This window comes from Melanerpes formicivorus, unplaced genomic scaffold, assembly GCF_026170545.1.
Source record: "Melanerpes formicivorus ecotype bairdi unplaced genomic scaffold, bMelFor1.0.p_v2 SCAF_23, whole genome shotgun sequence".
NCBI lineage: Eukaryota > Metazoa > Chordata > Aves > Piciformes > Picidae > Melanerpes > Melanerpes formicivorus.
Genome location: NW_027142375.1, coordinates 2,049,497 through 2,100,563, shown reverse-complemented (window position 1 = coordinate 2,100,563; position 51,067 = coordinate 2,049,497). Strand labels below are relative to the sequence as shown.

The window sequence follows — 51,067 nt, the reverse complement described above, 5'->3', positions numbered from 1 at the left end:
TGAAGGGAGGTTGTAGCCAGGTGGGGGTTGGTCTCTTCTCCCAGGCTACCTGTGACAGAAGGAGAGGACACAGTCTCAAGCTGTGCCAGGGGAGGTTTGGGCTGGGTGTTAGGAAGAAATTTTTCACAGGAAGAGTTATTTGCCATTGGGATGTGCTGCCCAGGGATGTGGTGGAGTCACCATCCCTGGAGGTGTTTAAAAAGAGCCTGGGTGAGGCACTCAGTGCCATGGTTCAGTTGATCAGATGGTGCTGGGTGCTAGGTTGGACTTGATGATCTCAAAGGTCTTTCCCAGCCTGGTTAATTCTGTGATTCTGTATTCATAGCACAACAAAAATAATAGAAAACCTTCTTGAGAAGTACAGCATGCCAGAGAGATTGCAGAGGGAGCCTTAAACTGCTCTTTATCCCACAGCAACTTCATAGCATGACAAAAATAATAAAAGAAGTGCAATTTGCTTGCCTTTAATCTCCTTTAACTGTCCTTCAGAAGCTTTCCTACACTTGGGCTGGCTGCTATTACGCTGATTTCTGAATTGCCCTCTAACCCCTTCCAGCATCCAAGTGAGGCAGCTGGTTGCCCGTTGATTATCACAGTGACTTCCATTTCTCATTTCTTGTCTGAACCAAAGGTTTTAAACTGGTTGTTGATTGCTGTATGATGCCTTATGTTGCACCCAGCTGTAGTGAGTGCTTTAGCAGTAATTGCTGCCCAAGGACATCTTGTTCCATTTGCTGTGATTACAGCTACACTAGTTAACAGTATTTCCCCAAGTCTGGTAAGGATGATATTGTTGAGAGCAAATAGTTTGAGGTTGAGAGTTAGGATGCAAGAAGTAGAGAGAGTTAGAGAAATAATTCCATCAGCTACTTTCATGACCTGAATCCTTAACTGGAATATGAAGCTAAATGTGCACCAATTGCCCACTGGAATGGGCTGCCCAGGGGGGTGGGGGGGGTCAACCTCCCTAGAGGTGTTTAAGAAAAGCTTGGATGAGGCACTTGGTGCCATGGTCTAGTTGATTAGATAGGGCTGGGTGATCAGTTGGACTTGATGATCTTGGAGGTGTCTTCCCATCTGGCTGATTCTGTGATCTGGTGCATCATAACTGTTTTAAACTTCATGTCCACCTTTTAATCTGAGGAATATCTTTGTTCAGCCACCTGCCTGAGCAGCCTAGCCCAGTGTCTGTCAACACTTCCAGTGAAGAAGTTTCTTCTAACATCCTGTCTAAACCTTTCCTGGTGCAACTTGAGGCCATTTGCTCTGGTCCAATCACTTGTTACTAGGGAGAAGAGGCTGACATCCTCCTTTCAGGTAGGTGCAGAGAATGGTAATGTCTCTCCTCAGCCTTCTTTTCTCCCTGAGTTGCTCATAGAATGTGCATGGAAGTGAAAACAGAATGCTAGCTGCAGGAAAATAAAATGCCTATGGTTATTGATCTTAATTGTCTCATCATGAGTTCCAATAATCTTTCCATCTATCCTGGCTTACTGGGAAAGTCCTTCTCCAAACACTCCAGTCAAGTACAGCAATGATTAAGTGTATCATCTTTTTTCCATTAAGCTGCACAGATTACTCCAGAGAACTGGCTCAGAAGGCAGTTTCTCTTCCCCATGCCCATTGGGTGTATGTGTTGGGTTCAGCTAGGGTGGGGCTAATTTTAACAAGAAGCTGGGAGGGGCTGCAGCCAGGATAGGCAGCCAAACTGGCCAGAGGGATATTGTCACAATCCTAGCATTGGTCTCTAGTCTAAGGGCAGCACACCTATAAAAATCCCTCTGAATCACACTGGGGTTTGTTAGAATTATTCAGTCAAATCCTACCCAAGTCTAGCTTCCACTCTGACTATCCACTTCATAATGAGAAGAGGAGGCTCCAGGGAGACCTAATAGCAGCCTGCCAGTACCTGAAGAGGGCTACAGGAAGGATGGAGAGAGACTGCAAAGGCCTGCAGGGACAGGATGAGGACCAATAGCTTCAAACTAGAGAAGAGCAGATTTAGATTGGATGTTAGGAACAAGCTCTGTTAGTTATCAGAAAGGGACCTGGGTGTACTGGTTGACAGTAGGCTGAACATGAGCCTGCAGTGTGCCCAGGCAGCCAAGAAGGCCAATGGTATCCTGGCCTTCACCAGGAACAGTGTGGCCAGCAGGAGCAGGGAGGTTATTCTGCCTCTGTACTCAGCACTGGTTAGGCCACACCTTGAGTTCTGTGTCCAATTCTGGGGCTCTCAGTTTAGGAAGGAGGTTGAGTTGCTGGAAGGTGTCCAGAGAAGGGCAGCAAAGCTGGGGAGGGGTCTGGAGCACAGCCCTGTGAGGAGAGACTGAGGGAGCTGGGGTTGCTTAGCCTGGAGAAGAGGAGGCTCAGGGGAGACCTTGCTGCTCTCTACAACTCCCTGAAGGGAGGTTGTAGCCAGGAAGGGGTTGGTCTCTTCTCCTAGGCAACCAACACCAGAACAAGAGGACACAGTCTCAAGCTGTGCCAGGGGAGGTTTAGGCTGGAGGTGAGGAAGAAATTATTCATAGAGAGAGTGACTGCCCATTGGAATGTGCTGCCCAAAGAGATGGTGGAGTCACCATCACTGGAGGTGTTTAACAGGAGACTTGATAGGGTGCTTGGTTGCATGGGTTAGTTGATTAGGTGTTGTTGGATGATAGGTTGGATGTGATGATCTTGAAGGTCTCTTCCAACCTGGTCTGGTCTGGTCTGGTCTGGTCTGGTCTGGTCTATTCTATTCTATTCTATTCTATTCTATTCTATTCTATTCTATTCTATTCTATTCTATTCTATTCTATCAACCCAATGGGATTATTTAGACCATATAATTGTTTTCTCTTTACATCCAATGGTAATTTATTTACATTCTTTCTACTCAACCTGTGGACATTTTTCCTTGGCATCAGGCTAAAGCTGCCACACCTGTGAGCTTGGTAGGAAATCCCTGTATAGCCATACTCTGAGCTGATTATTCTCCGTGTGAATCTGGAGACGGATCTGAAGATGTCAGTGAAGTTGCCTTGCATTAATTTCAGTGTTACACTGAGAAGGATGCAGCCTGCTGTCATCTCCTTTGGTGAGATGTGTGGTCTGTCACCAGCCTTGTGCATTTTTGTTTGATGAAATTGCCCTTTCCCCATCTGCTTCCCTGACAAGTGGATTCTGTGGTTACTTCTGAAGTACCTCAAATCCCAGAGGAGAGAAAAATCAGTCTGATCATCAGGACAAGGTTTCCATTGACTGTTGGACCAGCCTGGGTTTCAGCTGCCATCCATCTCCCAGCCCCTTCTGCCAACATGTCAGCTGACATTATCCCTCCTCCTCAGCTGAAACAGCCTGGACAATGCTGGCCTCCTGCCAGCTCAACACTTCATCATTAACTCTCCTCCTGGAATCTCATTTTTTTTGCAGGATATCCATTTCATTCTGCCTCAGCCACTTTCATTTAAAACTCTTCAATCTTCTAAGCAATAACCTTTTTAATCTATGTGCTATAATGTTTTCTTAAGAATTTATGATTTTTTTCCCCCATTCCTTTCTCCTTTCCCAGCTGTGAACTGCCTTATTAGCTTGCTTATGGGAATAGTTTGCAAATACTCTCTGAAATGTCCTTATCTTGGCCCTGTTCCTCCTCTAGAGAGAGGGGGGGAAAAAAAAGACTCAGCATTTAATGAACTTGCTGCTGGAGTAGATTAGCCACTTTATATTGGTAAGATTAATGATGCTGTCAACGCTATGAAGTGACTAGGTATAAGTTCCCCATTGTGTAAACCCAAGGTAATAAGCACTGTTAAAGCTCCAGGCCATTCATCTGCCTTTCCAATGTTCTTTCCTAAAATGATAATAAAAAGAAAAAGCAGGAGCTAGGAGAGATGCTGCTGGTTTCAACCTGCCAGGCCTCCAACTTCATTTTGCAGCAGAATTAGTTGCTTGGCTTGGGTTGGAGAATCTAGAATTGCAAAGCACCCTGTATTTTACAACCTTTCAGGCAGAGTGTTGTGTTATGGGTTGGTGTGGGCTTTCTACATGGCTCCCTGGTTTTGAGTGTTGTTTGGCTGTGGAAGAAGTAGTGAAAGAAGACTCTGGAAGCAGTCTGCTAGGAAAAAAGAGCCAAAATTAGTTGACTTTCAAGGAATGATTTGTGGGAATGGGTCAAAGTACTTCAGAGGTTTGTTTCATCTTTTGTTGATATTTAGAGGAACAGCTACCTGAAGGGAGGTTGTAGCCAGGTGGGGATTGCTCTCTTCTCCCAGGCAACCAGCACCAGAACAAGAGGACACAGTCTCAAGCTGTGCCAGGGGAGGTCTGGACTGGATGTTAGGAAGAAATTCTTCCCAGAAAGAGAGATTGGCCATTGGAATGTGCTGCCTGGGAGGTGGTGGAGTCACCATCCCTGGAAGTGTTTAAAAAACAGGTTGGAAAAGACCTTTGAGACCATCAAGTCCAACCTATCACCCAACACCATCTAATAAACTAAATCAAGGTACTAAGTGACTCATCCAGTCTCTTTTTAAACACTTCCAGTGATGGTGACTCCACCACCCACCAGGGCAGCCCTTTCCTATGGTCAATCTCTCTTTCACCAAGGTTGGAAGAGACCTCAAAGACCATCAAGTCCAACCTGTCACCACAGATCTCATGACAAAACCATGGCACCAAGTGCCACATCCAATCCCCTCTTGAACACCTCCAGGGATGGAGACTCCACCACCTCCCTGGGCAGCACATTCCAGTGGCTAATGACTCTCTCAGTGAAGAACTTTCTCCTCACCTCCAGCCTAAACTTCCCATAGCACAGCTTGAGACTGTGTCCTCTTGTTCTGGTGCTGCTTGCCTGGGAGAAGAGACCAACCCCATTCTGGCTACAACCTCCCTTCAAGTAGTTGTAGACAGCAATAAGGTCTCCCCTGAGCCTCCTCTTCTCCAGGCTAAGCAACCCCAGCTCCCTCAGCCTCTCCTCACAGGGCTGTGCTCAAGGCCTCTCCCCAGCCTCATTGCCCTTCTGTGGACATGTTCAAGAGCCTCAATGTCCTTCTGAAACTGAGGAGCCCAGAACTGGACACAGGACTCAAGGTGTGGCCTAACCAGTGCTGAGCACAGAACAGAGATGGTCATTATAAGCCCTGGACTGGTCTTAATGACTTCTTAATGTATGTTTTCACTCTATTGTATTCTGAGGAGCTACTCCAAGTGCTTACAACTCCACTCTGCTTTTGATTTTATTTCCATTAAATTTGATATTTTAAAAATATGCAGAGCACTTTAAGCTCGATTCAGATCCTTTGGTCTAGGCGTGGACATTGCATGACATGTGTTGCATTACAAGCTAGAGGCACAGTTCCCCCCTTTATTATTTTTTATCAGAAATAAAAATGAATTCCTTAACCTGCTGTAACAGCAATTTGATATTTATGGAACTCATAAAATAATGTTATCAAACATTAGTTTCACCACAAGGTGGGTCCTGTAAGATTCCCATCAGCTTTGGTCCTAAAGAAAATTCATTTCACTGCTAATCTGATTTTTATGTTATACAGAAGGCTTAAGAAAAACAGCAAAATGCAACTTTTTTGATTTCTTTTTCCCCTCCCACAAAAATCCCAAGGCAATTTACAAGGAGAGCAATGTACTCTCTGCTGAACAATGCACTGCCATACAAATTGAACCTTTCTAATCTAAAATGAATTTTTCATGTCTTGAAAAGGAGCAGTCACCTCATTACCAGCCAGACTTATAGACCGTTCTGGAGTAGTTACAGTTTTGCTTCAAGCAGATCAAAGAAGCAGTCATCCATCACTGCAGAGGGGACACAAGAGTCCAGCGGGTGCTTCGCCAGCAGGTTCACTGAAAGCAAATAGGCTATAGATGGGGAAACCTTGTGGGGTATCACAGCACCACACTACATTAGAGGTTGGAAGGGACCTCCAGAGATCATTGGGTCCAACCCCCCTGCCAGAGCAGCATCACCCAGGGTAGTCTGCACAGGAAGGCATCCAGGCAGGCTTTGAAAGTCTCCAGAGAAGGAGACTCCACAACCTCTCTGGGCAGCCTGCTCCAAGGCTCTGTCACCCTCACTGGAAAGGAGTTTCTCCTTGTGTTGAGGTGAAATCTTGTCTATTCCAGCTTGTATCAGGTGTTCCTTGGCTTATTACTGTGCACCACTGAAGAGAGCTTGGCCCTCTCCGTTTCACACCCACCCCTCAGCTATTGATAGACATTGATCAGATCCCCTCTCAGTCTTCTCTTCTCCAAACTAAACAGCCCTAGGGCTCTCAGTCTCTCTTCACAGGGGAGATGCTCAAGTCCCCTAATCATCCTCGTGGCTCTCTGTTGGACTCCCTCCAGCAGGTCTCTGTCTCTCTTGAACTGGGGAGCCCAGAACTGGACACAGGATTGCAGGTGTGGTCTCAGCAGGGCAGAATAAGAGGGGTAAAAGAACCTCCCTAGACCTGATGCCCTCCCAGGCAACCAGCACCAGAACAAGGGGACACAGTCACAAGCTGTGCCAGGGGAAGTTTAGGCTGGAGGTGAGGAGAAAGTTCTTCACCTAGTGAGTCATTTGCCATTGGGATGTGCTGCCTGGGGAGGTGGTGGAGTCCCCATCCCTGAAGGTGTTCAAGAGGGGATTGGATGTGGCACTTGGTGCCATGGTCTAGTCATGAGGTCTGTGGTGACAGGTTGGACTTGATGATCCTTGAGGTCTCTTCCAACCTTGGTGATACTGTGAGACTGTGATCCCATTGGATCTCTTGGCCACAAGGGCACATCACAGTATCACAGTATAACTTAGGTTGGAAAGGACTCGAGGATCATCGAGTCTAACCTATCAACACAACCCACATTACTGTATGTTTCTGTTCTGATGAAGAGAAGACTGTGTTAGCAGGCATGTATTCATACATCTGCTGCTCCTGAGCTTTGAGCATGGCTGATCAGATGCTGACTGATGAATTTCTTAATCTCCAGAGGTACTGTAGGAATGATGGCCATGGAACATCAGGCTTTGCCAGGTAATTTTACCAGCACAGATTATTAGACACAGTATTTACAGGGCTTGCAAAGAACTCTTTACCAAATTGAAAGAGAAAGCTTTGACAAAGCCACCAAAGCTATTCAATTTTATTTGAATTCTTATATGAGCTGAGGAAATAGATGGAAGTGGTTTTGGCTTTTGTAGCATCTGAAACATCAAGGAAATATAAACAAACTTATTATTGTAGAGTGAAATGTGTTGTCTCTCTGAAAACACCTGGACTCTGGTCTTTTGAAGTCAAGATGAGATAGAATGGTCACACATTCTGGCATTAGCTTTAGGGTGTGCCTTGATATTAACATAATGTGTTTAGGTACCTTCCTGGACCGAAGATTAAGCCTGTGCTTAAAGGCTTTCTTTGAGCCGGGCCACAGAAGAGAATGTTTCAAAGAAGCCAAAGCACCTGCAGTGTTTGAACAGGAAAATCAAGGCACTCTCAGAACTGGAAATGTCACATAAATCCTCATCTCAGCCTCACTGGGAAAATGCATGTCACAAAGCTCTGCAGAAAGAAGAAAATGAGGCTTTGCTTTGAAAAATTCAAGATGGTCTTTCTGCATAAAATAATCCAAAATACAGATTATCAGAGCAGGAGGACTTAAAGGGACCTTATCAACTCAACAAAATATATTCATTTATACATAAAACCCCATTGAAAGTACTGTCAGATAAAATTCCTACTCTGCAATTGCTCAGCAAGGTCCTGGGGCTTTGCCATCATGGCATTCAACAAGTCCAAGTACTGGGTTCTGCAGTTTGGTCACAACAACCCCATGCAGTGCTACAGGCTGGGGACAGAGTGGCTGGAGAGTGGCCATGCAGAAAGGGACCTAGGGGTACTGGTTCACATCAGCTGAACATGAGCCAGCAGTGTGCCCAGGTGGCCAAGAAGGCCAATGGCATCCTGGCCTGCATCAGGAACAGCATGGCCAGCAGGAGCAGGGAAGTCATTGTGCCCTGTACTCAGTACTGGTTAGGCCACACCTTGAGTCCTGTGTGCAGTTCTGGAATCCTCAATGTAAGAAGGACATTGAGACACTTGAACGTATCCAGAGAAGGGCAACGAGGCTGGGGAGGGGTCTGGAGCACAGCCCTGTGAGGAGAGGCTGAGGGAGCTGGGGTTGCTTAGCCTGGAGAAGAGGAGGCTCAGGGGAGACCTTATTGCTCTCTACAACTCCCTGAAAGGATGTTGCAGCCAGGTGGGGGTCGGTCTCTTCTCCCAGGCAACCTGTGACAGAACAAGAGGACACAGTCTCAAGCTGTGCCAGGGGAAGTTTAGGCTGGATGTTAGGAAGAAATTCTTCCCATTAAGACAGATTGACCATTGGAATGTGCTGCCCAGGGAGGTGGTGGAGTCACCATCATGGGAAGTGTTTAAAAAGAGACTGAATAAGGCTCTTGGTGCCATGGTTTGGTTCAGTTTAGTTTCTTAGATGGTGTTGGGTGCTAGGTTGGATTGATGAACTCAAAGGTCTTTTCCAACCTGGTTAAGTCTGTATTCTAATCACATATGTATGGCCCAGATGGCAAAAGTCATGTGATCCTACCACTTTCCAAGCATAAATCTTTACTCTTTCTCAGGCTACTGCACCTGCCATCAAGCCAACTTAACTTTTTGCTGTAGAGAAACAAGGGGAAAAAGAAAAGAGAACAGAGAAAATGAAATCAGAAATAGATGTTTTTTCTCTCCTAAATACCAAAATGCTTTTGATAATGGAATGTATTGCTGCACACACAACTGGGTGACCTGTTGTGTGGGAGATTGGATCTTGAATTTGATGGGGCATCTTACTGCTTTCCTTTGACCCTGTGTGAAGAAAGAAAGGAGAACTGAAGATCTCATCAATTAACAGAGTTTATATCCCCACAGATATTTTGACACAGTTTCACTTAAAGGACTGGATCTGGTTTCAATTGCTCTTGGGGGAACTCACAAGTTAACAAAGCTTCTGTTTTTCTGCAGTGATATAGATAAGTGCAATCACATTTCAAGTGTCTCAAGGCTATATATTACATACTCTAAATGATTCATAGAATTGTTATGGTTGGAAGGGAGCTCAAGAATCAGCCAGTTCCAACCCCACTGCCATGGGCAGGGACACTTCACACTACAGCAGGTTGCTCACAGTCACATCCAGCCTGGCCTTCAAAACCTCCAGGGATGAGGCTTCCACCACCTCCCTGGGCAACCTGTGCCAGTCTCTCACCACCCTCATGGGGAAGAACTTCTTCCTAGCATCCAATCTGAATCTACCCATTTCCATTCCCTCCAGTCCCTGACACCCTAAAAAGTGCCTCCCCAGCTTTCTTGTATCTCCCTTCAGATGCTGGAAGACCACAATTAGGTCTCCTTGGAGCCTTCTCTTCTCCAGACTGAACAGCCCCTACTATCTCAGTCTGTCCTCATAAGAGAGGAGCTCCAGCCCCCTGATGATCCTCGTGGCCCTTCTCTGGACACCTTCCAGCTGCTTCCCAAGATAGTTACTGCAAACAAGATGCAAAAAGGAGAGGTGGGAGGTGGTTGAAGCATCTGAAGAAGTATTTAAATACAGCTACATATGTAGGGTTTTTTCCAGAGTGAGCAGAAAACGGCAATAAATTTCCTGAGATTAGAAATGGTTTGGCAATTCAAGAATCACAGGACACAGTGTGAGCACTCTCATGTCAGCATTTTTGTCAGAAGCCTATTTTTGTCACTCCTCCCCTGCCTGCACTCCCAGGGATTGAAGAGGACATTAATAGGATGGTTTCTCAGAGTGGTTTAACTAAATCCTATGAAAATGTATTCATACCTTTCTGATTTTCCTAGCTGCAGTAAATGTAACTCTACTGCTTTAATTTCCCTTCTAGCCTGGTTTTGTTTATTGGGGACTTTGGGTATGTTGGTTGGTTTGTTTGTTTGATTTTAACACCAACCCTGGAAAGATTTGAGCTGGAAACTGTAACAGGGAACCTCTTGGAAAATGAAGGGGAGCAGTATAGGAGGTTAGGAAGAAGTTCTACACAGAGAGAGTGATTGCCCATTGGAATGGGCTGCCTGGGGAGGTGGTGGAGTCACCATCACTGGAGGTGTTCAGGAGGAGACTTGATGGGGTGCTTGGTGCCATGGTTTAGTTGTTTAGGTGGGTTGGATTGGTTGATGGGTTGGATGTGATGATCTTGAAGCTCTCTTCCAACCTGGTCTGTTCTATGTTCTATGCTCTGTTCTATATTCTATGTTCTATTCTATGTTCTACCCCACCCTAGTGGAATATGCTTATTTTTCCCCCCCATGTATTTAATCACTCATTTAATGGATGGCCAACTGTATGCAAAGCTTCAGGGTTTATAAAGGATGAAGCCTAACGTGCAAGACTCTCTCTTAAGCTGAATGTTTACAGTAAGCACAAAACCCATCCATCAAACATCCTTCTCAAGGCTTCTGAAGAGCAGCTGGAGGCCAATAAAACAGTCCATATTGTTCTGGGGGGGAAATGAAGGACTATACCTATGAATAACTGATTTTTCCTGTCTGTATATTGAAGAGCATTATGGCAGGATCAGCCAGCTCTTCTTCCCCAATCTGTCTCCTGGTCTCCCATTGCCCTTCAGTTGCTCACAGCAGTGGCTGTTGGCATAATTGATTTTTCAGTTCACTGACTGAATAAATAAATAAATAAATAAATCCATTCACATTGACCCAAAAATAATTTCTTCAGGGGGAAGGTTGCTTATCCTATTAAAAACCTGAAGCCTTCAAAGATTTCATTGGAGCATTCACCTTCTTAAAAAAAATAAAAATTATAAAGTTTTACTCTTTCCCAAGTGTTTTTGCCCACTGAATGATGCCATCTCTTCAAAAGAAAGCTCCCATCGTTCTGATGCTCATTGATTCGTGAGCAGATTCATTGGCAGCAGCACTTTTGTGTCAACACTACTCCAAGGCCATACAAGCTCTCACAGCATTTGTTTTGAGAAGGGCCAAGGCTGGAGGGAGGGGAAATCCACCTTGCCTTTAAGTGATGTGTTTGCAAAGCTTTTTGGTCCACACTTGTAGGGGTGTGGTGGGTTTGGGGCAGGTCCTCCCTTGCCTCCCACCAGGGCAGGGAAAAATGAGACTCAGACAAAGGGATTGCAGAGGTGGTGGAAAGTTTAAATGGAAAAGCAGTGAATGTTGTACAGAGAACCACAAGCACAGTGAAAAAAGGAGATCCCAAAGCATACCCAGAAGCCTCCCAGCATTCCCCTCTCCCCACCTGAGAGTACACCCAAAACCCCCAGGGCTCTTTCTTTCCCCCCCTCCACTGTTAGGCTAATCTCAACTGGCCAGATTGCCCTTCCCCCTTCTCCTCCTGGCATTAGGCCTAGGCAGGCTCAAGAGGCCTTGAGATAAGTCCCCCTCCATTACTAGACAGGGAGCATCTCCCATGGGGGCAGCGAGGGAAGAAAGAGGAAGTGTGAGACTTTGCAGGTGGATTTATAGGGAGCAGGACATTATGGGAATGAAATACTCAGCTTCCTGCGTCCACCAGCACTGGGCTGGACACCCGGGGCACCAAAGGTGTGTCTTGTGTGGCAGCAGCAGGAGGTACCCAGCCTAAACTGCCACAAGTGGGTTGAGATCACCCCAAACTAATTGGAAATTACTCCCAGAGGAAATTAAAAAGAAAGAAACAAGCAAAACCACCACCACCACCAACCAACCACAAAAACCCCACAATGAACAAACTCAGAGCTCAGAAGCAAAATGAAAGTTATATTTAACCAGATTGGATGTTAGGAAGAAGTTCTTCCCCATGAGGGTGGTGAAACACTGGCACAGGTCACCCAGGGAGGTGATGGAAGCCTCATCCCTGGAGGTTTTGAAGGCCAGGCTGGATGTGGCTGTGAGCAACCTGCTGTATCTTGAGTCATCCCTGTCCATGGCAGGGGGTTTGAAATTGGATGATCCTTGAGGTCCCTTCCAACCCTGACAATTCTATGATTTACCAAAGGTAAACTAAAATCCAGAAGTATAAAATGCAGTGGATCTGTACAAAATGTATCTGCATATGTTTGCAATTCAGAAAAAGCAATACAAGGATCCCCCCTTGAATTGTTCCACACCCCACCCCGGACAGCCCAGAGGGTTGGTAGCAACCTCCTCCCCTCTCCCTTCCCTGGTGCCTTCAGAGACAGAACCCAAGTCAGTTCAGCCAGCAGAAGGTCAGGAAAGAGATAAAGGAGCACTGCAAAGTGGAATCACAGAGAGCAGCAGCGAAAAGGAGAGAGAACAATCTGTGCAGGACACTTTATCCTAATCAGAACCCAATGGAATGATACAGACATATCATAATTGTTCAGAAGAGCAATATCCAATGGTTAACTTTATTTACCTTTTATTATCTTCTGCTCCAGGTCTGTGGGATTTTCCTATTCTTGTTTATGATTATTATGGACACTAGGCTAAAGGACCAGCCTCAAACCACAACAACACTTCTCTGCTTCTGCTTTGAGAGTTCTGGGCAATGCTTGCAAGGCAGCTGGGTGGAAACTCTCAGCATGGATCAGGACCATATTCGTTAGAGGGAAGATGCCACTTCTGCACTTCTGGGCCCCTGAAACAGAACACATTCACAGGGGATAACCAAGAGTCAGGAATAATTGTTGGTGTGTCAGGGGTTAGCCCATATTTAAATTAAGGTAAAATAGCCTTGTGGCAAAATTGTCTCCTCTCCTGTGTGCTTATGAATTGTGACATCTGAATGGCACTGATTGGCTTGAAAGGCTTTAAGTGGCCTTATGCTAAAATAGCCTTCAAGTACACAGGCACACTTGATAAAAACAACACCAGAAAAGTGGATCCAAAACCAGGCCTGCAAGGCAGTCAGATGTGAATATATAGCAACCAAAATAACACAGGCAAGTCAACTCCAATAATAGCTGTCTCACATGCTGCAGTAGTGCTGCAGTAGTGCTGCACATTTGCATAGCAAGGAGAGGAGCTGGTGAGGACAGACACATATTCCTACCTACGCTACCACGGGCGTAAATCTCCCCTCAATTAGGTTGCTCAAAACCCTGCCCAGCTTTATCATTCAGTGGTGGAATGTCCACAGCTTCTCTGGACAACCTAACCCAGTGCCTCACTATGAGACCATGGGCTGGCAGTGTGCTCTTATGGCCAAGAAGACCAATGCCATTCTGGGGTGGATTAGAAAGAGTGTGGAAAATAGGTCAAGAGAAGTTCTCCTCCCCCTTTACTCTGCCCTGCTGAGGCTGCATCTGCAGGATTGTGTCCAGTTCTGGGCTCCTCAGTTCAGGAAGGACCTCAGGGATCTTTCAAGGTCCCTTCCAGCCCCTAATATTCTGTGATTCTGTGACTACTCTTGTATTGGATATAAATCTACCCTCTTTAAGTTTAAAAACAGTTGCCTCTTCTCCTACCACTAAAAGCCTTGGTAAAAAAATCTCTGCCAATTTTTATTATAAACCCTCTTTAAGTACTGAAAGCCTACAAGATGATCTCCCTGCAGCCTTCCCTTCTCCAGGCTGAGCAATCCCAACTCTCTCAACCTTGATTGATTCTTTATCCCTTCCCTTCCCTTCCCTTCCCTTCCCTTCCCTTCCCTTCCCTTCCCTTCCCTTCCCTTCCCTTCCCTTCCCTTCCCTTCCCTTCCCTTCCCTTCCCTTCCCTTCCCTTCCCTTCCCTTCCCTTCCCTTCCCTTCCCTTCCCTTCCCTTCCCTTCCCTTCCCTTCCCTTCCCTTCCCTTCCCTTCCCTTCCCTTCCTTCCAGATTGGATGTTAGGAAGAAGTTCTTCCCCATGAGGGTGGTGAGAGCCTGGCACAGGTTGCCCAGGGAGGTGGTGGAAGCCTCATCCCTGGAGGTTTTTCAGGCCAGGCTGGATGTGGCTGTGAGCAACCTGCTGTAGTGTGAGGTGTCCCTGCCCATGGCAGGGGGATTGGAACTGGCTGACCCTTGAGGTCCCTTCCAACCCTACCAATTCTATGATTCCATATAGAAAGGCTAAGAAACTATCAAAGTTCTGTCAAAGAATCTACCCATTTCTATTTTGATTCCACTCCCCCTAGTCCTATGATTACCTGACAAAATAGTCCCTCCCCAGCTTTCCCCCAGAGAGGGGAGCAGAGCTGGTGTCCTGGCTCCTTCAGGACTCCTGTGTGACTCCAGTGACTGACAGTCTTTCCACAAAATGAATTAAAGGAAATGACATTTCAATTCACCTGCAAAATTAGCCAAAAGATACTTCCCTGAGGCAGTCCCTACAGAGCCTTGACTTCATGCAGAAATTGAATGTGCTGCATCAAATGAGCTACTGGAGAAGACTGCCAACTCTGAATCTATAACCTAAAAGCAATCCTATGTGTCCTTTCCAGTCTTGGAAGAGTGAACTGCAGTCCACTGTTTGCTCTGCTTGGCTCTGGAAGCTTACTCTCTGCAAATGCTGGGCAAGTTTCTTGACTGCCTCTCCTTTTCCACCCCAAGCCCACTTCCCTAATGTGATACTTGGAATACCAAGAGGACCTCATGGAAATTCTTTTGAAATTCAATCAAAGAAAATAAGCTGCAGGCATCTGCTCTGTGCTTTGGTACTCTCTCGGTGTTTTCCCCTGGCCTGCACAAAAATGCTTACATGGCTTGAATAAATGCCAGCCCAACAATGCAACAGCTGATTGGCTAAACAACCACGGGAACAATGGCAGTGAGAAGGCAAATGGGAAGGTGAAGGTGTTACAGGGGATGGATTAGCTGGCTACTGATCCTCAGTCAAAAATTGCTGATCAGAGATCTCCTTAAAAATCTGATTAGAAAGGAACATTGTTTTCATTCACTTAAGTAGAGGGTGGTGACCTTTCGTGCTTCAAAACACACAAGGCAGCACTTCCAAGAGGGTGACTCCCATGGGTATGTAAAAAAGGCAATTAAAAGTAGAGTTTTGGAAAAAGAATACTTAGACCACTGGGGACAGAGTGGCTGGAGAGCAGGCAGGCAGAAGGGACCTGGGGGTACTGGTTGACAGCAGCTGAACATGAGCCAGCAGTGTGCCCAGGGGGCCAAGAAGGCCAAGGGCATCCTGGCCTGCATCAGGAACAGTGTGGCCAGCAGGAGCAGGGAAGTCATTGTGCCCTGTACTCAGCACTGGTTAGGCCACACATTGAATCCTGTGTCCAGTTCTGGGCTCCTCAGTTTAAGGACATTGAGATATTTGAATGTGTCCAGAGAAGGGCAATGAGGCTGGGGAGGGGTTTGGAGCACGGCCCTGTGAGGAGAGGCTGAGGGAGCTGGGGTTGCTTAGCCTGGAGAAGAGGAGGCTCAGGGGAGACCTTCTTGCTCTCTACAACTACCTGAAGGGTGGTGGTAGCCAGGTGGGGGAAGGTCTCTTCTCCCAGGTAACCAGCAATAGAACAAGAGGACACAGTCTCAAGCTCTGCCAGGGAGAGTTTAGGCTCTAGTTGAGGAGAAAGTTCTTCCCCGAAAGAGAGATTGGCCATTGGGATGTGCTGCCCAGGGAGGTGGTGGAGTCACTGTCCCTGGAGGTGTTCAAAAATAGACTGGATGAGGCACTTGGAGCCATGGTTTAGTAGTCATGAGGTGTTAGGTATTAGGTGATAGGTTGGACTTGATGATCTCTGAGGTCTTTTCCAACCTGTTTGATTCTATGATTCTATGATTTAAGTAGTGAACACATTCTCCTTCACTTTGCCTCAGTCCTGAAGCTCCTTGAATTATAAGAGTAGGTCAAATTCCTCCCTAGTGAAGCTTTATTGGGCTTGACAGACTTTACACTAAAGAGATTTATGTGGCATGGTATTAAATATCCACCTTTTTTATCCTCAAAGGCAGAACCTCAGTGCTAAAAGGCAGTTGTGGTAGAAACAAATCCATAGTTCAGTTTTACACTGTTGGAGGAGAAACACCAGACCCCTCCAAAGCTGGAGCAGGCAGTGGATGTATGTGCCAGGGTTGGAGGAGGGTGCCTTATGAACAAAAAACATAGAGTTGAGTCCTCCAGGAGGACCAGAAAGGTCCAGGGGGTGGACCAGGAAACTTTAACTTTGTTATTCAATGCCATGAATCCTGCATCTCTGTACATTTAGCTGCAAAGTGTTTGTCTTTCTCCCTTTCTCCTTCCTGGATGGAGTGAGCTACCTTATCTGGCATGGGGGGAGCATGGGTCCAGTCTTATCTGTGGTACTCAGGGCCTGACTAATTTTTACTGCACAATCTTGGCCTGTTTAGGTCTTATGCCAGGGTCTAAGGGAAGGCAGTTTGAGACCTGGCCAGCCCGAATCCAGCTGAGCAATGGGGGGGAAGAGCGAGCCCTGGGGTGTATGTTAAAGCCAAGCTGGGAGAAAAAGAGCACTGGGGATTTGCTGTTAAGTCTGGCTGGGGGAAGGTTTTTGGGGGAGTTTTCATGTATCCTGTACATGTATTAGGTGTTAAGGGTTCATGTGTTCTGTATGTTGCTGTCTATTTCTGAATGTACTTCTGTATTTCTCTCCAGTTCAATGAGAACCTCTTTATTTTACTTCCTTTGGGAGTAAAGCTATTTCTGCCTGCTCTTTAAACTAAGAGAATGTGCCATGCAGCTTCCTCGAGGTGTGGGGTTCTCATCCCAAAGCAAGCATGCTCCTGTGCTGCTTGTTGGACTGGGCTTCACTTGGAGCACCTCTGGAAGTGATAACATTTCTCTGTCTCTCTCTGTCTCATTTCTGTTTTAATCATTCACCTACTAATTATAACTCAGGCTTTATGGTGATGATGAGGAGGATTTAGCTTTCCTCATCTTTCTGAAGTGATTTGAACCTGGGATTAACTACTGTGGGCAGACTGAAGATGTTCTCATTCCTTCTGCTGAAGCTTCTGTGCTATGTGGAATAAATAAGTGTGCACCATGCCAGATAATAAACATGAGACAGGAGCGCTCGGGGCACCTCAGTTCTGTTCCCACTACTCTATTTATATTCAATAAATCCCATGGAGGGATGGGGTTTGAGGCATACTTCTGCTTTAATGTTGCCTCTTAGCTGGCTGCTATTTTTGCTGTGTTTTCCTTGCTCTTTTTATTCCTCAGGCTGCAGCTGCAAGGAATGGGAAAATATGGGTTTAGGAAATGCAAGAGAGGATTTAAAATGTCATAGCCATGTGGTGCAGCACTGAACTGGTGCAGAGTAACCCTGACTGAGCTGGGGTGCTCAAGGGATTTTTGTGGCAGGCAATTATCCATCAGATGTTAGTCCAGCACAGATACTGACTGCTCAGTTCTGATGTTACTCCCAGACAGGTACTTTCTCCTCCCCTGTGAGTGATGTAAACTGTCTTTCCTTGCCTGCCTAATCCAAGCTATGGTCATGTGGCTGAGCAGTTTCAGGAGGTGCAGGTCTAAGGCTGGTTGCTGCAGAACTGTGGCCTTATGCTCACCCAAGGTGGGTTAGGGGCCTTCATACATAAGCCTAAGTGGGAGGCATCCTTCCCTTTTGCAGTCCTGGGTTTTGGCAAACACTTAGGCTTCGGCAGGTTCTTTCTCTTGGGAGGAAATCTTTAGGTAGGAAACAATATTTCTTTGATTTCATAATGCTTGGAACTAGATGATCCTTGAGGTCCCTTCCAGCCCTATTCTGTGATTCTCTCTCTCCCTGAATCAGTAGAAATCAAAGAGCAGAATGCTTTCTCTTTTGTGATTCCCATCCTAGTTGGTTTTCCAGCATGCTTTCTTCTCACAAAGCTCTCCAGCCTTTGGGTCAGGGTCAGAAATCCACTCTCTGTATTTGCCTTTCTGTTGTGGCTCTGTGTCTGTCATATTTCTGTGTGTCTCTATTTATGCTTACACACCCCTGAATATACCTGAACTGAAAAACCACCCAACTAGATCTCTTTGGTTTCATTCTCTATTGGGGAAATTGTTCAGCCTCTGATTTGACCTGCATTTGTGTTGTGGCCTCTTGTTTTATCCTTTCAGTCAGAATGAGGCACTTACTTTATACATATCATGGGGCTATCATTAGCTTCCACGAGGCTTCTATCCACAGTCCACCATCAAGTGACATAAGGAAATAGGAATTCTACCTTTTACATTACAGAGTGCACCAGATGGCTCTGGCCTTGACTCTTCAGGAAGCTGTAAAGCTTCACATAGTTCTTTTAAGGCAGTTGAGATGCTGTCAGATCGTTTCTAGCATAACTCACTCATTTGATTTCATATTAAAGAGCTTGGGGACTTGTATGAGCTCTGTTTTCTAGTACAGATAGTAAAATATGTTAGCAAAGAGCTGGGTATGAAAGAAGGCAGACACACATGCTGCCAGGTCCTGGGTTCTCTTAGGCAGTGAAAGCATCCAGTGATAAGACTGCATTGGCCTTCAAATTTGCTGAAGTTGGATATTTGAGATCCATTCAGCTGCTTTGCTATATGGCTGGACCTGACTGAATGTTTCTTCCTCTGTGGGATATGATGTGCCTCCACCTACCTTGACAGACGTGCCTTTAAATTGGGTATCTCCATAGGTGTTTAAGTGACCTTTTGTGACCTTTTGTGTATGGTTGTTGCCCTCCTATCCTTCAGGAACTTTGGGTAGAAGGTTATGGAACTGAAGAGCCACAACTCTGACTCAGTGATGACTCAAGGTAAGGTGACACATTGTTCCCATGATAATGAATACAGGTAGTGCAATCTCTGGGAAGAACTGTGCTGAGTTTAGCATGTCCTTCAGATGCTCTGCAGGAAGGCATGTGACAGTTCAAAACAGAGATGACAAAGCTCTTCCTGTAGAAGTTCTCCTTAAAAAAAAAGGAAGGCAAAAATGTGCCATGGTGTTGCCTCAGTTATTAGCATTATCTTGGTACAGCTCAGCTTTTAACCTCTGTTAAACCAATTTTTATTGGTTAGTTATGTATGCACCAAGCAGAAGGTACAAATATGGAAACTGCTGCTGTTTCCTCAAGTTGGTGACAAAGTAAGTGGTGCTAATGGCTAAACAGCTTTGTATTTAACTTGTGTTGCTGGGCTGGGGATAAAAAAAACAATCAGACAAAAAACTTGAAAGTGTGATCTTGCCATAAGAGTCTGCTGTGATTCACAGAATGACAGAATGACAGAAACACTCAGGTTGGAAAAGACCCTCAGGATCACCAAGTCCAATCCACTCTACTCTACAAGGCTCACCCCTAAACCATAGCCCCAAGCACCACATCCAAACCACCTTGAAACACATCCAGGCTTGGTGGCTCAACCACCTCCCTGGGCAGCACATTCCAGTCCCTGACCACTCTTGCCATGACAAAATGTTTCCTAATGTCCAGTCTAAATCTACACAGTCACAGCTTGAGGCTGTTCCCTCTTCTTCTATCACTAATTACCTGGGAGAAGAGACCTTATACCCACAAGGATGATTAGGGGACTGGAGCACTGCCCTATGAGGAGAGGCTGAGAGACCTGAGGCTGTTTAGTCTGGAGAAGACTGAGGGGATTTGATAAATGTTCATCAATATCTGAGCACTGGGTGTCAAGAGGGAGGGGAGAGGGTCTGCTCAGTTGCACTCTGGGATAGGACAAGGGGCAATGGATAGAAACTACAGCACAGGAGGTTCCACCTCAATATGAGGAGGAACTTCCTCACTGTGAGAGACACAGAACTGGGAACAGGCTGCCTAGAGAGGTGGTGGAGTCTGCTTCTCTGGAGAGTTTCAAGCCCCATCTGGATGCATTCCTGTGTGACCTGTGCTGGATTCTATGGTCCTGCTCTGGGAGGGGGGGGGGGTTAGTCTCAATGATCTCCAGAGGTCCTTTCCAACCCCTGACATCCTGTAATCCTGTGACCCTGGAACCAGCACCAGCCTCTCCACAATGTCCTTTCAAGTAGTTGTAGACAACATTGAGGTCTCCCCTCAGCCTCCTCTTCTTCAAAGGACTCAGCCTGCCTGCACTATGGCACTAAGGAAGCTAATCTGCAGCAATTCACACGTGAGCCTTGCACCCGGTACCTGCCCATGCACACAGCTGCAGGGCCAGGGAAACAGCCTGCAGAAGTGACTGTTTCCCTTGTTATGCCTCAGCCTGCCACAAGATGACAATATTTCAGAACGTTGATGGCTGATATTAACAGCCAGAACATCTTATACCTGGAGCTGAGTGCCCAGGCTTGGGGGGTGTCTGTAAATGACTGTCACTTTGGGGTGCTAAATGGGATGGGGTGTTGCAATCAAGGGAGCAGGGGAATAAAAAAGACAGAGCCCACTGAGGTGCTGTTCTGCTGGGTCAGCTCTCAAATGGAGACATGCTGAATCCAGCACTTGCCTTGTGTTGGTGTGGTGGGCTGAAATTACCCCCAACGAATGTGAGAGAGTTACCCCCCCAACATAAAATTGCCAGATGAGCTCAGTTGAAAGCAAATGAAGCTATTTACAAACACCTTAACATCTAAAAATGCAGTGAATATGTACAATGAACCAGCAGTGTGCCCAGGTGGCCAAGAAGGCCAATGGCATCCTGGCCTGCATCAGGAACAGTGTGGCCAGCAGGAGCAGGGAGGTCATTCTGCCCTGTACTCAGCACTGGTTAGGCCACACCTTGAGCCCTATGTCCAGTTCTGGGCTCCTCAGTCTAAGAAGGACATTGAGATACTTGAAGGTGTCCAGAGAAGGGCAACAAGGCTGGAGAAGGGTCTGGAGCACAGCCCTGTGAGGGGAGGCTGAGGAAGCTGGGGTTGCTTAGCCTGGAGAAGAGGAGGCTCAGGAGAGATTTTATTGCCCTCTACAAATACCTGAAGGGAGGTTGCAGCCAGGAGGGGGTTGGTCTCTTCTCTCAGGCAACCAGCACCAGAACAAGAGGACACAGTCTCAAGCTGTGCCAGGGGAAGTTTAGGCTGGAGGTGAGGAGAAAGTTCTTCACAATGATAGTAATTGGCCACTGGAATGTGCTGCCCAGGGAGGTGGTGGAGTCACTGTCCCTGGAGGTGTTCAAACAAGGATTGGATGTGGCACTTGGTGCCATGGTTTAGTTGTCCTGAGATGTTAGGTCTTAGGTAATAGGTTGGACTTGATGATCTCTGAGGTTGGATTTGATGATCTCTGAGGTCTTTTCTAACCTGGTTTAGTCTGTGATTCGATGAAAATTTTCTAGGTGTCAGCCAAAACCTTCCACAGTCAGGCACTTGGGAGACCTCCTCACATAGCTGCTTGCTCCAAGCATCTTGCAGAAGGTCTAAACACAGGACACATGGAATTTTGTCATTTGTATATGGCCTGGAGCTGCTAAATGAAATATTATTACCTGCCATAGAGAGGAAAACTTAGCTGACGATCAGATAGCTGCAATGTCAGTTTCACAACTCTCATTTTTTGTTTAAATGAGAGCTCTTTCATTGGGAATATCCCTTGACAATTAAATGACAGTTCTTCTGCTCCCTATAAAAGAACAAAGACTGAAAGGTTGACAGCTTTGACATGGAAGATGAACATAAAGCAACATACACTATTTCTGCTCCTTTTGACTTGGCTCCACATTGCAGATGCTAAATTTCTCATCAATATTTATAGATATGCAAAGGGTGAGTGCCAAGAGGATGGAGCCAGGCTCTGCTGGGTGATCACTTTTCAGGATCTCTGCTATTAGAAGGTAGAAATGTTGATAAATACATCACTAACACCTAAAGGAAGGTTAAAAGGGTTTGTTCATTTGTTTTATGAGGTTGCCATTTACTTGACAGAAGATGTCACTCTGTAGATTTCTTCCAGAAAACAGAACCATTCCTGAAGAGGTCTTATTACCTAATACCTAACACCTCCTGACAACTGAACCATGGCTCCAAGTGCCACATCCAACCCTTTTTGAACACCTCCAGGGATGGGGACTCCACCACCTCCCTGGGCAGCACATTCCAATGGCCAATTACTATTATTGTGAAGAACTTTCTCCTCACCTCCAGCCTAAACTTTCCCTGGCACAGCTTGAGACTGTGTCCTCTTGTTCTGCTGCTGGTTGCCTGGAAGAAGAGACCAACCCCCACCTGGCTACAACCTCATTTCAGGTAGCTGTGGAGAGAGCAATGAGGTCTCCCCTGAGCCTCCTCTTCTCCAGGCTAAACAACCCCAGCTCCCTCAGCCTCTCCTCACAGGGCTGTGCTCCAGACCCCTCCCCAGCCTCGTTGCCCTTCTCTGGACACGTTCAAGTATCTCAATGTCTTCTTAAATTGAGGAGCCCAGAACTGCACACAGTACTCAAGGTGTGATTCATTTCCATTACTCATGGCATTGTGGCCTTCACTAAAAGCAACAGAGAGGTTATATCACCTCAGCAAATTGATTCTGGGGAGATGTGACATCTTCCATTAGCTGAGGATTAGCCTCTCTGGTCTGTCTTCCTTCTGCTTTCTCTCTTAGTGCAGTGAAAGGCTGTTGGTGTCTGAACACACATGCCATCTTTGAAGAACAGATATTTTCCTCACATTCAATACAATCTCTCAAGTGGTAGCTTGGGACACTGGTCCCCAGAATTTGAAGCATCTGGTTTGATTTACCTTCTTCCACAGGTGGTTGCTCTCTGTGCCTGCTGTGAAGGACATGGTGATGTCATTGATGTGTCTTTCTGTGAATAAATAGAAACAATAATAGTGTGGCCAGACCTTTGCCTTGGGAGGATGAAAGCTGGATAATATCATAGGGAGGCTCAGATTCTTCCAGAGGGCGCAGAAGGCTGTGAGGTAGTGAGCAGACCAAGAGAAAGAAGTGTTATTGCCAACTACAAGCTTGAGAGGACAAGGAGAGGATGCTTACACATTATCAAGGCCACATTCAGAGAGTCTTATTTAACAGAAAGGACAGGGAAAGGCAATTTGGATCATGGAGAAAGAGGCCTGACACAGAGGCATGCCTTTATGAAGTTCCACAGAGCTCTGTCCTAGGCCCAAACAGGTTTTTCAAGTGGTAAAGAAAGAGGTCCAGGTCTGTTTATGTCTAACTCTGGGTGTTTCTTCTGCAAAGCATAACTGAACTTAATGATTCTCCTGCTCAAAGCCTGTCTGGGGATCCATTTCCCTCACTGCCAACAACCTCTTTAATTTATCAGTAAGCCTGCCATGATTGCGTGGTTAGTTTTCTGTCAGGGGAGATGCTTAAGCTGGGAAGATACTGAGATTTCTGGCAGTCATGTCCATATTGGAGCTAAGAGCTTGCAGGTCTGGTGCTGAGGTATTCCCTTGCCATCTGGCAGGATTCCTCTGCCACAGCATGTGCCATGGACAGAAAGGTGGCACACAATGTTTCTGCCTTGAAGTTTAGAGCATATGGAGTTGCTGTGATGGGGCTAAACAGGTTGTCCAAGAAGGGAACAGGAACAGAATAATTCAATGTGGTTTGTGCTTGTATGTGTGAGGTGCCCAAGATAGAATATCACAGAATCAAAGAGTTGTTAGGGTTGGAAGGGACCTCAAGGATCAGCCAGTTCCAACCCCCTGCCATGGGCAGGGACACCTCACACTACAGCAGGTTGCTCACAGCCACATCCAGCCTGGCCTTAAAACCTTCCAGGGATGAGGCTTCCACCCCCTCCAGTTTGTCACTACTGCTTCCAGGGCTCTTCGTAAGGAAGTGTATTTAAAAATGATAACACACATTTTAAATGTTTCCCAGTGTTTTAACTTGAAAGCTGGAGGAGGAGGAGGAGGAGGAGGAGAAGGCAGGGAAGGAGGAAGTGGGATTTCTTTTCAGATAATGACAGTAATAGCATGGCAATTATTTTTAGGTAGCTGAAGAGGGAAGAAAAAATCATAAATTAGATTTACTCTAGTACCCAACTGCCACTTATTCCGAGACACAGCTTTCATTTTTGTGGTAGCTTCAGGCTGTGCCTTTAAAATTCTTCACAGATCTTGAACATAAAAGTAGTAAAATGTAAATAAATCAATCACTATTGGGTGCAGAAAGGAGCACAAAGATAATTCTAACCAACCCCACTGGAGAGATGAGGAGCTTAAACCGCTCATCCCAAAACAATTTTCTCCACTCACTTGCTTCTGCTTGACCTTGGCTGCATTGTTTTGGTATTAACTTCTCCCTTTTGTACAAGGGGGGCCTGGGGAGGCAGGGAAGGAGAAGCTAGTAGCTTCCCCTGATCTTTGGCCAGGGGGCTTCTTGTGCTGTCTGTTAATTGTACATATCAGCAAACACTGTAAATACTTCAGATCACCTCCATCCTGCATCAATATGGCACTCCCTGGCTTTCTGTTGCTACAAATAATTGACTTAAAGAATGTGTGTTAGGACTTGGAGGAGAGCATTTCTCTAGAGAAACCAGTCACTGCAAATTTCATCACCCAGGCTTCGCTCTTACTCAGCCTTGTGTCTTCATATGAGTTTTGTCCTAAATCAGGCCTGAGGCAGGATTAAATCTGCTGTGCCTTGAAGCTATTTTAGACACCTCAATACATGTGATGTGGAGATGTGGAGGTGCTGGAGCCAGGGCAGAGGAGGACAAGGAAGCTGTGAAGGGCCTGGAGAATAAATCTGATGAAGAGAGACTGAAGGAGCTGGGGCTGGTTAGTGTGAAACAGAGGGAATTTAGGGGAGTCCTCATTGCTGTCTACAACTACCCATTGTGGGGTTGTGGGGAGGCTGCTGCTGGTCTCTTCTCACAGGTAATTAGTGATAGAACAAGAGGGAATGGCCTCAAGCTGTGACTGGGTAGGTTTAGACTGGACATTAAGAAACTTTTTTCATGTCCAGAGTGGTCAGGCATTGGAATGTGCTGCCCAGGGAGGTGGTTGAGTCCCCAAGCCTGGAGGTCTTTAAAGGTGGTTTGGATGTGTTGGCTGGGGCTATGGTTTAGGGGTGACCCTTGTAGAGTAGGGCTCTGGGTTGGACTGGGTGATCCTGGGGGTCTTTTCCAACCTGAATGCTTCTGTGACTCTGTGATCCTGTTTGCCTCATGTTTTCATAAATCATGATCTTTAGTAAAATCAAAGCATAGTGCAGTTAAGATTTCAAACTCCATGCAGCCATATGGGGGACTGTAAGCAGGGAGAGTGACACTTTCACTGAAGAAAAGGAAAAAGAGCAAATAGAAACACAGCCTGAAATGAGAAGAAAGAAGTATGGCTCTAGCTCCATCTGAAGAGTGGCACTTTAGGATGCTGTGTACAGCATGGTTTACTCAGAGCTTCAGCATTTTTAGGGTACTGACTCACAGCATCTCCTGGGTACTGATCAGGGGAGATTTGCATTGGGAACTTTGTACTAACGTTTCACAAGATCAGATCGTGGCACAAAAGGTGTGCAAAGGAAGTGGGAGGTCTCCTATACACCATGACAACCACGTAGGTTGCTTCATATCATGAAACAACCTGGAGATCTGGGCTAAGAATAGCACAGTGAACCCTTTTGGCTGTACTTGTGTACTCAGCAGGAAAATCAGCAGCAAATACCATAGATGAGAGGGCAGCATCTTGCTGCTAATATTACCTTCCTATCTTATTTTCTGGGCTACCAGATTAGCTCAAGAAAATGGAGAGGGAGAACATCCTGGGGCTTCTTCTTACCATGTAGCCTAGAATAAATATCAAATTATAGCAGCCAGCATAGAACAAATCATGGAGCCTTAGCAAGCTGGGAAAAAAAACAACATTCCTTTCAATAATAGACTTTTTGAACCCTTGGCACTTTGGTGCTCAGTCCTTGACAGTTACAGGTACAATAAAACATAAACAAGGAATCCCATAGTCCAGTGAGGATGAAGAGGTCAGAATAAAACTAATCTCACATTTTTCAGTGAAGAATGTGAGTCTCCAGCAACCAACTAGAAGATTTTTCTGCTGTCTCACTAGCTGTCTCACTCTCTGTTCAAGATCTGTAGAAAATTTTCAGGTTACAGCCTAAAACTAGCATGCAGGCATGGACTGAATGATTTCTGTCACTTATTGTGTTAGTTCTAAAAAGATCTGAAAATATTATGCATCTGCAGGCTGGCTGACTGAGGACACAGCCTCAAGCTGTGCCAGAGGAGGATTAGGCTGGATGTTAGGAAGAAGTTCTTCATAGAAAGGGTGATTGGCCTTGGGAATGTGATGCTCAGGGAGGTGGTGGAGTCACCATCACTGGAGGTGTTTAGGAAGAGACTTGATGGGGTGCTTGGTGCCATGGGTTAGTTGATTATATGGTGTTGGGTGATAGGTTGGACTGGATGATCTCAAAGCTCTTTTCCAACCTGGTTAATTCTATTCTATTCTATTCTATTCTATTCTATTCTATTCTATTCTATTCTATTCTATTCTATTCTATTCTATTCTATTCTATTCTATTCTATTCTATTCTATTCTATTCTATTCCGTTCCATTCTATTCCGTTCCATTCCATTCCGTTCCATTCCATTCCATTCCATTCCATTCCATTCCATTCCATTCCATTCCATTCCATTCCATTCCATTCCATTCCATTCCATTCCATTCCCAGGGTTGGAGGACTTTTTCCCCTGAGTTTATACCTATCATAGAACTCCATACAGTGAATTATTTGCCAGTGGCCACTTCTTTCATATAATATTAGCATAGCCAATTCTTCCCTTGTGGGATGTTTCAGCATGCAATATGAATTCACCATTAGGTTATGTGCTCATTTTAACAGTCTCCTGTGCCATGAAATATAAATTGCCATGAAATACAAATTGACTAGTAGTTATTAAAGCAAGGTAAAAGTTTGATTATCATAGAATCAACCAGGTTGGAAGAGGCCTCCAAGACGATCCAGTCCAACCTGTCACCCAGCCCTATCCAAGCAGCTAGACCATGGCACTAATTACCTCATCCAGGCTTTTCTTGAAGATCTCCAGGGACGGCGACTCCACCACCTTTGCATTATTTACTGCCCATTGATCCAGAATTATTTTTAGACCTGTGATGCACTGTTGTATGACTACCAGAGTGAACAGGCATGTTGTGGTAGAAGCTTTTCATTACACAGAGACTTTTTAAGTACTAAGCAAATTTGTCAGACCATGACTTCAAAGACGTGACTCTTAGCAGTTTAGCAAGGGTGTTTCTGAGCGATAGGCGCAACCACTTCTTTCTCTTCAACTTTCCTGATTAAATACACTGAAAATACCTTGCTAAACATCTACCTCTTACAGTTTGAAGGGGGGAACTTTAGCCTAGATCTGCAAAGACTGAAAGTAGAATAGAATAGAATAGAATAGAATAGAATAGAATAGAATAGAATAGAATAGAATAGAATAGAATAGAATAGAATAGAATGGACCAGACCAGACCAGACCAGACCAGACCAGGTTGGAAGAGACCTTCAAGATCATCATGTCCAACCCACCTACCAATCCAACCCACCTAAACAACTAACCCATGGCACCAAGCACCCCATCAAGTCTCCTCCTGAACACCTCCAATGATGGATGCAAAAGAAAAATAATGCTAAGATCTATAGAATTCATTGGATTGCTAATGGGATATAGAGTAGGGGCAGAAACAGTTCTCTCTCTTTTCTTCTTCTGTGTCTTCTGCTTTCAACTTCTCTCTCTCTCCAGTGAGATATCTGGTTTTAGTGCTGTGTGAGGCAAGGGGAAGGAGGGAGGGAGTGGGGGATTCTGTGATTCTGTGAAGTACTTCAGAATTGTATTTTCATAGTCATTTACATAATTGGGGCAAATGAAAGAGGAGCTAAACTCTAAAATCACTGGATTCATTCTGCACAGAATGGTAAGGATCTATAGGGAAAAATACCCACCCCAAAGCCCCAAAAAACCCCACCCAAAACCCAGAGCAGTTTCAAGGGATTTGAATAGTTACAAAGATATATCAAGGCTCCTGCAGTTCAGAGAAGATGACAGTCTCACAGTATCACCAAGGTTGGAAGAGACCTCAAAGATCATCGAGTCCAACCTGTCACCACAGACCTCATGACTAAACCATGGCACCAAGTGCCACATCCAATCCCCTCTTGAACACCTCCAGGGACAGTGACTCCACCACCTCCCTGGGGATGAATGCCTTGGACGTAGTTTGGGATATACAGAAAGGAAAGACGAAAAGAAGGAAGAAAGTAGGCTTGATCCTTATCCCATTCTGCTCAGTCATGCTTTGACTCAGATCTAAGGGCACTGTTTTTAGCAATTCTTGGCTGACTTGCCAGAATGACTGCACTGTTGCTGGAGTCACACTGACCTGCAGCTGCCCTGAAGCTGGGGAAGATGCCTGAGTCATTCCACTTCTTTATTCTTGGCCTGTGCCAGCAAAGGTTTTATTAGACCTGAGCACCTGATCCTCACTGAAGCTGAATTGAATGTGTCTGTGTCATTCTGGCATACAGTCAGTAAGCATTACCTGTATGATAAACTGTATGACAACCTGGACCAGAAGTTAACTTCTCCCTTCACTCTAAGTAGCAAAGTAGTTATTTAACCTCATGATTTTTCTTTCTTTATTGGAGACTTTTCCTGAATAAAATGATCAAAGGCTCACAGGATGTTAGGGGGTGGAAGAGACCTTGGGAGATCATCGAGTCCAACCCCCCTGCCAGAGCAGGACCCTAGAATCTAGTGCAGGTCACATAGGAATGTATCCAGATGGGGCTTGAAAGTCTCCAGAGAAGGAAACTCCACAATCTCTCTGGGCAGCCTGTTCCTGGAGTACTGTGTCCAGCTCTGGAGCCCCTATTACTAGAGGGATATGGACATGCTGGAAAGTGTCCAGAGAAAGGCCACGAGGATGAGCAGAGGGCTGGAGCTGCTCTGCTATGAGGACAGACTGAGGGAGTTGGGGCTGTTCAGTCTGGGTAAGAGAAGGCTCTGAGAGACCTTCCTGTGGCCTTGCAGTATCTGAAGGGGGCTCCAAGAGAGCTGGGGAGGGACTTTTGAGGGTGTCAGGGAGTGATAGAACTGGAGAGAATGGAGCAAAACTAGAAATGGGTAGATTGAGATTGGATGTTAGGAAAAAGTTCTTCACCATGAGGGTGATGAGAGACTGGCACAGGCTGCCCAGGGAGGTGGTGGAAGCCTCATCCCTGGAGGTTTTGAAGGCCAGGCTGGATGTGGCTCTGAGCAACCTCATGTAGTGTGAAGGGTCCCTGCCCATGGCAGTGGGGTTGGAACTGGCTGATCCTTGAGGTCCCTCCCAACCCTGACAATTCTATGAGTTCCTGTACAGACACATATTGTCACTGGCATAACTGCTCTTCCTGCAGGTGCAGCAGAAACTTGTATCTAAACTGTGTGTCTCTTTTCTGCCTGCACAGCAGCAGCTCAGCCAGGTGTGCAGCTCCTCACATTTGTATTTGCTGCACAGGTTGTAAGCATAAAAAAACGCCCGAGTAAATTGTCCAGGTGTCGCCTGTGCCCATAAAATGATGGTCACCCTTTGAAAATAAACTCCTGGAAAGCAGGCTATGTATAGAAAGCCATTTCTTTGATGGATGTGAGCTGCAGAGGAGGATAAAACGGGCCCTCACTCTCCCTGCGCAGGGTAATCATTCCTGTGAGTGAACTTGCTCCTGTAATTGCACAAAGGCTCCAACGCTGTGAAGGCAAAATCAGAATGCTGGCAGACAAGTTGTCCTCCAGTTTATTAGGGCTCCTTCCCAGGAGGGCTACGTTCAATTATGGCTTCCAGTGGTTTTCCATAAGAGGCTCGCAGTTGAGCCAGCTGAGTTTGCATTCAGATTTGTCTGCTTCCCCTTACAAACGCCTCGCTTTTCAAAGCTTTCCTGCTGACCTGAAGTGGCCTGCCAACAGCACTACAGCTAATTGAATCTATATCTCATTTTTCATTCTTGCAGCTTCACAGACCATTTCCTCATTAAAAAAAAAGTGATGTTTGCACAGGAGCAGACAGGGGAATTAAGCAGCAGGGAAATCTCTGTGACAAGAGGTTGTGTCTTTCTTTTGGGTTTTGAGCTTGGCAGCTGGATCCTTCCTCTAACTCATATTTATCTTGCACTACCATAATAATTGGGAAATGACTACTTTGCTTCAGGAGAGGTATCCTGTGGTTAAATGTAAGAAGCTCTTTGTCTCAAGGCTGTGCTTTGTTCTGTGTGCTGTTTGTATATAAACCCCTATGAGATTTGAAGAGAGACCCTGGTGGTGGGTTGAAATGACCCACCGACTGACTTGAGAGAATTACCTCCCAAAATACAATTGCCAGACCAGCTCCATCTGGGATGGAAGCAAGTGAAGCTCTATTTACAAGCAAACTAATACCTAGAAACATGGAATGCAATGAATATGCACAAAATATACAAGGGATGTACAATACAGAGATAGTTATAAACAACACAGAAACTCCTCAGACCCCCCCCGGATGGATCCAGGGGGACCATTCACCTCCTCCCCCACTCCCTCCCTCCTTCCCATTACATCACACAGCAGCCAAAACAGATCCCCTGGCAAGGCCACGGGGGAGAGGGAAGAAAGTTGCAAGCAGAAGCAACAGAAGAAAAGAGAGCAAGAACTGTTTCTGCCTCTGCTCTATAACCTCATTGGCAATCCAATGAATTCCATAGATCTTAGCATTATTTGCCTTCTGCCTCCAATGGTAATTTACTTTCAGTCTTTGCAGTCACAATCCAGGCTAAAGCTCCCCCTTCAAACCTGAACAGATTGCCAGCTCTGCAAGGACTGAGGAGGGTAAAACTGTCAGGTAGTCTGTGATATCAAGGGACTGTTTATACACATTAATCAGTGCACATACCTTAGATTCTGGTGCTCAGTGCTGTTTGAGCTCCCACTGAGGGCTACCATACTGCATGACCTTGTTTATTTCCACTAAAGAAAATGATCGCTTCCAGACATTACAGAAGGGCTTCCCTGGAGATTTTCTTGTGCATCACCAAAGGACACCAAATATTATCATTATGATCAATGTTTCTCTGCAATTTATAATCCCTTGAGCCCCCCTGCTTATACAAACAGCTGCAGCAGAAGTGCACACAAGGTACACACTGGGTTTTGGCAGAGGTGCTGGGTAGGCTTGAACATTAAACAAGCTTATTGAGCTAGAACAATGTCGTTGTGCAGTAAAGTTTATTGAAGCGGAAAATAAGCTGTGTCAGCATTTTCCCCCCTCAAAACAGCCCAGAACATAAAAGGACACAGCCTCAAGCTGTGCCAGGGGAGATTTGGGCTGGATGTTAGGAAGAAGTTCTTCATGGAGAGATTGGCCGTTGGAATGTGCTGCCCAGGGAGGTGATGGAGTCACCATCACTGGAGGTGTTTGGGAAGAGACTGGATGGGGTGCTTCCCCTGGTCCCTGGCTAGGGGGGTCCTTGTGCTCTTTGTGAATTGCAAATACCTGGAGATATTGCAAATCCTGTGTGTTTTGTACATATTCACTGCATTCCATTGTAGATTGGGGTTTTGCTTGTAAACACAGCTTTCATTTGCTTCCAGATGAGCTGGTCTGGCATGAGGGTGGTGAGAGACTGGCACAGGTTGCCCAGGGAGGTGGTGGAAGCCTCATCCCTGGAGGCTTTGAAAGCCAGCCTGGATGTGGCTCTGAGCATCCTGATGTAGTGCGAGGCGTCCCTGCTTGAGGCAGGGGATTGGAACTGGCTGATCCTTGAGGTCTCTCTCAACCCTGACAATTCGATGATTCCAGGTGACATGTTGAGCAGTCATGGCTAATCAGCATCACCTCAGAGACATGATAATTGTTTCATTTGTTCATTATTGTCCTGCAGTCAAAGACACATGACTTTAAAGTCTTTCCCTCAGTCGACCTCTACTATCTAAAGGGCAGAACTGTAGACTGAAATGCTCACATTTGATGAGACATATTGAGTGAAGACCTGTATGCATCTGGATATATCCTAGAGCATATATTGAAGCCTATCTTCCAGCTACAGAAGACAAGACACTTGTAATTATTGCAGTACAGTTGCCAAAGGAGATAAAAGGGTCATATCAGATTCCAGCTCACTTCAGGGCAGACTCAGATGACTTCTTGGCACCTAATTCACTCTTCACTCTGTCTGAAGCAGTAAACATGTGGTGGTACTTTCTGGAAGTCAGCTGGACTTTGGTAACATCTCTGTTATAACTTAAGTATATTTGTTCTGCAAGAAAGCTTTGTGTCCACAGTTGGAAGGGAGGGGTTTTAGTCTGGAGAAGACTGAGAGGGGATTTAATCAATGTTTCTAAATCTCTGAGGGCTGGGGGTCAAGAGGGAGGGGACAGGCTCTGCTCAGCTGCACCCTGGGATAGGACAAGGGGCAGTGGGTAGAAACTCCAGCAAAGGAGGTTCCACCACAAAATGAGGAGGAACTTCTTCACCGTGAGCATCACAGAGCACTGAAAGAAGCTCCCCAGAGAGGTTGTGGAGTCTCCTTCTCTGGAGCCTTTCCAGACCCATCTGGATACACTCCTGTGCGACCTGCACTGGATTCTATGGTCCTGCCCTGGCAGGGGGGTTGCACTCGATGATATTCTGAGGTCTCTTCCAACCCCAAACAGCATCCTGTGATCCTGGGTGATTGTATTTATGACTTACAGATCCTTTTCTCCTTCTATTCACTGCAACAAGTAAAACTCTTCCAAGGCAGAGGTCACACTCTGGAGCCCAGAACTAATTTTTTTTCCCACATAAGTATCTTTTGCACATATTTTCTGAACACAAATGTGTTTTGCTGGGAACCTGTAGGCTTCTCTGCTGTGTTCAAGAGCTATTTGCACTTGTAGTGGCATTAAAAATGCTCCCTCTTAAAGGCTGTGGTGGGTTGAATTAGATCCCCCCAATAACTTATTTTTCAGAAGTCTGCTCCAGAGAGTGAATCTCACCACACTAGGAACTTGGAAGTCAAAATGGAATTGTATTTACAACCCCCCTCAATATAAGTGTATAAAAAGCAATAAACATGTACAGAGTCTATTTACAGCTATATATATATATAGCATAACAACAGCACAGGATGCCCCTCTACCTTCGATTCAGCTCTTTGTCCCCTCTTGTGGACAAAGGGCCCCAAGACAGCTACACAAACCTCAGGCTCCCCTGTACCTTTAGAGAAGCAAAAATAGAGAAGCTCAAGGGCAGAGGGAGGATAGCAGAGCCTGAAAGCCAAAGCTGAGCAGCAAAGAGCGAGGAGGCAAAGAGAGCAGCCTGCTACTGCAAGATAGAAGCTGCTGGAGCGTGTCCAGAGAAGGGCACCAAAGCTGGGGAGGGGTCTGGAGCACAGCCCTGTGCTCCCTGTTATTGTACTCCTTGGTGTTCTGTTCTGTGTCTTCCCCTGAAATAACTGACATCCCATTCTGGATTGAACTTGTGAACAGAGAACTTGTCAAATTTCTTTTATTCTGTGTATGAAACCTGTTGCAAAGTGATTACTTAGTTCACCTTACCCCTGATCTTTTGTCCCTCACCCTACCTTTGCAGAATCACTGGAAGTCTTATTTATGGCTAGAATTTTTACCTACAGGAGGACAGCAGGGCCCAGTCTGATTACCTATCCTGTGCAATTTAACCTCAGTCTATTGCCTTGGACTCATTCAGCTTCCAATTTTCCCTGGTTCTTCACCTGCCTTGTAATTGTTTGAAATGCTGGAAGGCTGCTGTGCCATTTTCAACCAGGAGAGCTAAGGTATAATCTGAAAAACTTATCACCTTCCCTTGTCTTCTACCTGTGGGAAATTCAGTTGAGATTGGGTCTGGATCTAAACCAACTGCAAGGGTCTTGAAAAGTAAACCCACTCATCTTTAGTTCCCAGTAAATAAACCTAGCATGTGTTACAGTTTGAAGGGGGAACTTCAGCCTAGATCCTGACTGCAAAGGCTGAAAGTAAAATAACTTACCACTGGATGCAAAAGGAAAATAATGCTAAGGTCTGTAGAATTCATTGGCTTGCTGATGGGGATAGAGAGCAGTGACATAAACAGTGCTTGCTCTCTTACCTTCTTCTGTCCCCTCTGCTTGTGTGGCAGTTCAGGCTGGGTGCCTACTGCGACTGCCACACAAGCTACACCTCCGGTGTCCTGTGTGTCCAACCCAGTAAGGAGGACACAGGAAGCAGCCTATTTCACACCCATAAATCCCGCACATAAATCCAGCAGATCACAGGCTCAAAGGATGTTAGGGGTTGGAAAGGACCTCCAAAGATCATCAAGTCCAACACCCTGCCAGAGTAGGACCATAGAATCTAGCACAGGTCACACAGGAATGCATCCAGATGGGGCTGGGAAGTCTCCAGAAAAGAAGACTCCACAACCTCTCTGGGCAGCCTGTTCTGGTGCTCTGGGACCCTCACAGTGAAGTTGTTCCTCCTCATGTTGAGGTGGAGCCTCCTGTGCTGTAGCTTCTATCCATTGCCCCTTGTCCTATCCCAGGGTGCAGCTGAGCACAGCCTGTCCCCTGCCTCTTGACCCCCAGCCTGCAGGTATTTAGAAACATTGATTAAATCCCCTCTCAATCTTCTCCTCTCCTGACTGAACAGCCCCAGGGCTCTCAGTCTCTCCTCATAGGGCAGTGCTCCAGTCCCTTCAGCATCCAGGTATCCAGATATAAGTGAAAAAAGACCTCTCTTGGCAGAAAAAAAGCAACTCCAATATGGTGAATTTACACCACAAAGAATTCAGAATTTAGGAAGACAATCCTAGGAGAAAATCCCAAGAGGACATCTAGGGACCAAGCTCAGAAGGCTCTGTTTTTAGAACTCTTTCTTTTTCTTTTAAATGTTTAGTCCTTTATCTGCTAGGAAAAAGAATAATAACTCACACTGGAGTCTAGGAGACAGCATTGCCTAAGCTGTTAACTGATGTACACTGAGTGGTCTGTTCCATACAAACAGCACAGCTACTTCACAGAGTGCCTGTTAGCCAAAGTAAGCTTCAGGGCTCTCAAGTTCTTTGGTACAACCTGGGTATAACTGAAAGCAGTGCTATCAGGGTCAGAAACCTTTACTCAGACAGCAGCTCTATGAAGTAAAGAGCTTTCAAACAGCATGAGGAAGACCAAAAAGGCATGCTCTCTAAACAGGCATATTCTCATTTCTGAACTGCAACCAGCCTTGCCCTGCTGTCCCTGCTGTAGTGCACTAGCCAAGCTGCATCCTGCTGCAGGAGACCAGTGTCTCATTTCTTGACCTACTATCTGTGGTGGTTTAGCCCTGGCTAGGGGCCAGATGCCCACCAAAGCTGCTCTATCACTCTCCTTCCTAATTGGACAGGGGAGATGGGGAAAATATAACAAGAGCCAGTAATAAGAGAGAGGCAATTTAATAATAAAGATAATCAGAGCAATAGATGGTGTGGAGAAGAAGAAGAGGGAGCTGTTAGTCGCTACTGCCCATCAGCAGGACGAGGGTTGGTCTCGGGCAGCAGGGCTCTCTATGCTCAGGGTACCTCTGGAGGACAGACACCATGGATGAATTCCCCCAACTTCCTTCTTTCACTTCATTCTTATGTTTGAGCTGACCTCATTTGGCCAGTCTGGGTCAGCTGGCTCAGACCTTGCTCACCCCTCAGTGTGCTCTTGGGGTGGGGAAATGTTGGAAGAAGACAGTAGCCAAAACACTGCTGTGTTACCAACTACTGCTGCAAGACACAGCACTAGAAGGATGCTTCGAGGAGAATTACCTCCAGCTCAGCCAAACCAAATACACTGTCACATAGTAATAGGATTATTATTTACTCCAGGGAGGTTCTGCTGCAATTTTTCCTCCAAGTGGCAGCGTGCTGTAATAGTGACTTGGTGACTAAAGAAGAAAGGGTCAGGTATCATGGGACATGAGTGTAGATGCATTACAGTTTGGACATTCGTGTTTACAGAGCAGAGAGGAGTTAAGGTCTGGCAAGCAATGGGCTCTCTACTCCAATTTCAACTCAACCACTAGATATTAAAAATACCAAATTTAGACCCTATTGCATCTGCAGGAGATGGCTTTGTCCTAAACGAGTGTGCAACCTCTCTGACCCCTTCCCTCCTTTGCCAAAGTGCATGGAAGTTTTGCCATTGATTTCAGGGGCAGCCAGATCAAGCCCTTTGAGATGAGGTTTGTCATTACATGCAAGCCCTGCCACAAAGTGTAAGTGCACTTTCATCCTTTGATTGGTGAAAATCCATACTTTATTTGGTGATTGTCTTTTAACAAAATCACTCTGCTGAGACCTTGCTGTACTGCATCTCCATTTCTAACATTATTCAGAACCTCAAAGGGCAGGCAAATTGGCTGTGTTGCCTTTTTTTTCCTAAACCCACTTCCATTTCAGTCTGAAACCTGACTGCAGTGCAGCATACAGCATAAGATGATACAAAGTAAGATAAGCTTCGTAACAGAAGAACTTTTTACTCAGCTGCCATGGTTTAAGCTTTTTCCTGGAGCCCAGATGCCCAAAATGTAACAGATTGAGGCTGCCTCCCCTCTCCCCTTTTTCCTAGATGGGATAAGCAAAGTTAAGCAGGAGGAGAAAAGACAGGTAAAGTTACAAAAGAAAAAGTCTTGGCTCAATTTGGAAGCAAAAAGTTAAGGTTAACAAAATCTAAAAGGCATTTAAGGAAAAGGAAGGCTCCAAAGGCATAAGGAAAAGGAGTACATAAAAATATATACAAGACCTGGCACAGCTGGCAGAAGATTCTCTGAATGCAGCATGGATTCTATTTAGATACAGTCCCTTAGGAGTCCAGAACAGCATGGAACAGGCCTAGCCATGCAGCTAGGAGCTGAGGTTACTGTGGTAATCAAACATCAGCACTATTAGTCAGCCCAAGGCCTCTGCATCACAGAATGTGATCAGACTGCAGACTTTCTTTTCAGTGGCAGAGATGAGGTTTGTCACACACACTCACTAACCCAGATAATGCCTTTTCTCTTATCATGGCTCTGACACAGTAACTACCTTAAGAGAGCTCACTATGGCTCCTGTAGCAAAACACATTATTTCAGTGAGTTTAGTTGGAGACCAAGACTGCAGCGCTCCAAAACATCGCTCATCTTCCTCTCTGCCATCATATGCCACCATGTGCTGCAGGGGCATCTGCCTGGGTCTCTGACTGAGGTGTGTGTCTGTTTTTGCACAATGGGGTAGAACAGCATGGAGTTGGGTAGGGAGGAATAGAATAGAATAGAATAGAATAGAATAGAATAGAATAGAATAGAATAGAATAGAATAGAATAGAATAGAATAGAATAGACCAGACCAGACCAGACCAGACCAGACCAGGTTGGAAGAGACCTTTGAGATCATAGTGTCCAACCCATCATCTAACACCAACTAATCAACTAAACCATGGCACCAAGGACCAGGCTGAGGGTGGATACATTTTTCTTCCATGTTCAGTGCTGTTGAGATGGATGTATAGCAAACATCCCTGATAATGTATCCACACTTGTTAGCCAGGAACCATTCTGCCCTGCTGTGGGCATTACTGCAATTTCCCTCAGGGGCCATTTCCTAACACTGTATTTCCTCTTGGGCTCCTTAAGAACATTTTGTGCATTCTTTTGTGAGCAGCCAATGCAGAAGTAGCATTACTTGCTTCCAGATTCTAGCTCAGAATATTAGTCTAAAAATATCCCCATAGCTGAGGGGTCTTTAATGAGCTAAACACAGCTGTGCAGTAGATTAAGGAATGCCACTTTTATTAGCTGTATTGCAACTGCAGGAGGGTTTAGAGGGAGCCAAGGAATGTGCCCCATTATTTGGTTCAGGCTGGGCAGTCTTATTTGTGGCTTCATGGAAGAGGTTCAGAAGCAATGAAAAGAGCTGCAATGTTTTTCTGTACTCCTCTAGCCTGCCTTTAAGCCACAGAATGCCATTTCAGGATGTATTGGCACTAATGTGGTTTTTTATTGGTTCCTGTAATCTATAATGTAGCCAAGCTATGACTGCAACAACCTGAGAAACAATTAGCATCTGTAAAGCAGTCTGGGACCATAAGATTGCTCCACAAAATGAAGATTTAACATGCAGCTTCCCCAGAATTTAGTTCTCTTTGGGTCTGGCTTTTCTGTTCTTTCCTCCCTTTATTGATCCCTTCAGGCAGAAAGAAAGGGTAAGTTATCTGATTAAAATGTGTGCAAAACTGCAGGCAAATCACAGGATCACAGAGTTATTGAGGGTGGAAGAGACCTCTGAGATCACCAAGTCCAGCCTGCACAGCTGCTAATACCACCTGATGTGAGGATGAAAATATATTCAGCTGCAGCTGGTCAGAGCTCCTGGGTGATTTTAATAACTGCTTAAATGGTTTAAGAAAGATCCAAGGCAATGCACAAGCAATAACAGACCTGCAGCACCATTTTTCAAACAGATGGCAAAGTTTAAATGCTGAAGCAAGTAAATACTTGTCAAATGTGTAGAAGTATCATCACATGCATGCAGCAGGGAATAGGCATTCCCCCCCCAAATAAAAAAGCAGAGTTATTTGCTATTTACAAAGTGCTCACTGAGGTTTAACATTGCAGCCAGTCTTCTGAGGGCAGCTGCTGGATGCATGCAGAGTGCAGGATTCCTTACCTGATCGATTCCTTAGCTGACCAATTCCTTAGCAGGCTGCCTAGAGCAAAACAATCACATTCCATGGGGGCCAAGAACAACAGCCTCACCTTGGCACCCTTGGGTTGGGACATGCTGCAGAAGCCACCTCCTGGGCATGCTGGCACCTCTCACTGGGAAAAGATTTTAGCCTATAGATGTGGTTGGGTTTTATTGATTAACTGATTGATAACAGAGTATAGAAACAGGCACTGTGAGCAATAGAGCAGACTGAGGGGTTAGTGCTTCTCTAGGGAGCTCAGATAGGGATTTTGCAAGGGCTTCAGTGTAGGGATGCTGCTAGGGATTGGAGGTGTTCATTGGAGGTGTTCAGGAGGAGACTTGAGGGGGTACTTGGTGCCATGGGTTAGCTGTTTGGGTGGGTTGGATTGGTTGATGGGTTGGATGCGATGATCTTGAAGGTCTCTTCCAACCTGGTTTGGTTTATTCTAATAAAGGTTTATTCTAATAAAGGATATGCTTAGGACTTCTGTTAAGGGCTTCTAGGACTACTTCTGAGACTCTGCAATGCAAGGGATTCTACAACAGAGTGAAAAAAAGACTTTTGGGAGGGCTTCTGAGATTCTCTGCTCTCTGCACCTCTGGAATCTCATTGCTCTGTGGCAATGGGGTGCATGCACCGTTTGTCACCCAATGGCCCTGGACCAGGAGAACAACAGAGCTGCACTCCTCCTTAGAGGGCTTAAAACACAGGAAGACATAAGCATAGCCTGCCTTCCTGAAGAGGCACAGCTCTTGAATGTGTAATATCTCAGAGGGTATGGATGTTGACCAACATTCACCTTACCTTCCAGTGCTGCATATACAGAATCAAGGTGAAGAGCAAGGCAATTATTCTTCCAGAATGTGGCTTAGCCAAGCACTCTGCAGAGTAAGTGACAAACCCCACCCAATAGTGCTAGCATGGCATCACATGCCTCCAGGTGATCAAGGGAATTTTGGAAGGTGTGGATATGGATGAGATCTTTCTTTATCTGCTGGCTAAATGTGCTTTTCCCAGCCTTCCCAAACTGCCTTACCTCATTAATGGATGAATGACACAGTAGCTATGTGGTGCTATTTTTAAGGTAAGGAAGGCTGCTTTGGCTCAACAAACACTGTCTTTGTCAGGACAAAACTGCAAATAAACATATGGCAACTCCACCAGAAGGCCTGAGTGAGGCTCACAGGCATTTCAGCTTGAGTCATCTTGCTAGCCACTGTCCATTCACCCCAAATTCTGCCTAGACAGTGAGGAGATGACAGGGCCTGTTAGAGTCTACCACTTGTCTCTCTAGAACCTTCTGGTGATGCTTTGTTGAAGCAGAGAAAATAAACCTGTAGCATCAAGCTAGCCTGGGAAGGAAGGGGATGGATGCTGGGGATGGTGGGACCTAGGTAGGTCAGATAGGAGGATCCAGCTGACATATGGTGCTTAGTCATTTTGTTACTGTAGTTTCTTAGTTCTTCCCCATGAGGGTGGTGAGAGACTGGCACAGGTTGCCCAGGGAGGTGGTGGAAGCCTCATCCCTGGAGGTTTTTGCACCCAGGTTGGATGTGGCTGTGAGCAACCTGCTGTAGTGTGAGGTGTCCCTGTCCATGGTAGGGGGGGTGGATCTGGCTGAGCCTTAAGGTCCCTTCCAACCCTGACAATTCTGTGATTCTAGAGTTCACAAAGCTGAGAGAACACGTGCATAGATAAAGGGATTTTGGTGAAGTCTTCTTCTGATGGAAGCAAAAGGAGTGGTGGCATAGTGCTTTGGTTTAGAACTGCCCTTCCAACTTTCTGGGCTTTCTTCACCTTGCTTTAGGATGGAACAAAAATGCAGCAAGTGAAGGGTGGCTATACCTGTAATCAAAATTCAAGTTTATCCTGGAACTGCTTTGATGCCATCTGATCACCAGAGAAAGCTTTCTGACAGCCCCCACAGGATCTCCACATGCTCAGGCAAGCTTGAACTACTCCTTCTGCTCAGTGGCAGGGTCTCTTCCAGTGATGGCTGTAGATGTCAGACACCTTCTGCAGATGTACATGTGGTGATCAAAAGGAACAACTTTATTGCCATTCATTGATCACCTGCATGGTCCCAGGTAGGATAACAACTGCAGCATCAGTAGTACCTGTGACACGTTTGTTTTACTACCCCATCTAAGCATGCCAGTTACAGACTGGGGCTCCATTGCTTTAGACACTCGACAAGGAGCAAAGCAATGACCATAATTCAAGGACTTTGGGATCCAAAGTGGAAAACTAAGAGCAAAAGATGAAAATAGCAACTGGGAGTAGAAAAAGAGAGCAGTGAGATAGTATTGATCAGAGGACTCAGCACAGCAGCAGCCTAAATTGTTGTCAAACTGAATAATTTAAATCAGAGCACTGATCATGGAGAAACCAATTCTCCTGCCCACTGCAGTGTCTTTGAGCTGTGAGCTTACCTGCTTTAACAGCATTGTGCCTCAAAGATGCACAACAGAGTCAATCCTCTTTGGTAAGGGGATGTGAATCTTGACTATTGTGAATGACAGGAGGACTTAATAAGACAGACTAGATTATTCTGTCCCATAAAAATGCCCATCCAGCAGAGGGAGAGAAGTGATGCTGGCAGAGATACTGAGGATTATCAGCTCTTCTCTTTTGGAAACAATTTCCCCTTTAAGGGGTAGGTTGTGGTCTGCCTTGGAACCTGTTGATTCACAAGAGTTTGTGCCAAATCCATAGGAATGAGATAATTCATGTAGCTCTTGGTTTATCCACAACCTGCATACTTGAGTCTGGTGGGAGAAAGATTAAACCAAAGTGAAATAGACTTTCAAAATGACAGTGAAGTTGATGCGATATCACTTTGCCCAAGCATGCAGTACTGGGGGTGACTGCTGTATGTGGGTCCCTCAGGCATTTCCAGGGCTCTTCCTGGTGTCTTTTGGTTGCCTTCTGCTTTGTTTGCACAGAACATGAAACAGTTGAGTGTCTTTTGAGGGAGAGCAGCTGAATAGGAGCCAGCAGTGACCCCAGGTGCCCAAGAAAGCCAAAGACATCCTGGCTGGGATGAGAAATGCTGTGTCCAGCAGGAGCAGGGAGGGGATTGTCCCCTGGGACTCAGCTCTGCTAAGACCACAGCTTGAGTATTGTGCTCGGTTTTGGGAACCTCAATCCAAGAGAGATGTGGAGGTGCTGGAGCCAGTGCAGAGGAGGGCAACAAAGCTGTGAAGGGCCCCTTCAGGGCTCAGGGCTCAGCTGAGGAAGCCCCTCCAAATGAAATAGATTGTTGCTCAGGGTTTTAGTGTCTTCTGAATGTGGCCTTATGTATTTTTTTCTTGACTTGGAGAAGCTATTTGAAATCAGTTTGATTGTTTTAATGCAAAAGCTATTTTTGTTGCTATAAAATGAAACAGAAATACCTGGCAAAGTGCCTTGAAGCCATCACACCCACACAGCACTGGAAGGAGGCCCAGTATCCTCCACTCCATTCTGCAGCTGAGAATTTTCTCACAGTTCCCATTCCAACTTTCTCCCAAGACAAGGCTTTGACCCCCAAAGGCCTCTGGGATTGCTCATTGAACAAGGAAACAATGGGAAAACTGAACAGTTTAAAGAACCACATTTAGTAAAGAAAGGGGGAAGCAAACAAACAAACCCCAGGATAGTCTCCTTATTATTTTCTTTACAGTTGCAATAGAGTAGGTAAGACAGTGCAGAGCATGTGGGCACACTGAGGCAAACACTGCACTGCTACTGGTTTGGCAGACAAGACAGCTCTGACACGGGGAAAAGGGTGAGCTTGCAGCCCAGAAGGCAAATCACAACCTGCATCCAAAGCAGCATTGCCAGCAGATCCAGAGAGGTGATTCTGCCACTTTGCTCTGCTCTGATGAGACCTCACCTGGAGTGCTGTGTGCAGGTCTGGAACCCTCAATACAGGAAGGACATGGACCTGATGGAGAGGGTCCAGATGAGAGCCATGAGAATGATCAGGGGGTTGGAGCAGCTCTGCTATGAGGACAGGCTGAGGGAGTTAGGGGTGCTCAGCCTGGAGAAGAGGAGGCTCCACAGAGACCTAATAGCCACAAAATCTATGAACTGGTCAGTAGAGCAATTTTAATTTGTATCAATTAAAGTAGTGACTTAGTTACAAGGTGATAAAATGACATGGCCCAGAGCATTGCAGCCATAATGCACAGCTAGGGGAGCAGTTTAGAGAGGTTGAATCAGGCCCATGCTCAGTCCACAAGATCAGTCTGTTGCTCTGTGACTACTTTGCTTCCAGCTGTAGCCAGCTGTGGGAGAAGGGCTGTTGTCAGATAGCTTTGGAAGGCTATGGGGGAGATTTGCCTTTGTTGGACTTAGAGAAGCCTATGTTTAGTCTTTGACTCAGGAAAGAATGAAAACATCTTGTAACTGAGGGAGAGAAATTAGGCAGAATGTGGTTGGATGTGTTAAAATATTGTTTTGTTGTTTTGACCTACTGTATGCCTTAATTACATGCATGCCAGGAGAAATAGCCAGCTGAGATGTGACACATGGGCCTCCTGATAGAAGATATAACTTTGCTGTATAAAGTAATAAACATCTTTGCCTGCTTGCATCTTGCCCTGGAAGCTGTGCTCGGGGTGAATTGAACATCTATGTTCCAGCAATCATGTTGATATCAGAAGGCTGCGTGTGTGAATCGTGTCAGGGTCAACAATTGTTGCAATACAGAAGTTCAATTCAACTTCTCTGATTTGATCAAAGGCAAATCTTCCCCATAGCCTTCCAAAGCTATCCAAAACCACCCTTCTCCTACAGCCAGCAACCTATGATATAGAATCATAGAATCATAGAATCCTCAGGGTTGGAAGGGACTTCAAGGATCACCCAGTTCCAACCCCCCTGCCACAAGCAGGGACACCTCACACTACAGCAGGTTGCTCACAGCCACATCCAGCCTGGCCATCAAAACCTCCAGGGAAGAGACTTCTACCACCTCCCTGGGCAACCTGTGCCAGTGTCTCATCTCCCTCCTGGGGAAGAACTTCTTCCTAACATCCAATCTGAATCTACTCAGTTCCCCTGAGTCCCATCACTGCCTGACACCCTAAGAAGTCCCTCCCCAGCTTTCTTGTAGCCCACTTCAGATACTGCAAGGCCACAATAAGGTCTCCTCAGAGCCTTCTCTTCTCCAGCCTGAACAGCCCCAACTCCCTCAGTCTGTCCTCATAGCAGAGCAGCTCCAGCCTTCTGATCATCCTTGTGGCCCTTCTCTGAACACCTTCCAGCACCTCCAGATCCTTCTTCTAACAGGGGCTCCAGAACTGGACACTGTACTCCAGATGGGGTCTCCGCAGAGCAGGGTAGAGGGAGAGAATCACCTTCCTCGGCCTGCTGGCTGTGCTTCTCTTGATGCAGCTCAGGCTGTGATTGGTTTTCTGCATGCCCAGGTACATTCCCAGATTGCAGCTGTATTGTGCCTTGCACAGAGATCAGACACTTCTTCGAAGGGATTCCAGTAAGCTCTCAGATGTTGATCATGCCAGGAGATATTGTCTAAGAAAACCAACACACCCTAATTTTAAATCCCACCACTGTTAATAGCAGCTCTGCAGCAAAGAGGCTGAAGAGCAGACCTCAGAGAGACACTCTGCAGAGAGAGCTTCTGGAATTTTAATTCCCTTGGTAATCAGTCCTGCTCCACAGCAGTGCTGGGGAACAATTATCAATCACATGCTGAGGAAGCTTTTCTGATGCAGAGATTTAATTAAAGCAAGCTGTTGAAGGCTCTTTTCCCTGTTTCCATTGCCAGCACAGCAAGAGCAGGACATTCTGGGGCTTTTTTGGAAGTCTTTTCTTAGACGAGCTTATCGACAGCTGTAATTGCTTTGGAGCATTCATTCACAGCAGCACAGAGAAAAACCTTACATTGAAGCATTTGTTTCCATATTGCTTCAGGAAGTTCTTGCTCTGTTTTCAGAGCGTCAAGCTCAATCACCTGTCCAGTTTAAGGGAAGAAGATAAGTACTTATGGACAATGAGAGCTTTAAGAGGTAATAATAATAATAAAAACCAGGTTGGAAGAGACCTTCAAGATCATCACGTCCAACCCATCAACCAATCCAACCCACCTAAACAACTAACCCATGGCACCAAGCACCCCATCAAGTCTCCTCCTGAACAGCTCCAATGATGGTGACTCCACCACCTCCAGGAGAGGAGAGGAGAGGTTTGAAGAGGAGAGGTTCGGAGAGGTTCGAAGAGGAGAGGTTTGGAGAGGAGAGGTTCGGAGAGGTTCGAAGAGGAGAGGTTTGAGAGGTTCAGAGAGGAGAGGTTCAAAGAGGAGAGGTTCGGAGAGGAAAGGAGAGGTTTGGAGAGGACAGGTTCGGAGAGGAGAGGTTTGGAGAGGAGAGGAGAGGAAAGGAGAGGTTTGGAGAGGAGAGGTTCAGAGAGGAGAGGTTCGGAGAGGAGAAGTTCGGAGAGGAGAGGTTCGGAGAGGTTCGGAGAGGAGAAGTTCGGAGAGGAGAGGTTCGGAGAGGAGAGGAGAGGAAAGGAGAGGAAAGGAGAGGTTCGGAGAGGTTCAGAGAGGTTCGGAGAGGTTCGGAGAGGAGAAGTTCGGAGAGGAGAGGTTTGGAGAGGTTCGGAGAGGAGAGGAGAGGAGAGGAGAGGAGAGGAGAGGAGAGGAGAGGAGAGGAGAGGAGAGGAGAGGAGAGGAGAGGAGAGGAGAGGAGAGGAGAGGAGAGGAGAGGAGAGGAGAGGTTCGGAGAGGAGAAGTTCGGAGAGGTTCGGAGAGGAGAGGTTTGGAGCCAGACTCTCATCATCTCGATGTGAAGCTGGAAATTTTACAATCTTGCTTTTTCTCCCCCTGACTGTGATTCCTATTTGCTGATCTGTCATTAACAATTTTGCATGTTTCAGGTTTTAGGCCTTGGGCACATGAGCAGATTTGATGCAGTTATGGTACTTTAATGAAATACCATTCAGCTGCCACAGCTGACCGTAGGCACGTTGCAGTGCAATTTCATTACAGCTCCCATCAATTGCATTTGTTTGCCTGTAGCAGTAGTTTCGCTTTTCCTGAGCGTCTGCAGTTTTCTCCCTCACTCCGCTGCATTCCTGGAGGACTCCCTGTCACAGCTGATTTTTATCATTGCTTCTCATTAAAATCACAGTCTCTGGAAAATCAGCTGAGATTACAAACCCTCTGGAATTAAAAAGCCCCTGTAGGAGGGCTTGAAACACTTCGTTGTCCTTGATCCTTTTAAAGGGAAGAAACAACTCCATGCACCAGTACAGGTTTGGGATGGACCTGCTGGAGAGCAGTGAAGGGGAAAGTGACCTGGGGATCCTGGTGGATGGAAGGATGACCAGGAACCAGCAATGTCCTCTTGTGGCCAGGAAGACCAATGCCATTCTGGGGTGGATTAGAAGGGCTGTGACCAGTAGGTCAAGAGAAGTTCTCCTCCCTCTCTACTCTGCCCTGCTGAGGCTGCATCTGGAATATTGTGTCCAGTTCTGGGCCCCTCAGCTCATGAAAGACAGTGAGCTGCTTGAGAGAGTCCAATGCAGAGCCACAAGGATGATTAAGAGAGTGGAACATCTTCTATATGACAAGAGACTGAGGGTGCTGAGGCTCTTTAGCTTAGAGGAGTGGAGACTGAGAGGTGACCTCTTCAATGTTTGTAAATATGTAAAGAGTGAGTGCCAAGAGGCTGGAGCCAGGCTCTGCTGGGTGATGCCCAATGCCAGCACAAGGGGCAGTGGTGGAAGCTGAGGCAGAGGAAGTTTCACTTAAATATGAGGAAAATTTTTCTCCCTGTGAGGGTGACAGAGCCCTGGCACAGGCTGCCCAGGGGGGCTGTGGAGTCTCCCTCTCTGGAGATATTCAAAACTCACCTGGATGTGTTCCTGTGTGACCTGGTCTAGGTGATCCTGCTCTGGCAGAGGGGTTGGACTGGATGAGCTTTTGAGGTCTCTTCCAGCCCCTGAAATTCTGTGATTCTGTGAATCTGAAGAATCTGAAGAAGTCTCAGATCTGTAAAAGGCTACAATCTGGCTCTTCCTCTCTGCACTCTATTATCTCACTATAATTGTCACTACGAAGACTCAGGTCTTCAGGCCGTGCTTGGAACTGCAGAAGCCACGTGTGTCTTGGGGCTGTCAATGTGTTTTGCACCTTCAGAACAGAACTTTTTAAGCAAGACATAGAGAGATGAGATGTGATGTGCAGTTTGTTGTAAACAATCTGCCTGATGTGGGAACATCTCTAGTACATTGCTGCTCTTCAAAAGGGTCAGTCAGCCATCCAGGTTAGGGAGCCTACTGTTGTCTTCCTGATTCCCTTGCCGATGGGTGACGAATGAAGGCACAACCCTCACTGCCATATAGTGATGAGTTTCCAGAAATGCAGAGGGCAGAGAATCTCAGAAGTCCTCCCAGAAATACTTTATTGCTGCATTATAGAATCCCTTGCATTTCAGACTCTTAGATTGTCCTTAACAGCAGAAGTCTTGGAAGCCCTTAACAGCTAACAGAAGTCCTGAGCATAATCCTAGCAGCATCCCTACACCGAAGCCCTAACTGAACTCCCTGGAGAAGCCCTAACCCCCCCCAGTCTGCTCTATAGCTCAGAGTGGCTGTTTCTATACTCTTTGTTATCAATCCCTTCAGCAGTAAACCCCAACCACATCTCTAAGCTAAAATCTTTTCCCAGTGAGAGGTGCCAGCATGTCCAGGAGGTGGCTTCTGCAGCATGTCCCAACCCAAGGGTGCCAAGGTGAGGCTGTTGGTCTTGGCCCCCATGGAATGTGATTGTTTTGCTCTAGGCAGCCTGCTAAGGAATTGGTCAGCTAAGGAATCCTGCACTCTGCACATGTCCAGCAGCTGCCCTCAGAGCAGTGGCTGCAACAGTACCATGTCCTCCCAACAATGATATTCTATCAGGTCATGACTAACCCAACATCCATCTTGATCTGAGTGCAATAAGTTCAGCAGCTTTTTTCAAAATGTATTTTATTCTCCTTTTATTCTGGGGATGTCATCCCAGACAGCAGCTTTAATAGCTACATAAATAATTCCCCCAAGAAACTGGCATTAGCTTTTGCCTTTCCTGCAGAAACAGAACCTTCTGTCTCTGTCTCTGTCTCTGTCTCTGTCTCTGTCTCTGTCTCTGTCTCTGTCTCTGTCTCTGTCTCTGTCTCTGTCTCTATCTCTATCTCTATCTCTATCTCTCTCTCTCTATCTCTATCTCTATCTCTCTCTCTCTCTCTCTCTCTCTATCATCTCTCTCTCTTTCTCTTTCATCTCTATCTATATCTCTTTCATCTCTATCATTTCTATCTCTATCATATCTGTCTCTGTCTCTATCTCTATCTCTCTGTCTCTCTCTATCATCTCTATCTCTATCATCTCTCTCCCTATCTCTATCTCTATCTCTCTGTCTCTCTCTATCATCTCTATCTCTATCATCTGTCTCTCTCTCTCTCAACTCTCTCTATCATCTCTCTCTCTCTCTCTCCTCTCTCTATCATCTCTCTATCTCCATCTCTCTATCTCTATATCTCTATCTCTCTACCTCTATCACACAATGTAACTTATTTTACAACTTAGTCTTAATGCCAACCCTGTGCCATGGTGCGTGCCTAATAATTAGTGTGGTCTAACACAGTAGTTGATGGGTTCAGCCAGAAGTATCCCTTGAAGTTTCCCTTGTTTTCTTTTCAACACAGCCACCATTACCCTACAGACATTCTCTGCCCACATGGCAATGTGTGATGATCACAGTAACAGCTTTGTTCACAACCTAACTTTGATTTCTTGCTCTTGACATTCCTCCTCCTCTGGCAAGTCTCTTTCTGTTTCAGAGCTGAATGATTTATCATCCTGTCAGTGGATTTATTCCACACCTTGTATGCATTTGCCCCACTCCATGCCCTAGAGTAATCTGTATCTGTTGTTTGCATGCTTTGACAACGTCTGGGCAGTCCCTGCAATATGACACACAGTGCAGTGTGTGGCTGAAAGGAGAACCTCTTTGCCACAGAGAAACAGCAACAAAATCATAGATAATCAGCAGACAAATGGAACAAAGTGTCTTCCACAAACACATCCAGAAGCTGTGGCAGATCTTATCTGAATGGGTCATTACTCAATTCTTCATGTTTCATACAGAGTTTCCTCCACAAATGTTTTTCTGTTAATTAAACCATTGCTCTGGTGGAGTCAGGCCTCTAAATGGTGTGACAAACCGAAGTGAAATGAGAACAGAGAGATTGATGTGTGACAGACACTTCTTGTAGCAGAATAATCAGACTGACAGAGAGAAGTTGTATTTCAATTTGAAGACACAGATGGTTTAGGCTATTTTTTGTGTGTATACACAAATCAATTAACTATTTCCCAATGTCAGTGATCAAGCCACAAGTGACAACACTCTTGGACTTGTGCAATAATCCCCAGCTCTCCCAATTACCTGGTGTTCAGCCAGTTTCCCAACTGTGCCTGTAATAGTGCATTAACAACCAGCCCATCTCTTCCCCAAGTGCAATATTGGATCTGTCACTGCAACAAATTGCAGAGCAGTGACCTTAGCAGTAAATGCTTAGGATTGTCTTTGGCCTGGGTGTTGCATTTCTGTTCCAAAACACAGGCAGAGATTCAAGATAAACACCAGTGTTCTCTACAACCTTACACCTCATGCTTTAGAATTAAAGTGACACAGAGGAAATGGCCTTTTAAACAATTAAAATACAAGCTGTTTCCTTCCCCTTCACTATTTGTCTTTGTGGTGGTATCCTCATGGAAAGTTTGACATGAACAAAACAAAAGAGAAGTCATGATTAACAGCTTGCTTTTCTTCGACACCGAGTGCAGAGGTGCAGTGTCCTTCCTGAGGCAGAGAAGTGTCAAAGCAACTTGGCTGAGACAAGGGATCTAGGTCAGCTGTGCAAGTTACACACGAATGAGCAAGCAGTACAGTGTGCCAGAAGGGGTCTGCAGAGCTGTGCTCAGTCGATTAGATAGTGCTCAGGACCATTCTGTGTTCCGGTGGGGTGGAGTTGCTTTGGACTGCGGGACCCAAGTAGAGAGACTGAATGTCTCTCTACTGCAAGAGCAGATTAAGTATGATCCTGCAACACCTCTTGTGCTGTAGTGGCATCCCAACACAATCCAGTCTGGATGAATAGAATAGAATAGAATAGAATAGAATAGAATAGAATAGAATAGAATAGAATAGAATAGAATAGAATAGAATAGAATAGACCAGACCAGACCAGACCAGACCAGAAGAGACTTTCAAGATCATCGTATCCATCAACCAATCCAACCCACCTAAACAACTAACCCATGGCACCAAGCACCCCATCAAGTCTCCTCCTGAACACCTCCAATGACGGCGACTCCACCACCTCCCCAGGCAGCCCATTCCAATGGGCAATCACTCTCTCTGTGTAGAATTTCTTCCTAGCCTCCAACCTAAACCTCCCCTGGCGCAGCCTGAGATGCTCCAGAGCTGCTCTGCAACACGGATCATAACAGAGTAAATAAGGCATGAGCAGGACTCTCACTTCAAAACTGCCCTAACAATCTAAGTGACATGGGAATGTAAATGATTGAGTTCTGACTATAAAGTGAAATCACAGGATCAGAGTCTCACAGTGCATTAGAGGTTGGAAGGGACCTCCAGAGATCATGGAGTCCTACCCCCCTGATGGAAGCAAATGAAGCTCTATTTACAAGCACACTGAACTCCAGAACTGCAATGAACACACAGTGTATGTATAATATAGACATGTTTACAATTTATAGAGAGCACAGAAACTCCTCAGACACCCCTGGATAGATCCAGGGGACCATTCACCTCCTCCCCCACTCCCTCCCTCCTTCCCATTAACTTACAAAGTGGTCAAAACAGAGATCCCCTGGCAAGGCCACATTTATACAGGAGACTGCATAGCTTCTGGGGAGCCAAAGTTGCCATTTTCCAATGGTGACTCAGTGACAAGATTATGTGGATTTCAAACAGTGCTAAATAATGAGGAAACATTTGTCATGCTGCCGAAGGAAGGATTAATGGAGGTGTAGGAGGAGGCTGGAGGATGTCCTGCAATGGCATATCTGCTTTGGAATTTGGATGCCAACTAGGAAGAAAACATTTTCCACAGAGACAGCTGGGCACTGTGTGACTCTGCATTCCCATTGCCTTCCCCCTTGTGGGGGGTTGAAATTACCCCCAGAAAAGAATTGCCTGACCAGCTCAGTTGGAAGCAAATGAAGCTGTATTTACAAGCAAAACTACAAGCTAAACTATGAAGTGAAAGGAATATGTACAGGGTATACAATATTTACATGGACTTACAATCTGTAAACAACACAAGAATCCCTCTGGACAAAGTATAGGGGGTAACCACCAGCTTCCCCATCCCTGCTCTCTTGCCCCACCCTATACAAGGTAATAGAGGGAGAGGGGAACAGAGTAATCTGTTAGTACTTAGCCACAACAGGAACTCAGCCAAGGTCAGCAACAGCCAAGCACAGGCTACCAGCTGGTATCTGCTTGAGAGAAGGAAGACAGAAAGTTGGTTTACCCAACTCACTTTGTGTCAGTTATTCAGCCCAATGGGGTGATTGAG

The 51,067-nt window shown here is 45.9% G+C and overlaps 1 long non-coding RNA gene across 1 annotated transcript; it reads right to left on the bottom strand.

The window, feature by feature from the left end:
- Positions 1-5,787: 5,787 nt before the first annotated feature.
- On the bottom strand, positions 5,788-50,434 carry LOC137448238 (uncharacterized). The gene is made up of 4 exons (XR_010989020.1): positions 50,334-50,434; positions 22,529-22,596; positions 12,388-12,609; positions 5,788-5,844 (listed from the first exon to the last, which is right to left on the bottom strand). It is a non-coding gene; the product is annotated as an uncharacterized lncRNA (long non-coding RNA).
- Positions 50,435-51,067: the final 633 nt, after the last annotated feature.